At 46.4% G+C, this 60948-nt stretch overlaps 1 protein-coding gene across 2 annotated transcripts; it reads left to right on the top strand.

Moving 5' to 3' along the window:
* The first annotated feature begins 368 nt into the window (after positions 1-368).
* Positions 369-51762, top strand: PDE9A (phosphodiesterase 9A). Of its 2 annotated transcripts, XM_041399813.1 has the most exons (18): positions 369-614; positions 14516-14586; positions 17193-17270; positions 18125-18168; positions 24826-24880; positions 25724-25794; positions 30088-30172; positions 34261-34342; positions 36528-36602; positions 39593-39679; positions 43189-43293; positions 44886-44968; positions 45937-46093; positions 47207-47320; positions 47976-48080; positions 48833-48961; positions 49580-49675; positions 51352-51762. In XM_041399813.1, exons 1-18 carry the CDS (start codon positions 546-548, stop codon positions 51400-51402), a joined length of 1557 nt encoding a protein of 518 aa, XP_041255747.1. In that variant the 5' UTR covers positions 369-545; the 3' UTR covers positions 51403-51762. The 2 variants fall into 2 exon arrangements, with proteins under 2 accessions (XP_041255747.1, XP_041255746.1); XM_041399812.1 differs by lacking the exons at positions 369-614; positions 14516-14586; positions 17193-17270; positions 18125-18168 and adding an exon at positions 23119-23247.
* Positions 51763-60948: the final 9186 nt, after the last annotated feature.

Below are 60948 nucleotides of genomic sequence, written 5' to 3'. Positions count from 1 at the left end.
ACTTCCAGACGGGAGCCTGTCACTGTGCAAGCAGCTCACCAGGAGAGGCACTAACTAATAATTACGATCCAATTTCAGCGTAAAATCAAATTATATCTCTCGCCACCCCGATGAAGGGTTTTTTTTTCCTCCTCCGCAGCCCCCCCGGGGGATAAATGCCGCTTGATCTTGTGCCGGTCAGTGCCAGGGTCAGAGCCCGAATGCGGATGCCCAGCAACTCTCAGCCTTAAAGCCACGAGGGGCTGTTGCTATGGGAATGGAGAGGGGGCTTGCAGGCAGCATCTGGAGCCTGTGCCTTTCCCCGTCCGAGGCAGCTGGATTCGGAGGGAAGCAAAACTAAAAGGAGGTGGCAGAGAGAGACAGAGGCACAGCAAAATGCATGCATGTTAGAGGAGGGACCTTCCCAGAATGAGAGTACAGTGGGATACAGAAGAGCGGGGACACCAAACTGTCAGGCAGCGGTGGCTCGGCTGGGCAGGATAGACCCGATTTTCCGCTCTGATTGACACTGGAAACAAGTCCGGTGAGAGCCCAGCTGTAGCAAGATGGGATCTGCCTCCTCCACTTACCGGCCCAAATGTATTTATTTGGACATTGATGGAAGAATTCAAAAGGTACTTTTGCTGTTTTTCACCAAGTGGCGTCTCCGGACGCGGCGGCTGCGGGCGGCGTTCGCTGCACGGCCGATCCCGACGCGCACCCAGCGGGCTCCGCATCCCTTTTCCAGGGGAAGGGGGGGGATCCTGCGTGCCTTCTGCTTCCTACACGGATGTTTATTTAAAGGGGAAGGGGAGGCTGGCAGAGGGGAGGGCTGGGCGCTGCCAACAGCAAGTGGCTGCCAGCTCTCCCTGCCGGCGCGGGGATCCTGGGCTTCGCAGCCGCGCTGGCTTCCGCTCCCGGAGCGGCGTCGCGCCGTGTTTACAAAGTTTAGCCCGGGGCCAGGTTTCCCCCCCAGGCACTGGGAGCAGGGAATACAGCGTGCCGAGCTCCTGGGAGACTGCCTGCCCCAGGGCTCTGCCCCTGAGCATCCCGCTCCGGCCGGGATGAAGGTCAGGCAGGTGCTCGGCTCTCGGTGCGGTGCCGGGGGCTGCGGGGACCCCGCTGCCTCTGCCAAAGTTGCTGGTAAATGCCGATAATTAAAACTTTCACTGCCGTCCGCCTGCCTTGTTTGGTTAGGCACGGTTCACAGCGCAGGGAGGGCTGCGGGAGAAATGTGTCCTGGCTAAAAGGGAGAGCTCGCACGCTGCCGAGCTGACAGCGCACTGCTTTCAAACAGAAACGATGCCGACGCCTTTCTGCAAGGCTTTTTTTCCCCTCCCTTTGTCAGCAGTTCTTTGGCCTCAAACGAAGTGCCTTTTCTGTTACAGAGAGCTGCTGAGAGGCTCCAGAGCAAGTAAACTCTGATTTGCAAAATTCACATCGCTCTCGTCTTGCTGCTCTAAATTTTCGGTTCACCCGATCTCGCCTTTTGTTTTTAATTCTGTAAAGAAACAGCAACGGTGGCCTGTCCCCTCCTTCCCCTCTGCTGTGTGCGTGAGTGGAGAGCTGGAACTCCCGGTCCCATCCCACCACACACGCCTGCAATCCCCTCCACCACTGCCCTGGAGACCCACGGCGACCGCTCAAAGTCGTGTCCTCAGCAACAAGAGCCTGGAGAATCCAGATCTGTGCCGGATTCCCCAGAGAAAGCTGCTCCTCTTGATCCACCTTAGACGTAGCTCAGTCGCGGTGATGGTCCCTGTGCTGCCGTGAGATTGTCCCTGCCGGCTCTGCTGAGCTCAGGGCACTGATTCTGTTTTTCCAGGGTTTAATAAATTGGTTGTCTGGTGGCCCCCCGAAGCATGGATGGAATGGAGCCTGCTGGTACCTGTACAGTTCAGTACAAAAAAATGTTTTGGCATTTCGAAAGGGTGGTGAGTGTTTCCATAGATGTCGGTAATGCACAGTGTTTGTCATCTATGCCAAATTAAAAAAAAAAAAAAAAAAAAAAAAAAAAAACCCCAAAAAACTACAGCATTTCTCCAACCAGCCTCTGGAGAGTACTTTTAACACTAAAGGCACAGGAGAGGCACAGTCACATGAGCAAGCAAATGCAAACTCAGGCAGCATTAAGGGTGTTTAATCTCGGTAAATGTTAAGTGTTTCTTTTGTCGGATGTAAAATCCCGCCCGTGTAATGTTTGGAAGGATTCCTGAAGTAAAAACGCCGTGTAAATGGGGTTCACCCAGCGGTAAGCAGGGCATAGCTCAGATTCTCCTACCTTCTCAGTAACATCATTAGAAAGAAGCAGAAAGGAGGGGAGGGGAAAAAGCAGCAGGCCTTAATCTTCCCAGGAATGCAGCAGTGGAGGCTTCTGAAGGGAACTCATTAAATCAATGCTAAGCTTCTTGTCAACCAATAACGAGGAACGAGCTTCATTATAACAGCACTTGTTGAGTTTGAAAGGGCTCAGCTCCAGCGCCAACTGGCCCTGCTGGGCATCGTGAGCATCCTGCCCCAGCATTGCTTGTGGTTGCAGCTGTTCAGAGGCAATTTTTGTGTTTCCATGGCCTCATCCTGAATTTCCAGCGGTGCAGCCGAAGGGTGTGCTGTTGACTTTGGGAGGAGTTGTTTCACCTGGCGCCGGGGTGAAGGAAGGGACAAGCCTGGCCAGGGAGCCGCACAGGATCTCCCCTGGGACCCTGCAGATGAGCACGGCAAAGCGCTCTGCAGCAGGAGAGCGGAGTTAAACTGAGTGGATTTGTGTGCTGGCAGCTCCAGAGGGAGGGCAGAGGGACCTGGTGGTTATGAAAGAAGAGTTGGCTGGCTTTGAAACCCTTCCCAGGAGTTATTAAAATAAAGGAGGCACCATCAGCCCCGTTGAAAGCAGGACCACGCACGTCCCAGAGGAAGGGCTGAAATCCGTATCTGCCTCTCACAATATCCTTCTGGACAAAATGTCCAGCCCAAAATGTCCAGCCCACAGCTGGATAACTATGTGGAGTGGTGGATAAGTAACTGGCTCACAGGCCAGGCACAAAGGGTTGTAGTGAAGGGGGTGACATCAGGCTGCTGTCCAGCCACCAGCGGGGCTCTAGAGGGCTCCTGTGCTTTTCAGCACCCTCATCAACAGCCTGGACACAGGATTCTAATGAATACTAAACAAGTTTGTTGATCACACTAAATTGGGAGGAGCTGTTGGCTCCCTCAAGGCCAGGGAGGCCCTGCAGAGAGACCTTGACAAGTTTGAGGGTTGGGCAATCACCAACTGGATGAAGCTCAACAAGGGAAGATGAAGGATTCTGCACCTGGGATGGGGTAACCCTGGATGTGTTCATCAGCTGGAGAGTGAGATGCTGAAGACCAGCACCCAGGGAGTCCTGGCTGAGAGAAATTTGAATATGAATCAGCAGTGCCCTGGCAGCCAGGAGGGGACATCCCAGTCCCAGAGCCATCAGACCCAGCATGGCAAGGGAGGCGATTGTCCTGTGTTGGTGTTTTTGGGGCCCTAGGATGAGGAAAGAGATGAATTTGACTCTATATTTTTCAGAAGGTTGATTTATTATATTATGATATTATATTAAAAGAAATGATATACTAAAACTATACTATATAAATTACCAATTTTCCAAATCACATTCTAAAGCAGCAAAACAGGGAGAAGCTGAAGCTTCCCAGCTTCCCAGGAGAAATACTAGGCAAGGGAATTTTTCCAGAAAATATCATGGTGACAGTCCTGCTCTGCTCTGGGCTGGGGCAGCCTCACCTCGAGTGCTGGGGACAGTTTTGGGCACCACAATATAAAAAAGTCATTAAACTAATTAGACAGTGTCCCAAGGAGGGCCATGAGGATGGTCAAGGCCTTGAGGGGAAGCTGTATGAGGAGCAGCTGAGGTCACTTGGTCTATTCAGACTGGAGAAGAGGGGTCTGACCTTCCAGAGGCACAGCCAGGCACAAAATTGTCTTCAGTAAAGCTGACACTGTGTTGGGCCCTCCTCCAGTGGGCAGAGCTGGCTGAACACCTCTCCAAGCTGGGGCAGCTTTAGGAGCAACCTGAGGTGCCCAGCCCATCAGAATCCACCCGTGGGACCCCAGGCTGGCAGAGCTGTGGTCATCCAGGGCTTTGGAAGGGGGAAGACCAAAGGCTGTGGATGAGATGACAGCCATGCTCCAGATCCAGGGCTCTGCACAAACCAGCTTCAAAAATGTCACTTGTTCTTGGAGCTGGGTGAAAAATGAAATTCCAGTGTAACCCTCTTCCTATCCAGCACCAGGTGAAGGGATGCACACCTGGGGGAAAGAAGTGCTGCTCAGTTTATTTATTTGTAAAGGATCTTCTCAACCAGCAGTCCATCACCCACTTGCTTGGACACACACAGTTCCCTGTGCACTTCTCAGGAGCACCTGGGGCTGAGCACACAGGGAATCAGCTCCGTGTGCCAGCCCTGCCACAGCTCCCAGGCACAGGAGAGGACAGCAGGGCAAGGGGAGGCCCTGGCTGTGATTCATGTAGGATAAGGTATTTCCACAAACCCCCATGGGCTGGGATTTCTCCTAGCTCCTGGAGTGCCACTAGATGGGGTCAAGTACCCAAACCCCCAGCATCAGTGGAGAGGTGCCAAATTTAAGCCAGATCTGGAGTCTTATTTTCCTTCATGCTGTTATTAACCCTTTGTCTGCATTTTGAAGAAAAATTCCTGTTGAGTCTGTTTTGAATTAAAAATTCACCAGGAAAAAAAAAAAAAACCAACTTTCCCCAGCCCATGCCCAATCTTTTTTTTTTTTTTTTCCATGGAGAAACTACTGGGAACATTTTCTTTTGACCTTTGAGATTTAAATGGTAGCAGAGCAGAACCAGCCAGTGGCCTTATTCCCAGCAGGATGGCTTCATGGCTCTCCTTTTTAAATGTCACAGGCTAGTGGCTTTGCTTGCAGAGTTTTAAGGAGTTCATCTGAGAAAAATGCTTGTTTCAAGAGGATTTCTGTTTCCAGTGTCTTAATCAACATCATATTTGTAACAAGTATGGAAAATCAGAGAGCTACAGAGCCTGAAGTAACTGGAAAAAAAAGAAGAGGACTGTTGCCTTTGTCAAGGATTCTATGAAATCACTCAATGGTCCTCAGAAAGCAAGTAAAGAATTTTGGAGTCATTTGCTGGTTTATTGAGTCATTCTGGATGTTAAGCAGAAAATTTGCCTTTTTTATTTTTTTTTTTTCCTCAAAGAAATGCATTGAGTTCAAGCTTTCTGGGTGTCTACTGGCCTGCCTTGTGCTGCAGGACACTGAGCCATCTACAGCCGTTGTTCCTCTTGGCCTGAGGTCCCCGAAGAACAGGACAAGGCTCAGACTGAACTTTGGTGCCGTGGTTGTTGCATCGAAACATCAGCGCGCAGGAATCGCTTCTGTCACGTGAGCTTTCCCTTTCAATTACAGCAGCAGCATCTGTGGTATAAATGCCCAGATTCTAGCAAAGCCAACAGATTTTTCCAAGGCTCACCAGGCTATTTATAACCTGCAAAACTGGATTCAGATGAAAAACAAAACACAGCAGAAAAAATAATGGCGTGATGGTCCCTTCGAGGCAATGAAATATTTTTGCATCCCCATGACTCCTTCAACACAGCAAGGCAAGCCCATGGACGCCATGCTGGGTCTGTTTGGACTGAGGATTTAGGGGAACACCCTTTCAGCTGCCAAACACCAAAGGGGTGCACAGGATGGGTGCTCATGGCAGTCAGGACGTGGGCGCCTCTGGGGCCTGCTCTGTGCCACATCCTGCTTTAGCAGGGGGAACCATAGGAATGGTTTTGTGGGATCAAGGCCATTTTCTTTAACGCTGGCAGAGCTCTGTGGGTGTGGGAGGGAAAAGGTGGAACAGCCTGAGTCTGGCCAGGTCTTGGCTAAGCTTGGCTTTCTCACTGTAGCTGGCCCCGGTGAACTCGAGGTGGTTGCTTGTTCTTTTTGTAAAGAGCAGCAGGCACCTTGAACTCTGTCACAATGCAGCACATAAACATTTTAAAGAGTAAAAATGGCTTCAGCCCATGCTTTTAAAGACATGGAAGAAAATGTCACACATGGGCATGTGTGACATTTTCTTCCATTTCTCCTTCCTCCCCAGTGGGGGCTCCTCAGAGCATTTAGGGGATCAAACCATAATCCCAGCACAGCTCTGTAATTCCAGCACAGCTCCAAAATTCTTCCACAGCCATCACCCGGCAAGGCTTGTTTACTGCTGTTTATCTTTGTGAAGTCACACTCAGTATATTGTATTTATTGCAGTTTATGTTCACACTAGTCCAGACGAAGTGTGAGTTTAACACTCTCAGTCTAACACTTTTCTCATAGGTAACTCCGGTGTTACCTACGGGTTCAGACCAGCCAAATATAGCTTATTCTCCTCATAAACAACTCTTCTGGCTCCTCACAAACAAGACAAAATCATTCTGTTTCTAGAACTGATGTTTTAAGTTTTAACTTTCATATTTTCCAGATTCTGTACTGCATTAGTACAGAACTCTGAACTTCATATAAAGTGTTAGCAAGTTCTCCTCACAGTGTAGTCAGCCCCAATCCTTTTCCAGCCCCAGAACCAAGGATACCATTGCAGCTTCAGGCCCAAAAAGTGCAAACAACAGGGAATTGAGGAGAGCAATCTGGGAGGATGGGACTGCATAACCTGGAGCTGTAACTGGACAATTAACCCCAATATGGAAATGGACCAAAATTTATAAAAGTGTGAAAAGTTGTGACCCATCATCCATCTTGGGTGTAGCCATGGCCAGGCTCTGGTACTGCCCAAGGTGTATCCTTTGAAAGCCTTTTCAATAAATCCCTACTTTATTCCTTTAACTCTGTCCAGCCTCTGTTCCAGGTTGTCTCTCAAGGCATCAGAACTTTCCTCTCCTCAAACCTGCTTTTCCTCACTCCATTAATTAACGTTTTCCTCCTAACAGTCCTCTATTACCAAGCCAGTTCCAATGTCAGAATTTAATTGTGTGAGCAGCTTGGAAACAAGCAGCTTCACTCACCACAACTGAGAACATTTGGTGCTAAAGCATCCCTATTATCCGGTTTACAAAACATTTCAAGCCTCATGCATTTGTGTGCTGCAGGGTTAATTGCACTTAGTACTCCATTAGCAGCAAATGTGTGCCCTCCTTGTGTTAAAAGCCAGAATATAGACATTGGTGTTGTTTGTTAAAGGTTGAAATACTTTTAGGAAATGTTTTTATTTCTGCTGCAGAAGATAGGAAACTTTCAGCCTGGCCCCTCACAATCAGCCTTGCTGGTTCCTGGCTGTTCTGCCATTAATAATTAGTACTGACAGATGCAATATTTGCAATATGCCCCTTAGTGTAGTCAGTAGGTTGCAGAAGTCTCTCTTGAATGTAATCTCCCTTTTTCTTTGAGCCGTAACGACTAAAAATGACTGAGATCCTTCTTTGCTCATAGTGGCAGAGCCAACCTCTGCCATGCTGCCCCTCTCAGTGACAATCTGCAAGACTGTCCTGGGCTCATACACCTATGAGTGCATCGTAGACGTTTTTCTTTCCTAAAAAGAGGAAAATCTCTTTTCCCAGAGCTCTCTTTTCAGGGATGTTACAGGGGTGGGAATTGTGACTTACCACATGCCACATGCCTCGGGATCCTGGTACATCAGCTCTCTCTGGCAGCTCCTGTTTCTTAATTTAGGGCAATGTGTAGGGAAACGAATGGGATTCACCCCAGTGAGCCACAGTGAACCCAATGTGAGGGATGCTGCTCCAGGAGTCCTGCAGGTTCCCCCCTAGTCACTGGGGAGGCAGGTGGCATCTCCAGGGATGATTCATCCCATCCTAAAGGGGGTTTTGGAGGCATGTGGGCTGATTTGGAGATTGTCCTCCTTTTCTGCTGGCAGCAGAGGGCACCTGGCAGAGAGGCACTCGAGAGATGCTGAGCCTGTGGATGGTTAAAATTACGTCAGGCAAACCCCACACGGACACTTCGTGTTGAAATGAACATTCTCAAGCCACGTCCCTACCCAAAACTGTGTGAATCAGCAGGATTACAGAGCTTTTGGGATGAAGTATCTGCCACACTTCTCATCCTCTGTCAGAGTCAGTGTTTGAAGAGCTGGGGGGAGTTTTCATTTTTGCTCAGGCCCTCAGCTGAGGGCTCTCATGTTTTCTCCTCCACACAGGGACATGCACACATGCTCTGGTTTTCTGTTCTTCTCTTAGAGAAGCTCCCACTGTATCAAACAGATGGCAAATCTGGCAGACTATTTTTAATGCTCCTAACATTCGAAGCTCAGATAAATGAGTGGTTTTCTGAATATCAGCTGTTAATTAGTGCCAGAAATAAAAAAGGAGATGGAGAGTTTGGGTATAGTTGGGCTGATGCTATGCTTGAATTTGAGTTTAAAGAATGAGAATTCTTTAATTGAATGTTTTTAAATATGGGATTTTAAGTAAAGCTTCTTTTGGATATTGGGGACTATGACAGAGAGGACATTTATGGATATTTTTTGAGGAAGAGCTATTTGCTTATGGGTTGAGAAATATTAATTCCTTCCAGTGATTCCTACAGAGGGATACCTAAAACTTCTGGATTGTTCTTCATTTTGTTATGGATGACAAACACCTCTGGAAAGACAGGGAAAATCACTGTGAAAAATTTCACATGAATCTTCTGCCCTAATAGTTCAGAAATCCTCCATGAAAGTTGCTCTTACAGTAGCAGCAGCAATTTTCACAGTCCATGCAAGATACATAACTGAGTTTTACTAGAGTCTTTTCTGACATAGTATCCCCCATTCTCATTAGTGAAAGACTGTAAATTAGATTGTTTAAAGCCTGCAATTTCAGCCCTGACTCTGACCATTGCTCACTGAGCTGAATGAAAGACATGACCAAGTGCTAAAGTATTGAAGACAGCAGGTTGAAACCAGAAGAAAAGAAGTAGAACTGGAAACTGAGGGTACACTGGATTCAAAAATATTTTTACATTATCTATTTAGGAATTTTACTAGGGTAAAATAAAAGTAATCAAACAGAAATTAAATTCTTGGAAGAATACCCAATTACAGACAGGAGATCAGAACATGATAACGTTCTGGACAGAGTTTGCTGTTTACAGAGAGGATTAGCTGTTCTGAGGTTCAAATATAGAACAGAAATTGGATTTGTAAGCCGTGTTTTTACCTATCCTATTGGAAAGAAAAATATAATGTGATTAGTTGTAAACTGGTAGGCTGCAGAGTCTGTGCACAAAGGTCCTTGGGTAAAATCTCCATCACAGTCCTTAATCTGAGCTGCTCTCCAAGAGGGAAAGCCAGCCCAGAGCACCAGGGCTCTTAATCCCTGCTCTTCCCAAGAGGGGTTTTTAAATCCTTGTCCTAGACCAGAGGTGGATACTGTGGATTAAGAGACAATGGCTCCTTATTTTAGAAGAAAATGTTTAAAAAACAAAATGCAGAACTGTTTCCAGGAAAGGAACCAGTCCCACAGGATTGAGGGCCAGGCCAGGAACCAGTCATCCCCACAGAACCACGCTGTCCTACTTTGCAGTCCCTGCATGCCTCATCAAAATGTTATTTCCACTCCAAAAAGCCTCAGCTATTATTCATTCTGCTTTTCCCCCAGTTGCATCACGTTGCTCTCCAAGGCACACAGAGCATTGCCCACTTCAATGGAATGGCTGCTCCTTGATCTTGATGGAAACTCCTTGGCACAAACAACTTAATCACTCAGAGAAGGCTGCTTTTCCTGTCCTTTTTTTTTCCTACACATGTTAGAATCATAGAATTGGGTTGGAAGGGACCCTTAAGGGTCTAGTTCAAGCCCCTGCAATAAGCAGGGACATTTTCAGGTTCCTCAGAGACCCATCCAACCCATCCCAGGGATGGGATATCCACCATCTCAGGGGTTTTTGTAACAACATCAAGGACAGAAATATCAAATCATGTTAACTCTCAGGAGTGGAAAAAAAAACCAGTTTGCAGATGCTGCATGACTTTCCAGGAATACAGCCTTTTCCTCCTGGCACAAACCCAAGGGAAATGCAGTTAACAGGGTTTATATGTGGCTGATTTTCTTCTTGGCAATTAGCCATCAATGTGCAAGCTGAAGCAGAGGCCTGTTTCCCTTTCCCACGTGGTTTGTCACTGTCACTGCTCAGACCTGATTTCAGTTCTGCCTTTGCTTTCAGAAGCTGAGTGTCTTGTGTGCTGACTGGTCTTGCAGGAGACTTTCATGCTACCAGGCAATATCAGAGTCCCTGTATCCTCTTTTTCTTCATTCCTGGAGGTTCATCCCTGGATTTTTTGGGCTGACTTGCATTACTGTGCACTTTTAAAATGTGTACTATGAGGAAACCTGGAATTTTGTTACAGAAAACCCTACACATGCATGATCTTAGCCCACTGCAAGAGCCGGAGGAGCTGCTGTGGTCTCTCAATTTTGTCCTCTGTTAAGCAGGATCTCAATCTTCTCCTAAGCAAGGACATCTTCCAGCACCAGGCATTAATGTAGGGAATGAGGTCCTTTGAGACGTCTCAGCAGTGGCTTGTCAACCACAGGGACCTAAGCAAGACGTGAGTCAGAGACAGCTGAGACAGGTGTGAAGAGAGGCAAAATTTGGGGATCAGACCCCCAGACAGTGCCAGAAATGTATGATCATGGAAACTCAGGCTGAGCAGCAAGGTTTGGGGACACCTGCCCGAGCAGGGACATGTCCACAGGACTGGGGGAGATGTTCTGATCCCCAGTGCCAGGGCTGCCTCTCCTCAAAGCTGCAGGTCAACCCTGCAGCTCACGGCAGAGCCCACGTGCCCCACGTGGGTGCCACCAGCCAAGTGTCCCCACATTGCCTTCCTGCTGCTGATGTCCCCCCAGGGATAATGGACTCCAGGCACACAGGATTCCTGATCCTTGCTGGAGCCATCAATAGCAGCCAGGGCTGTCCTCCCCTGCTCCAAACCACATTCCAATTGTGTTCCATCAGCACAACTGGCATCGACTCTGCTGGGAGCACGAACCTGGGGACAATAACAGGAACAATTGCATGTCCCTGCAGAACATCTGAGGCTGGCTGCTGTGTTTTGGAGCAGAAGGGAGATGCTCAGAAAAGCTCAGCAGGCTGCAAAAGAAGGAAATTTTAATAGCATGTGCTTTTTGATTAAAAAAAACCCAACCAGCTGAGGACAAGCATCCTGAGATGAGTACTAAACTGCAGTGGGTGATTCACAAATCCAGTTTTAGCAAACCTAAGTAAAAATGCCAAGTATGGAAAACTGAAAAGTGTGTTTGGAGATAGCTCATTATCTAGTATCACAGCCTTTGTTTTGCTTCCCACTCTTTCACTACTGCATGGAGTAAAAGGAAACATTAAAATTCATCCTTAGTGTGTTGAAAGCTTCTACTGCTTTCTATGAGTCAGGCCAACTTTCTTACCTTTAATGTTCCCTTATAATTTTTTTATCTATTCCTCTCTTGCCTGTCCTGGTCAATAATAATTGATTTCCAGAATAAGAAACCTCAATACCTGAAATAGCAGTCCTGGCACATCACAAGCCTTTGGCCTCTGTTCAGCCACAATTAACATCATCTGCCCAGTTACTGCATGTACCAGTTGTACTCCAATATTCTGCCAGTCAATCTCAGCAGCTATCAGTCTGCCAGGATGCTGGGTTCTGCTAGGAACAGGATTTCAGCTCTATCTGAGCTCCATTGGCTATGTTTTATTGCTTTGATTGCTTCTGTGCTTTAATAACCAAGAGTCAATCTTGACTTTCAAAACACATCCGTTTCTCCAGAAGCAGTTACTCCCTGCCTCAGCAATCAAATGCCTGCAGGTTCTGTGAAGATATTGCCTGGAGTAATTTCACTGGGGCAGAGCACAGGGAAGGTGGGTGTGAGGGTAGGTGTGGGTCACACCCACCTCTAGAAGTGACCACCATCATCCTCCTCTGTGCCACAAAACCCCTGGTGCTTTGCTCAGGAGTAAGAGGGCTCCTCAGCACCAGTGAAAACTGAAGGCTGGAGCTTTGCTGAAGTGTCTGTGCACCACCAGGGCAAGCCAGGCCTTGCTGTGCTGTCCAGACTGTCCTGGTACTTCAGGCTGGCATGCCTTGATCCCTGAGGAGGAATTAGCAGCAGAGCACACCCTGGCATCTCCCAAAACTTCCCCATTTCCATTGGCAGAACTCTGGTTGGCACCGTGTGACACCCCCAGGTGAGGGACATCCCCTGCAGTCTGAAAGGCACCTTGGAGGAGCAGGGGAACCGTGTCACATCAGTGCTGTGACAGTTTAGGAACTGAAGCACCTGAAAATCAAGGCTGACAAAATGAAGCTGCAGGCTTAATTACCTCCTGGCACCTACACCTTTCAGAGGAGGCTTTAATTAGAAGGTGACTTGTTATTTTTCCAGCGTGGTCCTCACCTCACTGAACACACAGGGCCTGCTCAATCTGGGAGGGCGGCTGCAGCACCCCTGTTCCCTCCCAGCTGTCATCCCAGGTGACAATTTCCTTATTTCCTGGGTCACCAGCCTCCAGGCTGACCTGTGGACATGCACAGCCCTCATGCCTGTTGTGGGTGAGAACAGACACTGTGCCTGAGAGTAGGGGATGGTTGTGGGGGTGGAAAATCGCATTTCCAACACTCACAGGGAGAGGAGAACTTGAACTTTAACCTTCATGTCCCTGTTCAACTGCAAAATGCAAGTTTCTTGTTCCTCCTGAGTTTTGGGATTGGGTCAATGTGCACAAGTGCCTTTGAGCTGCTGCATCCTGAGCCCAGAGGCTCTGTGGTTCTGCTGTGGGACGTGAGGGGAGAGGGCTGCAGCACTGGGCAGGGAAGCTGCCCCTGTCCACACCACTGCTGCCCCTGCAGCCATCCCATCAACACCAGCAGCCTCTGGACAAACCACCCCCACTGGATAAACCACCCCCACTGGATAAACCATCCCCACTGGATAAACCATCCCCACTGGATAAACCACCCCCACTGGATAAACAACTGCCACTGGACAAACCATCCCCACTGGATAAACCATCCCCACTGGATAAACCACACCCAATGGACAAACCATCCCCACTGGACAAACCACCCCCACTGGATAAACCATCCCCACTGGATAAACCATCCCCACTGCTTGTTGCTGTTCCTGGCTTTAAGGAGAGTCTGGCTGCAATGAGACATTTAATTTCCATGGCAGGTTCAAAGCCTCCACCATAGTCACTCCGAGGAACTCAGAGTTGCTCTGACGAAAGGATCACAATGCTGGCAGGAGCATTCAAACCCCATCCTTCATTCTCAAGTCTACACTTGCTTTTTATTCCACCCACACTTGCTTCTTCTCACTGACAGCAGGGATCCTTTTCAATGGCTGTTTCCCCCAATAAGTCCACTAGGAACAAGATTTTGATTTAGAGCACTGGAAGATTCAATAGTGCAACATGCACCCAACAGAGGAGATGTGGGTTTGGACTGGAAGCAACATCAGGGACCTCAGTCACAAGGACAGACATCCTATAAATACACATTTATTGAAATGGGACACTCCTCATGCAGAGTGCTGCTGTTAAATTCTTGAGTGTTTTCCTTTCAGAGGCAGTGTGCTGTCTCTGGATCCAACAAGACATCAAATTAGGACTCCTGGGTTCTGTTTCTGGCCTGCCACTCACCCATGATAAGATACAGGGCAAGTAATATAACATAAACAAGCTTCAGATTTCAGAGTTTAAATATTGCACTGTGGCGTAGTGAGACTGATGGGAAGTACTATAATGGTATCATTAAAGTGTTTTCTGACTGCAGAAGAAGCTGGGAAGACCATGACCTACAAGTCCTGGTGGACACAAGAGTCTTGGGGAAAATTGTGGCTGGGATTGTGTCACTAAAGGCACAGGAATAGAAAAATGGGACTGGGGGATGTGCTGCTCAGCCTTCTCTGCACTGGGGCTGCTTGGTGTCTGTGGAAGGATGGGGGGGGTGAAGAGGTGTTTGGGGAGATGGGAAAGTAACAGTGGCAAATTTTGTAATTCCAGGTCTGGCTCTGACCCACAACAAGAACATCTGACAGTCAGTAGGAATTTTGAATTTTGGCACAAACTCTGCTCACTTTCAACCTAGTATAAGCTGATGTGGTCAAAAAAGCAGTGCCCTTTTATACCATCCCATGACCTGCTCAAATCTGGGCAGTTTTCTTCCTAAATCCAGGCTCTTATGCTCTTTAATTTACAGTTGTTATCATCCCACAGCAGCACTGCATTTTGAGGAACCCCCTGCTCTCATCTCACACACGTTACTGCTCCACTTCTGAACAGCACTTGGGTCTCCAGAGCTTGCTTGCTTTATCAACAAAGACACAGGTATTACACAGGAGCAGAGAAATATTCCAGCTCACAAATCAAATCAGATAATTGAAATCACAGACTGTGCCTTAAAATTAGCCCACTGCATGCCTGAACAGGATTCATATCTCTGTGGGAACTAACCATCTTTTCTCTTTTTCTTTATTTTTTTCCCATTGCTGCTGTTTCCTTTGGAAGGTGATCTTCAGTAAATACTGCAATTCCAAAGATATTATGGACCTTTTCTGCATTGCAACAGGCTTACCGAGGTAGGTCTGTCATTTGTGACATTCATTCCACTTTTGTTTCCTTCCTTTGGGAACAATTTAAAGACAGGCCCCAAATGATTTATTTAGCTGCTATTCAGGCTTGCCTCTCGTTCCAGTCTGCTGGAAGAAGAAACTGGGGCAATCAAGAGCTGGAAAATGTGGAGGCAGGGAATTGAGCCACGGTGTTGGCTGCACATGAGGAACAGAGTGGAATAGAGTAGAACAGAGGAGAAATAATCTAAAATAAAAGCAAGTGAAGAAGCTCAGCACTGAGTACACACAGGTTGGGCACACATACCACTTATATCTCAGCACTATACATTTTTTGCCCATATTGAGTGAAATGCAGGCACATGTTTAGAACCTGGTTTTTAGGGAAAAAATTTGGGCTGACAAGAAGTATTACCATCAGGTAAGGAGCTTTCTCTTTAGGTGTTTTAAAATCTAATCCCAGGTATGGGATAGTAAAACACAAAGCACCCCAGCTGAGCCATTTTATAGAGCATAAATATCTCCAAATCCATTGCCCAGGCCACGTATTTCCTAATTTATGTTGTCTCACAAAGTACCTGTATCCCTCCTGCTGTAATTTTCATTTGGGGAAAATCCAAATAGGATTTGTTCCCTTCAACCTCAAGAGCAGTATCCAGCTGAAACCTCAGTGCTGACAGGGGTCCAGGGTCAGGGGAGGGTGTGTGGGAAAGGCTGGTATGTGGTGGAGGGTGGCATGGTGTAATATCCATCCATCCATCCATCCTGATCCATCTATCCATCCATCCATCCATCCTGATCCATCTATCCATCCATCCATCCATCCTGATCCATCTATCCATCCATCCATCCATCCTGATCCATCTATCCATCCATCCATCCATCCTGATCCATCTATCCATCCATCCATCCATCCTGATCCATCTATCCATCCATCCATCCATCCTGATCCATCTATCCATCCATCCATCCATCCTGATCCATCTATCCATCCATCCATCCATCCTGATCCATCTATCCATCCATCCATCCATCCTGATCCATCTATCCATCCATCCATCCATCCTGATCCATCTATCCATCCATCCATCCATCCTGATCCATCTATCCATCCATCCATCCATCCTGATCCATCTATCCATCCATCCATCCATCCTGATCCATCTATCCATCCATCCATCCATCCTGATCCATCTATCCATCCATCCATCCATCCTGATCCATCTATCCATCCATCCATCCATCCTGATCCATCTATCCATCCATCCATCCATCCTGATCCATCTATCCATCCATCCATCCATCCTGATCCATCTATCCATCCATCCATCCATCCTGATCCATCTATCCATCCATCCATCCATCCTGATCCATCTATCCATCCATCCATCCATCCTGATCCATCTATCCATCCATCCATCCATCCTGATCCATCTATCCATCCATCCATCCATCCTGATCCATCTATCCATCCATCCATCCATCCTGATCCATCTATCCATCCATCCATCCATCCTGATCCATCTATCCATCCATCCATCCATCCTGATCCATCTATCCATCCATCCATCCATCCTTCCATCATCCATCCATCCATCCATCCACCTCTGCAGCACCTCCAGGTGGAGCAGGGGAGGGAAGCCCCTAAATCATCTCCAGAACCCTTCATCACCTCGAGAAGGGGAATCTGCTGCCTGCATAAGGCCCTTGAGCAGCACAGGCTGCATGCAGCAAGGGAAAGTCTTTACCTCTGGACACACAACTTCACAGTACAGGAAAAGTGCAGAAGAAAAATAAGCCAGTCTTTTAATCATGGTTTTATTGCATGACTCCAGCTCTGGGGATTGAAAGATAAAATTGAATTTGCATAAGCTGCTGGACAGAATTAATGCCCTTTGCTGTTTGCTCTATTCCCTCCCATTTGACATTAGAGAGGTTAATAACTCTCATTTTCCTATGATGTCAAAGACTTCCACTCCATCACCCAGGAAACTTTGTTCAGCAGTTTTAATCATTCACAGTCAGGGTGTTCACTGCATATTTGGCATTTTATTTTCATCAGAAGGTTTTCAAAGGAAAATTGCATTTCAACCAGGATCCTGGAGCCAAAGTAAACCTCCAAGGTTTACATCTGAGCATATGAGATCACCCTTAGCATAGTAATTTAAAAAAAAAAAAGGCACCACATTCAGCAAGATATTTGTTTTGTTTGTTTTGGTAAATGAGTAACTAAATAATTTCAAGACATTCATAGCACCAAAAGTCATTCATATGGTATGAGTCAATACATAGCTGCTGAGTCAATGTATCACAAAATATAGCATTTAACAGAAAATATTATTCAGTGAGTCAAAAGAATAAATGAATTAGCAGGGAGCAAGGTCTTCTCTGAGGTCAAAATTATCACACTTCACATTTTACATGGGTGAAACATTGAGCCTACCCTGCCCTGGGCTTTGACTCTTTCTGCTCTGAGGTAACAGAGGTGCCAGGCCAGGAGCAAGGAGAAAAGATGCATCTGCAGGAGGGAAAATGGCTCTGCATCACATGCAGCAGCACAGAATTCCAGCTGGCATTTCTAGGTCAAATAACCCTCTTTGGAACTTGCTTTTCAGGAACACGACCATCTCCCTTCTGACAGCAGACAACTGCATGGTGTCCATTGATCCCACGATGCCTGCCAACACAGAGAGGTGAGCCCTGCTGCCAGCTGCTCCTGCAGAACAGGCTCAGGCCCCGGGGAAGGGAGGGGGTTTTCCTGCAGAAGCCTTTTGTGTGCAGTGGGAGGTGAGCAGAGGGAGGGGGATGGCAGAAGAAATGTGTGCTGGCCTGTAGCACCTGTGCTGGTTGGGAAGATTTTTACTTGTTAAAGCAGGAGTAATTGTCTGAGAGGAAAAAAAATACTTTTGGGTGTTTAATGTAGAACATCTGTTCCCATCCCTCTCTGCTGTCACAGCTCTGTTGTTCCCCCACTCCTGACTGCTCTGCTAGGGCACAACCAGCAGATTACTTGGAAAGCAAACTCAAAGCCTGTAATGAGTAATGAGTTTAGGTCTCTTCATTGCTGGCTTTGGCCCATGTTTCACTGCCATTGCCTTTATTGATCCTGAGTGGTGCAGCCCCAGCAGCTGGGAGGGGGCTCCTGCTCAGGACACAGAGCAAAAAGAAGTTGTGGCTGCCTCATCCCTGGAAGTGTCCAAGGCCAGGCTGGACAGGGCTCTGAGCAGCCTGGGGTGCTGGAAGGTGTCCCTGCCCATGGCAAGGGGCTGGAACTGGGTGATTTCTAAAGTCCCTTCCAACCCAAACCATTCTATGGTTCTATGATTCTGCTTCTAAATCAGAGAATCTAATCATTCTGTTTCTAAATTCTCTGTAAATCAGAGGGTTGTGTGTTCAGAAAAAGTGCCCATTGCTTATTCAGACTCACAGGTTTTAAGAGATCTTGGAATATCTTCAGATACTTCTTTATACTTCTCAGGGGGCACAGATGTGAAATACAAGCTGCATTTTGAGTGTTGCTAACACCAACCCTCTGTGGCTCTTCCAGGTCTCCATACAAAGTGATACCAGTTATGACTGAGCAGCTCTCAGGTAAAATTACCCTTTTGAACTGAATCTGCTAAAGCTGAATTAAGTAAAGGTGAATTTGCAAACATTTGCATGTGGAAATTATGTGGCCATGAGGCAAAAACCCGAAGATGTCATGGTTGTAGCTGCAGCAGAAAAAGAAGTGTTTGATCACAGTGTTCTGCAAGAAAGCTTAAAAAATGTGCCTGAATTTCAATGAATTTGAGGATCAGGTGAGTGGCTGAGTCTAGGGAACTTTCCCAGTGCCTTGCTCTGGTCTGACTCAGCACTCCTGGTGCCCTGGGGAAAGCCTTGCATGGAGCAGTGGGGGTTTTTCAGGCAAGAAAAATGAAAGCCTGTCCTGCAATGTTTTGTTAAACCTGCCCATTCCTCTGCTGGAAAGCTGAGCACAACATTTGAGCCTCATGTTATTTCCAAATGGCTGAGGAGAGAACATAATTTCTGTTGTGGGCATGGTAGCTCCAAGTGTGATAAATATTTAAATTCACCTGACAAGATTAAAGAGGGCCTGGATGAAAGAACACATCTGGAGCACATTCCCCAGCCCAGGCAGGGCTGGAGTGCCACTCCTCCACTTCTCTTTGCTGTCAGTATCATGCTCTCAGACACTGGAGCAGAAATTTGGCTTGGGGCAATTCCTGTGAGCATGTGGCCCGTGGTTTCTCCCATCTGTGCAGCTGCAGAGTCTCCTGCCACTCACATCAGGGCAGCCTGGACACTCTGGAGCCACAGGGAGAGGCTGGCAGGGCTGCAGCAGCAGAGGAGACAGCAGCTGGGGACACTCCTTGGAGCAGTCAAATGGGAAGATAGGAGAGACAAAGGGCAAGGGGTTGTGATTGTCCTGGAAACACAGAACAGGAGTGAGACAGGAAGCCTGGGTCTGGAAAAAGTGGTGTGCAGGAGCAGGTGAGTTTGGTGGGACAGGAGAGATGATGTTTTGGTGGTCCCATCTCATCTTCTGGCTTAGGATCCTGAATTATAGATGGAAACAGAGTGTCTGACAGCACTGTGTCTTCTACAAGGGGAGGCACAGGGGACTGAGGCTGTTCTCTGAGGCGTCTGCCTTGGCAGAAACATCTGGAAAGGAGGATGTGGGGAAGGACAGAGAGGCACCAGCTGGGAGATTGTGCAGGGAGCAAAGGTGAGCAGAGAGAGCACAGAGGGTAGGGAACAGGGAAGAACCCACAGTGAGATTTGTAACAAGCCATAAACAAATCGCATGGCAGTGATTGCCAGAAGGAGGTAGTGACAGCCAAGGGACACGTGTGACTGCAAAGGGGAAGAATCTGTCTGCCAGACTGTTTCCTTGTTGTGACAAACCCTGCTGCAGCAGCATCACTCTCCTGGTCTGGGAGTGCAGTTTGCATTATTTCACCAGAAAAGGTGGGGTGGGCATGTGGCTCTGTGTCCCAGCTGCTGTGAGTAACCAGACTCCAACTGCCCCACGGCAGAGAAATGGGGCCAGCACGGCTCCAGCAAGGAATGCCACTGAGTTAGACCAGCTGGGAAGCTGACTGAGGGGCTTTCTAGAAAATATACTCCTTTTTGAATGTAATTTTTTTATTTCCCTAGCATGAAGCTAACAGTATATTTTTATAGGACTGTGGATGACTTTTCACACTCTCCCAAGGCCCTCATTTTTCATCCCCAGCTGACAGCACATGGCTCTGCTTTGTGCAGAGCACAGCTCACTGTGTCAGCAAGAACTCTCTTCACTCCCTGCATTTCATAAAACAAGGATTTCCAAAGATCTGAGCTGAAAAGGGCAAGAAAAATTCTGGCCATAGATTGTCAAAACATAAGACAGAGTCTGCTATGGAAAGAGGAAGAAAGTTGAGCTGAGTGTGATGGAACTAATGTTCCTTGGTATCTTTTTCTCTTTCACATGGCTTGTCATTAATCTTAAGCATTCCTGACATTTTGCTGACAGTAGGAAGAATAAACAGAGTGGGAAATTGTTCCTTTTCATTAAAAGAAAAAAAAAAAAAACAGCTCTGTTCTGTTATCTTCACTTCTCACACAACTCTGCCTGCATCATTCTGCTTCCCAAAGCAGCTCATCCAAATAGGTGCCAAAAAGGGGGTCACCCCAATTTTCACAGTGGTGGGAGGTAATGCATCTCTTTCAGCAGTCTCCCAGGCAGCTGCAGGAGAATGACACAGGGAACAGAGGCTGTAAAAGGTGGAAAAGGGAAATATAATCCTTCAGGAGGAAAAACATAAGCAGTGGCTGCTATCCAGCAGAGGAGATATCCACTGGAGTCCTGCTAAGAGACATTTCTTCATTTCCTGGCCATGGTCAGGAGAGAGGGTTGGAAATAAATAAAAATTATTATTCCAGAGAGTGCTGGATGCAGCAGCCATCAATGTGTCAGAGGTCAGCTGTCTGTAGTGCTAGGATTAGGGTGAGGGTTAGGGTCAGGATCAGGATCAGGATCAGGATCAGGGTCAGGGTCAGGGTCAGGATTAGGGTCAGGATCAGGATGAGGGTCAGGGTCAGGGTCAAGGTTAGAGGAGGCCTGAGCTGGCTGGTTCTGAGCCTGTGAGGCTGCTGGATCACACTCTGTCCCTCCTCCTATGGCCCTGGACCAGAAGACACATGGCTATCCATGCAGAGCATCAAAAACCCCTCTGGCAAATCCTTTTCTCTGTGGTATTTTAATTTCCCATTGAGTGAGCATCCTCTCCCTCCCACCAGCAGAAGGGCTCTGGTGTGTGTCCTCCTGGTGAAATTGGCTCACAATTCACAAACTGATGTCTGTGTTGTTGCTCTAATTAGTAGGATTCAGGCACTTATAGATTTGACAGGGGTGACAATTAAATGAACAAACCCTATTAGCAGCACCCTCTTGAGGGATAAAATTGAAATCTGTGTCATTTCTGATAGTGCAGAGAAAGGAGCTGTTGTGGAGTCAAAAATGAGCCTGACCCAGTGGGGTCCTGACAGGACAGGAAAACATTCTCAGGGACTTTTCTACTGCTCCAAAGTTAGGGCAGCAAAGCACAGCAGTGGCTGCACTGGAGATTTGAAGGGATGATTTTTCCCCTGGATGATTCAATACCTGAGATCATGTGTGGTTTGGTATGGTGAAACAACAGAAGCTTGTCACTGTGTCTAAATCTTCTTATTCTGCATCTCTCTCTTCTCCTTTCAGAGCCTTGTTCATGCTCTCAGCTCAGGCAAGACTGAGGAGGCAGAGACTGGGAGAGAAAAATCCTCCTCCCACTGCTGCTCCTTACGAGCATCCCACATGGATGCGTGCACTGGGATGAGGCCAGCTCCTTTGGGATTGCTCACCTGATGGGGAATTTGCATGCAACAGCCCAAATTAACCTGAGCTGTGAATTACATGAATCTGGGGCTCCATATGACAGATTCATGGATGTGGGCTTGGGCTTGAAATTCACCCCTTCCTGAGGCTTTTGTCCACCTGGCTGCTTGTGGGTTTTTTTTAATTACTCTGACTGCCCTGATTCAAGCAAACCACAGAAAGTGAAATGCAGGCAGAAGCCTGAGCCAGAGGCTGAAGCATTTGTGAGAAACAGGGCAGGAATTCACCAGCCCGATGCTGGCAAGGAAAGGGAGATGCTCATACCCTCCCAGCCTTGCTTGGCCAAAGCAGAAAAGCCGGGGGGAAGCCAAGCTACCCCCCCAACCCCGGGGACTCCTTGCTCACAGCCTGTTGAGGCTGGCAGGGTGGCAGAGGCTGGCAGGGTGCAAAGGGAGCCACAAGAGTGGGAGGATGGAGGTGGCTCCCTGGCCATGATCCCAGAGGGTGAGAGGGTAGAGGAAGAGGTGCTGCTGAGCAGGGTGGTGCGAGGCAGAGGGTGCCTGCCAGCGGGTAATAAACCATCTGTGCCAGGGCAGCTCAGCTGAGCTGCTCAGCGTGCCCCTGGTGCCAGTCTGGCAGGGAAGGTGGGCTCTCCCTGCCAGCCTCCCACCCAGCCACGGTGGGGGTGGCAGGAAAAAAGGCTGCTGCCATATTCCCCCACACCTGCTTTCTTCCCAGGACCTGCTGGAGACGAGGCAGACCAGCTCCTTTCTCCACGGTGTCCTGGCCAAGCTGCCTGCTGAGCTTGGCAGAGGCCACAGGGCAAAGAGCAGGAGTGCCTGTGCCCGCAGCCAGCAGGGCAATGAGCCCTGGGCAGCCTGGGGAAGCCTGAGCTGGCCTGGCCCTGCCCAGAATTAACCATTGCAGCATCTTCTGGGGGCTTCTAATTGTCATTTGTCAGCTGCAAAACACCCGGGGTGTTGTGCAAAAACCTGACTTGCTGAACACCTGCATTTGTAAATATTGCTCGTTTGCAGTAAGGGTGGGAAGGTGAGGGGAAAAGAAAGGGGTTTTTTTGGGGATGCTGCAACAGGACCCTCAGCAAAGCACCCAGAGCTGCTGCCATGCTGCTTGCAGCAGGATTTCCTTTTCGGACAGGGAATTGCAGCAAAGCAAAGGAAGCAATCTGAGGGAAAAGGTATCTGTGTGAACCTGGGGCTTCAGCCCTGCCCAGAGGTATAAAAAAAAAAAAAAGGCAGAGGGTAATGAAGGGAGCAAAAGCACACTTAGCCCTCCTGTTTTACAAAGGAGGGGACAAACAAGACTAAATTATGTCAGAGCAATGTCTCATTTTCTTCAGAACCCGGGGTTACCAGAGGTCTTCCCCTCAGAAAGGAACAGGGCAGAGAAATGGATCTTTGTCTCTTTAAGATGAGGCGAACTGCCACTCTTAGTCATATATCTTTACTGCACCCTAGGGTTATAAAAACATACATCTTCATTTTGAAAGTCTTTTATTACATCCATAAACATCAGATTGCAGCTGACTGTTCCCTGGATGGGAATTTCTTAGTACTCCAAGTGAGTTTTGACAGGGGGAGGGAGTGAAAGTAAGATTGTTGGGGTTTTTTTTTTTTTTTTTTTTTTTTTTTTTTTACTGGAACAGTGTTTATAGGGAACTTGTCAGTCTCTGGCACGCTCCAGCCACTGTCAGAGGGCTGAGCAGCAGCGAAGGGAGAGGACACGGGTTTCTCTGCTTTCTCTGCTTGTTTTCCTTGTTGGACTCTGTGCCATCCCAGGTGCTGCCCACGGTAAGTTTTGCTCCTCTCTTAAATAGGACGTGGCGTTTGCTTTTGTTTCAGTGCTTGGTTTTTGTGAGAAAACTGGAAAATGGGTCTCTGTGAGAAGAACCAATCTGTTTTCTCTGCTAGCCAGTCTGCTGGGAGCTGGGGGGGAAAAAGGAGAAAAAAAAGAGGGAATTAGATCTGAGACTTTCAGAGCACAGAATGCTTGCTCCAATTTTGAGACACAGGGGGGAACAGGCAAATTGTTTGGACCGGTGATGTGAATGCTCTTGACAAGTATTGCTGACGTCTCTAATACCCGAGGAATTGCAAATCCTTTCAACAGGTACAAGAGCTATCATTTAGAAATAAATGGTAAATGCTGGGCTGTATTTCTGTCTGATGTGTTTTGCCTGGGTGACTGCACTTGTGAGTGTTGCGTTCCCTGGGGGAAGGACAAGAAGTATCTGCAGAAATGCCATCGGGTGTTTCTCTGTGGGGTATAAATAGGTGCTCTGTAATCTGCAGTGTGTTTGTGAGTGCACTCAATGCTTCCTTTCCTTGAGCATATCCCCAGTGCAGGAATCACTGCAGCACTTTGGGGCAGTTTGCATTAGCTGGTGGGGGAAAGAGGGAACAATCCCAAAACAAGATCTCAGGACTCAGCCAAGGTGATTTGTGCTTCCCCTTTCTGTGTGGACATGCTAAAATATTGCTATCATACTTCTTCCTTCCTAAAGTGTGCTGTCCCCTGAAATCCAGGGTCCTGTTTTGAGGGATTGTTTGCTTTTCCTTGTGTTGGGAATTGCAATCCTGTAATTATCTTGAGAAGAGGCTGGGGCTTCATCAGGCTGACTTTCCTGAGCCAGCAGAAGATCCTGAGAGCCCACGAGGGCTCCCAGTGTGGCCACTGCTGCAGGAATTCAGGGAACAATGGGATCTTGACAGGATCCCTGTGGCAGCTCCGTCCAAGCCGTGTTCTCAAGGGAAAAGGGGCTGGGAAACTTGTACCCTGCTGTGTCCATCCCACAAACCAGGAAGGGCAGACCTCATTCTGCAGGGACAGCACTTTGTCATCTCATGTTTGCCTGGAGTTTATGCAAGGCAGCACAATCCTTAGGCATTTGCACCAGAAAAAAAAAAAAAATTGGTCTCCAGGATAAAACTGAAAGGCAGGCTGGGTTATATTTAGTGTTCATGAGCTGTGGTGTTCATGGGCACTCTGTCACAGAGTGCTGGTGGTGTAGAGACACCAGCTGTGAGCAGGAACTTTCAGAAGCCAGGTGGGATTCTGGATGTCCCACCCAAGGTCTGTGGAAAGGTCTCCTCCCCAGGAAATGCTGCCTTAAAACAAGCCACCTCTCAGAGACCCAGCGTCCCAAAAATAAATCTTCTGGGAAACCCTGGCTGTAATCTGCAGGAAGAGGAAGGCAGGTGAGACAAGGGCTCATTCCCAAACCTGTCACTCTTCAGAGGACCAAAACAATTTTTTGGCCTCACCACCAGAACTGGAAGCCTGGGGACACCACTCTGCAGAAGGGCTGAGTATGTCTTCTTTCCTTTCTTTTTTTTCCTATCATGTCTTCCTTCTGGTTTTTTTTTCAGAGAAAGAAGAATTGTTCCAGAATTTATTGGGACAGATTGCTGAGCAGTTCTCGAGGTAAGAAACTGAACATCATTATTAATTTAAAATGCTATTTCTTTTATCAGACTGAAGTGAAATTTTCACAGGAGGCAGAGGGGCATTTAAGACATCTTTCAAATCCCACTCTGCCTGCCAAATTTAGGTCTGGGACACATTATTTCCTGCTGACAGCAATACAGTAGCTCAAACCAAAAGCAATTTCAGTGATTATCTTTGATCTAAAAAGGAGATCAAGTAGTAAATGCTCCTTCCCTCTTAGGAAGCAAAAGAAATGCTTCTTTGTTGAGCAGTCAAATCATCAGATTTGTTTCATTTTTCCCTTTATCACCCAAAAATGTCTCTCCTCAGAGAGGATTTCTCAACATCTGTGTAGCTGCTTATTTAATCCCAGCTGGTTTCAATAAGACAGATCAGTCCCACCACAGCCCAGCCAATCCGCAGCGTAACTCGGCAGGAGGGGAGGAGGTTTCAGAGTGTGCAGACACCAAGACGCTGCTCTTGGACAATTATGAATTACCAATTTAACAATTATCGATTTAACTTTGCTTCCCTGGGGGGGTACAGTAGCAAGTCACTGCTGAGAGAGGGGGAGATGAAGTGTTGTAGAGCCACGGGACATTGCCAGGGCCATAAAAAAATATATATCTCCTGTTAATTTTTCTGAAAATTAAACCCAGGTGTATTTTCTGCCCCAATGTTAGCATTTCCATGGAAAATTTGCTTTTCCTTATGACAAACGTGGGCTGGGCAGATCAATCATAGAGACACAAATATGGCATTTCTAGCAGAAGTTCTTAGCACCTAGGGTAGATAGAGCATTAAATGTATGACATTAATACATGAGGGTTTTCTTTCCAGGGTTTTTAAAATCAATGAACTGAAAACGGAAGTAGCTAATCACTTGGCAATGCTGGAGAAAAAGGTTGAATGTGAGTGTCCCTTTATTCCTATCACAGTGGGAACTGGTTCCTTGTGACCTCTGACCTGTCCTGCTCCTCCACTTTCTCTAATCCCTTGTAATTTGGCCAACTCTGAGCTCCAAAGGCCCCACGTCAGCCCGTGGGGATGGTGAGAGCCTGTGGTGGCACTGGTGTGGGGACCAGGGTGGGCTGGCTGGTGCTGCCAGCATCCAGAGCTCCTCCTGCCCTCCCTTTGAGGGGCTGCTGGGCCCTCCACTGAGCTTTGGGATTGGGGCCGTGTCCTGCTGTTCCCATGCCCCTGTGGCAGAGGGTCTTCACCACCCACCTCCCCATCTCCACCTCCCAGCCCCTGGGCAGCCCTCCAGTGTCCCCATGGCCCAGGTGTCTGTCACCTCCTGCCCCCAGCAGTGACCTCCCCATCCCTCTGCACTCCCTGATCCTCTGAGGAACCTGATCCCACCTTCCCTGTGGCTGTTTGGTCTGTAATTCCAGGGGTAACACCCTCCTTCTGCTGTCAGTCCCATTCCCCACAGAATTCCAGAATCACTGGGTTGGAAGAGACCTTCAAGACCATCGAGTCCAACCCAGCCCCAACAGCTCAACCAAACCCTGGCCCCCAGTGCCACATCCAGGCTTTGTTAAACACACCCAGGGATGGTGACTGCACCACCTCCCCGGGCAGCCATTCCAGAACTTTATCATCCTTTCTGGAAAAACTTTTTCCTGCTATCCAGCCTGTATTTCCCTTGGTGCAGCTGCAGGCTGTGTGCTCTGGTTGTGTCAGTGCTGCCTGGAGACAGAGCCCAGCCCAGCTGAGCACAGGCACCTTTCAGGAGCTGTGCAGAGTGAGGAGGGCACCCCTGAGTCTCCTTTTCTCCAGGGGAGCACCCCCAGCTCCCTCAGTCATTCCTTACACTGTAACACGACCCTATGGTTACAGTGCAACAGCCAAATTCAATTCACCCTGTCAATGAGCTCCTTTCCTGGGTTTTTGGGTTGTTTTGTTTCCCCTTGTACAGCCTCTGATTTGTTTCAGTACATTAGGCAGAACACAGGTCCCAGAGAGGCAGGGAAGGGGCATGAATAAGGTGCTGCCATCCAATTTTGACTTCAAACCCCACATCCTTGAGAATGCTCAGCATTGAAGTCAGGAACAGGGAGAGCCTTTCCCAGCACTACAGCTGCAGAAAGAACTTTCCCACTAGGACTGTCTGAGAAAAAACAAAAGAGTTTCTGGTTCCTGAAACTTCCCCTGACCAGAAGCTACCTTGACCCTGCAGCTGCTCAGGGAGAGTGATCCCTTTGTCAGCAGAGAGAGGAAGAAATGTCCTTATTTGCAGAGCAGCTGCAGGGAAGCCTCTCCCTGTGGCCACCCCAGCCTCAGGCTCCTGGTGCTGAGGATTTCCATGGAGGGGGCAATCTGCAGCTTGCCTACACCCAGAAAGGAACCCAGCTATGAATTCCTCCTTGTCTGTTTGGCTGGTGCTTCTCCCAAGGCTCTGCTGGTTTATTCTTTGACACCCCCCCCCCCCCAAAAAAAAAAAAAAAAAAAAAGAGAAAAGAAAAATGAGCTCAGTCACTCTGCATTTTCAGTGAAACTTCTGACCAGCTCCACTCCTCAGGGCTAAATGCCATGGATTAGAGCAAATGAGGTAAGCTGTGGGTCTTTGTATCCCCTTGGCAGCCCAAGAAAGCAACGATCCCAGCCAGCTAGGGGCTGCTTTTGGGATCCCTGGCACACACTCTGCCTCTCAACACTGGCAGCTCACGGCACAGGAGGGAGGTAACCAAGGCATTCATGCCATTCCTGGCAGGAAAAACTGAGCACCTGCCCACTCCAGCACTTTAGTGCTGGTTTAGGGAAGGCAGCATGCCCAGAGCTGCTGGGCCATGCAGGTGGACTGAATTCCCTGCTCCCCAAAGGAGGGCTCTCTCCCTGAGTGGGTCCCACTGCTGATGGAACCAGCAGCTGATGGAGCAATCTGTGGGAAGGAGCTCCCTGGGCTGCCTGTGTGCTCAAAGTCAGACTTCCAGAGTTTGCAACAGAGCCCAGTCTGCAGCATTCTGAAATAATTCCCTGGGCTGTCATGTTTAAGAAACAAAAACGTGGGAGAGAGGGAGTGTCCAACCTCCCTGCTTGAGCTGGGCTCCCAGAGGTTGCTCTGAGAGCCATGTTTCACTGCTGGATTCAGCCCAAGGATTTCTTTAGACAGCACAGGGTCTTTTCAGAAGGTATTTCTCGCTGCAGAATAATGTAATGGGCCCTTAATCAGTGCACATGACATGGCCATTTATCATTTGCAAGCCAAATGTGGAAAGAATTGTGTTTTTATTTTGCCTTTTCTCCTGCCTCCTTCATTTCCTTTTCCACCACTTTCACATGTGCTCTCCAGGATTTGTTCCCCAGAGTGTGGGGATAAATGCTCATGACAGCACCACATCTGCACCTCACATGAAATGTTCTCAGCTTCCTTCCCATTCCTGCCTAGAGACCTCACCAGAGATGTGTTTTCAGGGAGCCAAATCTTTAGATGATTTTTAAATCCCAGCTAAAGCTTGTCAGTTCCCCTTGGAAAATGAGCCCATGCAGAGCAAGCACTGGGAATGCTTTGTCCCGTGGCTTGTCTTACTCTGCACAGCAGCCCACACAAGAATAAAGAAGCTGGCAAAAAACCCTTTGCAATTTGTAATCACTTCGTATCTACTTTAAGAAAATAATTATGTAAATTCTCTGCTCCCCCAGAGAGATTTGGGTTGAAAACCAAAGAGATGCAACATGAAAAAATGCTCAGGGCTGCACCAGAACTCCTCCCTGCAGTTGCCTGCCCCACTTCCCTGTCACTGATAACTCTGCTTGGCTCCCACTGCTTCAAATAGGCACTGGCCACCAATTAGACATCTTGGCAAATGGAATTTCTCCCAGGTGAATGCATCAGTGTGGTACAGATCAGCACAGGACCTGCAGGTCAGCTAGGGCTGACCATCAGCAGTTGAACAAAGCCCCCAGAGAAGTGCAGGCAGGTATCCAGAACAAAGATATCCAATGAGCAGGACAGCAGCTTGCTGCATCACCACGTTGTGATCACCCAAAGAAATTGCCTGCAACAGTGACAGACAAAAAAATAGAAATGTTTAAATGGGATTTTAAAGAGAGCATCCCTGTAAACAAAAATAAACTAACCCCCTTTCCCTTTCCTCTCCTAATATGTGGCATTCTGGGCTTAGTTCAGACACATCTCTTTCCTTTTTCCCAGTCCCATCTGCAATATTTGTTGTTATTCTCATAAAGGTAAACAAAACCGAGGTCTCTGCTTATCTCCAGAGCTGTGCCCTTCAAGGCAGGGTTTTATCACTTGCTCTCCCGATAAGTGTGATCCAGACTGTGATTTTCTAAGAAAGTTGCTGAATACTGATTTTCCTCCATGCAAACAACGAGTTCAGTAAACAAATGAGCTGTGAAATGATTGCATGTGAATGACATGGAGTTATAAATGGTGCTGTGTCCTTGATCACACTGACAGTTCAACGAGGGGGAAAGAAAAGGGACAATTATTCTCACACTCTCACTGCGTTGGGCTCTCTCAGCTATAGGGAATAAAGTCCCCTGCTGCATAAAAAGGCAATCAAACTTTTTGCCTCATGGCTCTCACAATTGCATGCAGAAGGGAAATATAGGATTTTCTGTGCTGCATGTAGAAATAACCTTTGATTACAGAATTGATTGGCAAAAAGAAGTGACAGGATTTCAATAGTTTAAAAAAAAAAATCTATCATTAGAATTTTCAACATTTTTTCTCTCCCTCCTGCATTCTCACTTTGGCTTTTCTGTATCCAGCAATGCCTCTCCGAGCTCCTTAATGCTCTGCATGAACTTCCGAATTAAAACCTTTTATCTTAATGGGAATTCTAATCCTACCGGGCGTGTTTGCATAGCCCTGCTTATCATCCCATCACGGGAGTGGGGCTTTTTCCTGCTCAGGATTTCCTCTGATTCCTGCTCTGCAGCCGAGGAGTGAAGGCACCAGAAGAGCTGCCTGCTGCTGTGGAGAAGCCGAGCTGTTATAGCCACTGAGTGAATGAAGGCTGTTATCTGCATTGGCAGCAGAGAATTCCTGTGGCTTTCCAAGATCCCATCTCGCTTTGGCAGCACCTGCACGTGGGAGAGGCCAGGCAGCCTGTGGGAGCTGCTGCCTCGCTGGATAACCCCACTGGCAGAGCTCCCTGAAGTTTTGCACCATTGTGAAACGAGGCCCTGCGACTTCTCGCCATGGTAACAGCCCTGTTGTTTCCCTTTGTTGACAGTGGAAGGCCTGAAAGTGGTGGAGATTGAGAAATGCAAGCGTGACATTAAAAAGATGAGGGAGGAAATGGCAGCAAGAAGCAGCAGGTAAGTTCTGCTTGGCACCCAGCCACAGGAGTGTCTGGTTTCAAACCCTAATGCAACTTTTCCACAGAATTATCTCCTGGGCTTAGAAGTAAAAGAGCAAGGAAACCAATAACCATCAAGGGCAGGGGCTTTAATTTACCATTTGAAGATTTATAGCCATTCACCAGTTAAATTAGCTTGGGCCATGGGAATAGAGAAGAAGGTCTTGGGAGTTATTTGTCACCATACAGAATGGGAATTCTTCATCCAGATTTACTGGGAGAGAGAGAGAATGAGGAAAGAACTTCTGCACATTGCAGCCTTTGGTTGGGAACCAGTTAGCCCTCGAATCAGCTCCAATATATTCTGGGAAATTACCAAATAAATATGTAGCAGCTCCTCTAATTATGATCTCATGCTATTATAAATCATCCGTTTCAAATTCAATGAGAAATTGGGAATTTACATTCTAATGCAAGGGCTCATTGTGATGGTTTTGCTGTAATTAAAACAGCAGCAGAAAAAATTGCATTTCCTACGGTGCGTGGTCGCAGCTGGAAAACGCCCCCTGTGTCACTGAAGTGCCCCACTAGGACAAACAAATCATCACTGTGAGATTGGGAATACTCCTGGGAAGGTTGCTGGAGTATACCCTGCTGCTCAAAATGTGGGTGAAGGGAATTTTTCTCAGCAAATGTAACTATGCTGTCTTGACAGTGTCGGGGTCAAATTGTCTGACCCTTAATCAAAACTGTTTCCTACTGAGGGCAGTGGGAGATGTGCTAAAAGATTCAGGCTTTATAATCACTCATTTTTATAAATGTTGCCATCCAGATATGTCAGGAGGCACAATGATAATTCCTTCCCATGAAGTCCAAGGCCAAATTCAACTGTCATATTAGCATAAATGCAGAATAACATTATTAACCTCAGATGTGTGCCTCAGATTTATCCCAGCAGGGTGGAATGCAGTCTACCCTGTGACTTGCATAATTTCTTTTTGGGGTGTGTAGAGAAATCTCATTAGAAAAATCCAAGCCCAGGTTGGCAGCAAATGCAAGAGCATGTGTGCTGATTTGTGCTGGGTGTGATGTGAGAAACGTGTGTGCCCATGTGTCTTTGCCTCAGCTGTGGTAGGGAGCTGGCAGAGCTGAACAGTGATGCAGAGTGATGATGATGAACAGTGATGCACAGGTGGACAGGGAATTAGGTCCAAAAAAAGAAGTTATGGCAAGTTCACGTTCACTCAGTCACCACCACGCCACATCAGGCAGTACGAGACTGTCCCAGCAGCCATGACTAATTCCCATCCCAGATCCTGTCACCTTCCAATCTATATTTTGTGGTCTAAACAACAAGTTGTTAACAAGAAAAGCTGGAATGGGGGGGTGTTCCATCTGCTCAGTGCAGCCAGCTCCAGCTGGGGTGTCACCTTCACCGAGGGCTCGTGGTGAGATGTGACAGGCTCCTACAGCCAGAGACCAGCAGGGGTGTGAGGCTGGAAGGATGTGGTAAAGATGGGAATGGGCTCAGCTGGGCACAGACACCCACCCTGGCTTGCTCTGAGCTCACACTCACAACTGCTGTCTCGGGAGCAGGAGCAGGGCTCGCTCTGCTCGGCATCACTTTGGTGCTGTGTCCACGTGGCTCTGTCACATCTCCTCTTGGTTACCCTGAGCTGCATCTCCCTCCTCCCAGCTGCTCAAAGGCTCCTCCTGCTCATGCAGAATTCTGCACCCTGTGGGTGTGGGAGCCAAAGCAGCAGCTAGATGTGGATACAGGTCTGAGGAGATGATGCTCCTTGGTGCTGCTGAGGAATGGGCTGAGGTTCCTTATTCCCAAGCCACCAGAGCCCCACAGCAGCCAGGTCACCAGCCTGTGGTGACCCCAGCCTAGGGATGCTTGACCCCAGGGTGGCTGAGCAAATCCTCTCCTGCTGGCATGAGATGAGAGGCATCCCAGGGAAGTGGAAATGTTATTTGCTCTCATTTAGACCTGTCATCCCTTGTGCAGTGTCATTTGCTAGATAATGCATTGTGGTTGCAGTTAGGGATCCCATTAAATTTAATTAATGTACATAAATATTTGTGAGTGCCTGTATTCCTTCAAAAAGGTCACGGTGTACACAGCTGTATGGGTGTTTACCTTTTCTTATATTTGCTGTTACATTGCCAAATGAGAGAGTAAGGCTGGGCAGCCAGGTTTATAAAAGCACAGTGAATTGTGCATCTCTCTGTTCAGAAGAGCAAAGCAGCTCCATTTGCATCCTCCTCAAATTGCTTTTTTTTTTGCTTGTCTGCTTTTCGCACTCACCACTGGCAGATGCTAATAGCATTACGGTGTCATTTAAAATCATGATCATTTGCAGATCCAGTTTTGCATTTGTGAAGGTCTGATGCATCCTGGCTCTGGTGTGTTCCCCAGTGTGCTGGGATGAAGGCTTCAATATCCTACTACAGCTGGGAATTAGAGATAGCTGGCTGACCCTCAGCTAACCCTGGCAGTCAGCTCCAATTAGGGCAAGGAATGCCCCAATCTCACTATTTTTATCCTACTAATACCCCACACAGTGGAGTTTTGAGGAAACGGCTTTAGAAATTATTAAGACAGCTTTTCATCAAGTGAGAATCTCCTTAAACAGGGCAGGAAAAGGCAGCTGGTTGAAGTCAGCTGACCACCTTGAGCTGTGAAATGACATAACTTTCACAGGATTCAGACACTGACACCAGAAATGACAGCAGACATCAATGTTAAGAGGCAAAAAGAGACCTGGACTAATTCCCAACAGAGAAGAGAACCACTCAAAAGAGATACAATGCAAAATATAATAATCAAAAATGCAAAAACCAAGTTAACGGAATGCTTTGCTTGGCTTCTTTGGAGAGGTTTATTTTTGCTTCCTTTGGCAGGGGGCTTGAAAACTGAGAGAGGATAATCCAAATGTTAGGACTGCAGGGATAAATCCCTGGAAGTGCTCAAGGCCGGATTGGATGGGGCTCAGAGCAGCCTGACCTAGTGAGCAGCACCCCTGCCCACGGCAGGGTGGGTGGAGCTGGATGATTTTTAAGGTCCCTTCCAACCCAAACCATTTCATGACTGTATAAATGCAAAATGCAGGAAGATCAGCCTCACACAAGAATTAATAAAGTCCATGTGGACAACTAGCTGGGAAAAGCCCTGCAAGGCCATGGAGTCCAAGCTGTGCCTGATCCCCACTTTGTCCCTGGCCCAGAGCTCTGAGTGCCACGTCCAGGCCTTCCTTGGACACCTCCAGGGATGGGGACTCCAAACGTCCCTGGACAGCCCCTGACAATGCTTGACCACCTTTTCAATGAAGGAATTCTCCCTGATGTCCAGCCTGTCCCTCCCCTGGCACAGTTTGAGGTCATTTGGGAGAAGGGCCCAAGCCTCGCCTGGCTGCAGGCTCATCAGGGAATTGTTGATAAGGTCCCCCCTGGGCCTCTGCCCAGATGGGAAAGCATCAGCTTGGCTTTTCCACATGCAGAGGAAAGAAGAGTAGATAACTGGCAGTGTTAATAACCAGGCAAGTGTTAATTACCTGTAATTGCTGGCAGGGGCTCCCTTTCTCCAGGATCAGGGAGCCAAGCAGAGGTGTCTGCCAAGTCCGTGCCTCTCCGTTGTCCCACACGAAGAGGGGCAGCAGCCAAGGAGGTCACACCATCCAAGTGGAAGTTCTCCTGGGCTGCAGCGAGGCTCAGTGGGTGCCCTCAGCAGTAAATCAACACAGGTGTGCCCACAGCCAGCGTGGTCCCTGGCAGCCCTGGAGAAGGATGCCTGCCATGGACAGCAAGCTGCTCACTGGGAGTTTAAGGAGAAGTGGTTGGGTATCCATGGATACATGCCTGAACTCAGATGCTTCTCTCTTGAATGCAAATAGACCGAGAAAGGGCAGCAGGGGTGTTGCACAAGGGGAGAAAATCCTGAGGAGAATCACACTTTCAAAGCATTTTGAACAGCACTGCTTTAGAAAGGGAGAGGCTGTGGGGTGGGGTGCTTCTCTGAGGGGAGACCAGAGCACGACCAGAGCATTTCTGGCACTTTTTGAAGCACTGTTCCCTCAGTGTTAAGAGATGAATATTTCATTTCAGGACTAACTGTCCCTGCAAGTACAGCTTTTTGGATGAAAACAAGAGGCCAGCTCCCCGGCGGGATGTACCATCCTACCCAAAGGTATGACACAACCCTTGCTCTTCCCATATTCCTGCTGCAGGACTGCCATCCTCACAAGTGCTGCTTTACAATGTGTGACTCCTTAGCCATTAATTCCCTGTTATTCTAAATCCAAGGTCTGATCCAAAATGCCAATGGAAAAAGCCAACAGTTGCCCATGGTGACTTAAAGTTTAATTCTCAGTAGTCTTTAATACTTGAAAGCTCGTTAGTGTTTGAAATGTTAATGAACATTGTGCATTCATCAACATTTAATGCTCTTTTGTCTAGGTATATTTGTTTATTCTCCACGCTCATAGCAACAATCAAAAACACCCTGTAATGCTGTGTTCTGATTGAAAGTAGTGCTGCTGCCTGCTTTCTCCTAATAGATTATTTTTTAATTTAAAAAGTAATTTATGGGAATGCTTCACCTAGGGAAACAAAGAGAAAATGCGACATTGGATTCTCTCCAAAATGATTCATTGTCCCTGTGAAAATGAGTTAGTGTATTTGCTACAGAAAACAGTAATGCTGGAAGAAAAAATGTCTCCTGGGCAAGCACAAGTACAAGTCCACAGTGATGAATGAGGCTGAAACCATGAAGAGCACAGGGTCTTGAATCCCAGAACCAGCAGTCTTTGCCCACAAGAATTATTAAAAGCTGCCTGGTTATGCCTGCCCAGTGACGAGCTCAGACCATGACAAAACACCAGCTCACACATTTGCAGATCATGGTTTAACCATGAGCATCTCCTCACACACACCAAAGCTGGCTCAGCCACCCTGAATCCTCACAGTCCTGTGTGATGCAGATCTATGACATGGACCTGGCTCTGTGCACATTTGTCTTCAGAGCCCAGCAGAGCAATAAATTCTGCTATTTGTTCTGCTCTGTCTTGCTAAAGTGACCTCCACTGAAGCAGAGACTCTGGGACTTCTATTTCTTTTAGTTAACTGTTGCCCAGGAGGCTTGTGCTCCTGACACTAACACATGATTTCACAGAACACATCAGTTCTAAGCCAGTTTTTTTCCCTTGGTAAGCATATATGTCAGATTAAACTTTGATGGACTGCTGCATTAGGATCTTGAATTAAGAATAAAGGCTACGAAGAGTTGAACTGCCCCACTGCAGAGTAAACGTTTGTATTTCTGCATTTCTCCTAGCCCAAAACTCATGGGAGTTTGGGGTTTTAGAGATTTGCAAAATTTGTGAGGTGCTGGATTTGTCCAGTGTCAGTGAGGCTGAAGGAAGATGTCATTGCAACTCCAAGTCTGTACTGCTAATTTGCAGTTTTCTTGCAGAAAGTCACACTAAATGTGCATTGTGTGTGCAAATGCAAAACTCCTTGCCTTCTGAAGAAGAAAAATTAATCCTCTGTGTTGGACACTAAGTCCAAGTCCTCCTTGGACTTAGTATCAAACAATTTGATGGCTCAGAAATTGTCATTCACCTGCTGAGGAGAGTAAACCCAGACTAGAGACAGCCATGGTAAATGGACCAGTTGAAGCCACAAGGGTTTTGAGTCCCCAAACCACTGATGAATAGGATCCTGAAAAGATGAATCCATAGAGTCCTGATATCCCCATGTCTTTTAACCCTGCATATTCCTTTTCTTTTCATTTTGTATACAACCATAACTGGTGAATGAGCTTGATTTTGTTTTAGGCTTCTGAGTGTAATGATAAAAAATCACTTGAATCTTTCAGGCTGACAACCAATTTGAAACTGTGGGCACTCTTGAAAAAACACTTGAAATGAGAGCATAAATCATCTGAAAATAAACATATCATCCCCAGCAGCTAATTTAGCACTGTAAGCAGAGACACTTCACACCCCCCCTCCCTAACTGGCAGCTTTGAGTGCTGCTGATGCTCTGCAGGCAGCAGAACCAGTGCAGGGATGGGTCTGTGCCCTGTGCCTTTGATTTTCTGTGCTGGATTTAGCCATGACCCTCTCCTTAACACCTCCACTCTCCCTTTTCTCCCAAGTTCTGCTCCACAAGGATCTGCCCCAATGAGCAGCTGCCACCTGGCAGGAAGGGTGAGGAGGGTTGGGTGGCCAGAGGGAGAGATCATTTGCTCTCTCCTTGGGAAATGTGGCTAAATCCCTCATGAATGGAACCCTGGGAGCCCCAAGGACATGCCAACAGCATTCCCATGGCAGAGACACCCTTGTTTACACCTCCTGCCTTTCTGTCTGCAGTACATGCTGTCCCAGGAGACCATCGAGGCTCTGCGGAAACCAACTTTTGACGTCTGGCTGTGGGAGCCCAACGAGGTGAGGATGCCAGGTTGGCAGGGCTGGCACTTTCTGAGAGCCAATAAGGCCAAAAGAGCCCTTTGAGACAGTCTGCAGGATTTTCCCCCTTTTCTGCGCCTTACTTTCTATATTTTTTTCATTTCCATACCACACCAGAAATGCAGTGCTTCTTCCTAGCAGATGCCAGGTAGATTATGCTGCTTATCATATCCTGGCTCCTCTTCATTTGCTCTTTAATCTCTTCCTGGTAAAGTCCCTCAACTGGTGCACTGTCATTACTGTCACATGAGTTCTCCCATACCATTTTATCTGAACAAATCAATCCCCAGTGAAGTGTGTGCTTAAGCACATCATCAATAACTCCACTCAAATCAATAAAGCAGCAGGCAGAGGTGCAGACATTGATTCACACCCCTTCAGCTGAGGGTTTTTTCTGCAGTTTGTTCTGAAGAGGTTGCAAGGCTGCATTCAAAGCCAATTTTCTTCCTTTTTTACTGCTATTAGTGTTATTCATGGTTCATCACTTGTACTGAAGAAGGTTCTGGAAGGTCTATGTGTAAACCTCCAGAAGCATAAAGGAGAAGGATGTTAAGAGTGGACAGCTTATAATGTAATGTAAAACCAGATTTAGCAAGCACTAGCAAATCTCACTCAATAAAAACATGATGGAGGACAGGACTAAACCAGGAGTTTAGTGCTGTTTTTTTTTTTCCCCAGGGGAAGGCTTGGGCAGCACCCCCAGCAGCAATCACCCAAATTACCTTCTCAGAGGTTCTGCACAGAATGATTCTGGCTCAGCATGACAAGGAAAAACACCCCATACCCCATCCATAGGAACAGCACATTCCCTTCAGGGTATTTTCTGTGTCTGGAAGAACAACAGAAGGGCTCTCTGGTGGCTTTATGTCCATCTCCCATTTGCTGAGAGCTTCCCTTGTGTGGTCAGAGGTGCTCTGCAGCCACTGCTCTCTCTCTGTACCATAAATGCCTGTGAGGTCTTTGCAGCAAGAGAGAATTACAGCCTGACAGGTGCACCATAACCCTGCTGGATTATTGTTCTTCTGACTATTAAGAAAGAATGAGGAGAGACAAAACCCATTATCCACAGATTCCAGTGATTTAGCACAGTAACTCGTTCAGAGGGCTAGCAAACATTATCAGGTGGCAACAAGAAGGCAAACAGGAGAGTGTGGAGATTTAACTTGCCCTGCAAGGAGGAGTGTGCTCAGAAATGAGATTCCCCACAAGCTGTGAGCACCATATGGGTTTATCTCTCCCTCTTAGCTCTGCTTTATGTTTACAGAGAACATTTCAATTCTGTCAGTGCTTGTTTAGCAGTGAGTGTTTGCCCATGTGCTCCAAGTGGGACAGGCAGGTCATAAACCTTGGTCAGCTGTAAGCAAATTAATAATGTGTCCTGCTGCATCTCAGTAAACACAGCTTTGCAGCAAGCCTGGCTCCTCCTTCTCAAATGCCCTCTCACTTTTCAAGCCTTACAAGAGTCCCATTTTCCAGCTTTTGCTGCTGACCAAGAAAGCTAAACATGAAAACTGAGATTCCTCTGTGTTCAGGGGCAGGAGTTTTGGGACTGAGAGTCGCCTCCTCACTCACCCAAAGCTCTCTTGGCAACAGCTGCATTTCTAAGGGCAATTCAGCACTTCTGGATAAAGTTTCTTGTCTTGGAAAGTCTTTTATGGAACTATTGCAAAACATGTATTCTACCAGGACAAGGGGATTTTCAGCAAAATGCTGTCCATGTGATTTGAGCAGCATTCAGCTCATGGCATTGTCCCTCAGGTCTTGCAGGACATTTTCTTCCTGTTTGGATTACTCAAAATCAGCCCTGTTGTTACTCCATGACTTACATTTATATTTCCCTGGATAAATATAAAGTTTCATTAGATTAAATCATTTTTTCTGGTGAGTTTCTAAGAGCCTAAATAACAGAAAACTAACTAGAAATGCCCCCAGGGTTGTATTTGTGATATTTTACCCCTCATGTTGAAACCCCTGGTGTGCTTTACAGTCTAAAAACTGCATTTTCTAACACAATGACCAACCACATTCCGTCCCCTGCAGATTGGACCTTCAGAAATGGGAATGCATATACACAAAAACTCCTGAACTCCCAGGAACCTGTTCATTTCTGACTGGTGGAAGCTGTTAGATTGAGATTTTCAATATATTTTGTTTTCAATTATTTGAGATTTTATCAATATCTTTTGTTTTCAATATCTTGAGATTGTCAATATATTTTGTTTTCAATTCTTTCAAGCCCAGATGTGGGGCTTGATGATTAAATGTGAGAGGTGGTGCTAAATTACCTGAATCCCCCTTGCTGCTGCAGAGCAGATGTTGTCTCAAAAGAGCTGCCTGTCCTTGCATTTCAGCTATAGGGATTCACAGTTACAGTCTCCATGAGGGGATAATCACAAAATTGCTGCAATTTTGTAGGGTTATAATGGGAAATCTTTTAAACAAGAAATGTGAGGTAAGATAGTAGAGTTAGGAGCTCACAAGAAGTCATAAAGAAAGAAGGTATTGACGAATGTCTGAAATAAGTTTCTTCAGGGATCTCTTATTTTCTGCTGTCATTTTCTATTCAGCTAGAGCCTGATCCATTTCTGGACAGCCAGGGAGAAGCTCCCACTGGCTTCACTGAGCAACAGGACACATCCCAGCTGAACTAGAAAATGGCAAGGCTTTTTTTGTGAGCAGGAATTGCTGTGATACACACAAATCACAGTCACTGAAGAGTGCTGGTGTGATATTCAAAGCCCTGCACAAAACCTGTGAAGTCAAGAGCAGCGTGTCTGCTTCAAAAAGCTTTCAGACCCTCTCTGTCTCCCCTCTTGCACTGACTTTAATCATGCAATCTTTGAACATCTTTCTTTCATCTAAAGAGGGCTCTGCAATTATTTGATGCTTGCAAGGGGGGAATTCGCTTCACAGGGTGTCCTCAAGGGATATTTACAGAGCCAAAATAACCTTCCTGTTCCTGGCTGCAGATGCTGAGCTGTTTGGAGCACATGTACCACGACCTTGGGCTGGTAAAAGACTTCAACATCAATCCTATCACCCTGAAGAGGTGGTTGGTGAGTGTTTCAAGTGTTTGCAATTTTTCACATTCAAAAATCAATAAACAAGGCATTTAGTCGTGGAATTAACATGACTGGCATGAGTAATCCCAATGAAAGCAGTCAGTCTATACAAATTTTTAAAATTTAAGTCCTTCAGAAAGTGTTTGCATTCTTGTGGTCACAAATGACTCTTTTGTAACTGTTTTGCATTCCTTTGCTGAGGTTTCCATTACTGAAAGCAGTTCATTTCTGCTGAATGCTCTTGATACCTACTGCAAAGGGAGGCAAGACAAGTGCCTTCAGATATAGCTAGAAAGTGCAATAATCATTCAGTGTACTAAATCACAGGGAGCAGAGGAAGGAGCAAGTCAGGAAGGAAAAGGAATTGCTGAGAAAGTAACTTTCTTTGCTTCAGTCTTTGATGTGAGAATGTTGCAGAGATGCAAAATGTGAGAAAGATGAGATCATACCAAAAGTGAGATGGCTGAGGGAGAAACACTGGAATATTTAAAAAGCAATGAGTTTTCAGGTCCAAGGGAGAGCAAAAGAAAGTGTTTGCTAAAAAGCTGAAGAATATATTGGCTTTCTTAGAAAAAACCCATCATGTTCTTAGAGAACTGTAGACCAATAAATATTTTAACCATTGTTTAAAAAGCATCCAGGGATAGCCTGAGGAATTACAACTAGTAAAAACTTACCTCTGTGTCTCACAAATTGATTGAGACAATAATTAAAAACATCATGGTGTGAATTCATCATGCAGATGTTTCATAGGATTCCTGTACTAAAGACTTACACCTCATTAATCTCTTCTAATTCCCTGAGGAGCTCGCAGAGAGCAGAGGGCAGTGTTTTAGATGGATGTAGACTCCTAAAAAATTTCACAAAATCAGGAGGCAGCTGGAAAAGACAAAGGAAAGAGTGGGTCCATCACATGTTACAGGAGGCACGTGCGGCTGTCCCTGCTGGGTGTCCTGCTGCAGGAGGGACACAACGAGGCACAAGGCTGAGCAGAGCCTGGAACAAGGGATAAAATGCCACCACAGAAGGTAGGAGGCTCACCTGCAATTTATTCCCAGCACTGGTGAAGCCTTTTTAGGAAAATAATATGGCTGCATTAAAGGAGAAACCAAAAAATATCAAAAGCTGGTAAGTCTCTCTGTCTGAAGAAGGAAAATGAAAAGCTGGGTGGTGTTGACCTTATAAAGCAGCTGAAGACAAGAGGTGGGATGAAACCCAACACAAACAAGGGTAACACGGAGTAGATGAACCAAAAGATCTCCTCCTCCTGTTTCACAGCCCAAAAACATGGGAAGCAAGGTGATATGTCAACACACACCAACAGCCCACCCACACACACTGCTGCAGGCAGCTTCCCCTACTCGTGTCTCCAGGCAATTTATCACCACTAGCATTTAAGACAGCTTCACTCTGAGCACAAAAGGGGAGTTTGTAGTGTATTTTCTACAAAGGTAAGGCAGGGTGAGGTCTCCTATCTTTTTGAAGAAATAAAAATGATTTCTAAAAGCCTCAAGGGCTCTGCTGCAAAGTGGCACAGTGTGGGCATCACTTTGAACTCAAGGAGAGAAAAAGCCACCCCACGCTTATCCCAAATCCACTGGCTACAGAAGTCTTCCAGAAAGGGGAGGAAAGAGTGATTAATGCAACCCAGTCTCTCCTTCCCTCCTGAGCCAGGAGTGCCCTGGGATGCTCTGGGCTCCAGTGCTGGATGTGCACATTACATCCATGCAGCTTTGTGCAGTGCCATGTGTAGGCTGCGAGATACCACCTGTGAGCCTGGCTGGCAACCATATCATGCCATTCCTAAGTCATTTTAAAGTAATGAAATGTGCTTCTAAAATCCTTGCTGCAGAATCATATGTGCAGCTTTTGCAATGAAGCCCACAAGTACTGAATAAGCATTGAAATACCACACTTCTCTTGACCTCATCCAGAGCTTTGAGGTTCCCTAGAAGTCAGGTGATGGGTTGAAGCGTTTGATCCTGATGGGGTGTGAGGACTCCTGAGGTAAATTCCTGATTTAGCTGGGGAAGGGGACAAATGCTGTCCATGTCATTAATTCAGGCTCAGTAACTGAAGCATGAGGGCTCTCTGGGTTCCAGCTTTGGAGGATTCAGCAGGGGGGTCCAGCAGTGCTGCTGACTCTTGGCTGCTTTGTGAGGGACAGGAAACCAGAGCAGCACTGGAATAATGACCGTGGCATGTGCCAACCCAGCTGTGCCAGCCTCCCTCTGCCAGCCTGGCTGGCACTAGCCAGGACACAGGGACACACAGGCTTTATCCTGCCTGTGCAACGAGGGCAACCAAGCCAGGATCTATAGAAAGTTAAACCAAACAATGGCTCCTGTGAGCCCATGACAGCTCAATCTCTCCCGGGCTGACAGGCATAGAAAACCCACCCAGGTGTGCTCCAGCCTGGTGTGCATTCACATCCTCCCTTTGCCAAGCAACACGTCCCAAAGTGCCACCTCTGAGCACTGGCAAATGAAACGACAGCCACATTTCAGCCTCAAGGTATCAGAGCTGCAGTTTGTATTCAGCAGGAGAGGGGGCCAGGGGTGGGCTCTGAGCCCTCTACAGTTCTCCCTTTAGCCACTGCAAGGTTTGAAATACAAATTCAAGATGAGAGCAGAGTGTCCTCTCTTGAGGACTGAGATGCAGCTGTGCTGGGATGTTTGCCCATTGCTGGCTGGTATGAGAGGGGATTTTCTGTGAGCTTTACCTGCTGGTGAATTCTTGGAACACACAAATGTGAAAAACCCCTTCACTCTCCTGTGAAAATTTAAAAGTTTAATAGAGGACAATAGGAGACAAGGACCATAGAGCAAAGGGTGGTACAGGTGCCTCTTGGCACTTATCCAAAAGCATCCTGTTATCTTTTGGTATACTCCTTAAATACCTTTTCTCTTACATCAGCTTATTGCATATTCATAGACCCTTATGCATAGTAAACTTTTCCCCAAACTAGTTTACATGTTCCAAGAATTGTTTAGCACATCTCCTCCTTGGGATCCACCTTTTTAGAGCATGCACATTCCTTGGCTGTGGTTTTAGTCCTTTTTTATCACCTCCAGTTTTTGGGCCTCAGTCACTCTGAAGACAGTGAGTGTTGATAGCTGGCAGATCTGTAGCAGGGTCCTCATCCTGTGTTCATGGGGTGTTATCCCATCCAAGCAGGAATTTTAACACAAGCATGCTTATATCAGCTATTTCACTACTATGTCAAAGCTTAATTAACAACAGAAATAAAAACTATGTCTTTATAGCAAAGTTACTTTAACACCACACATATAGAATACTTTTTAATATTTGCAGAAAGACAACATTATAATATGTATCTATTACACAAATCTCACACAGGAAGGCGGAAAGTGTCAGAAGCCCTGTGCTGTCACTCTGTCCTAGCAGAGACTAATCCTGGGCCCCATAGGACTCTTTAAGGATTTCCAGTGCTTGGCAAACAGCTCTGCCACCTCTGACAGCTCCATTCCCTCTCTCTGCAGCTGTGTATCCACGACAATTACAGGAACAACCCCTTCCACAATTTCCGGCACTGCTTCTGCGTCACCCAGATGATGTACAGCATGATCTCGCTCTGCAGCCTCCAGGTACCACCCCCTCCATGGCACCACTCCATTTCCACCTCAAACCTGAGCCACTTCTCCTGCAAAACGAGACACCAGCCTGCTGGCAAGCTGTGGCCTTTGAGGAGGCTGTACTTGCTCAGTCCCCGGGTGTGGGAAGTGGATTTGTAGGGAATTTTCCAAGCCTGACAGAAGGCTCACACAGTGTGTGCATCCCTGTGCAAACCTGGAGACAAGAAATGCTGACTCAGGAATGCCATGGAATAGGACAGACATTGTTGGGAGAGAAATGGAACTAGAAATAAGTTTCAAAGGAAGGCCTCTGGATACCTTAGGGAAATAGAACTATGAAAGGTGTATTGTATTAAGACCCACAAAGAGTAATTTTTGATGATTAGCTTTAAGGCATTTACTGTATTAATTGCATTATTATTACATTATTATTAATTACAGTATTATTTATATATAGCATGGCAAAAACTGATAGGCCAAGAAACACAGTGTATTATAACTAAGAAATATCTGACTTCTCATTGTGATGGCATGAATTATAACATCTATTGTCTCACCCTTCATGTGAAACTGCAAATAGAATAAAAGTTTTTTAAACACCTCTCAGGTGTTTAATATCAGATCAGATCTCTAGATCAGAAAAAACTTAATCTGACACCTGGGCACACAAGGAGAGGTGTTGCATTTCCACCTCAGCCATCCCATGCCTGACCCCCAGCACCTGCACAGCTTTCTGAGGCTGTTGGGAGGTAACTTCAGCTCCTGGATGTCCGCACTTTGTACTGTGATGGAGTGAAACATTCAGGAATGACAGCCAAACCCCTGCTGAGTTATGGTCTGTGGGTTTGTTCTTTGTTTGGGACACAAAATATTCCCACAAGAGGTTTCCTCCAAATGTGTGCTTTTACCTGTGCTTGTCCTGTAGCCTGGCATGTGCAGGGCACACACTTCACCTTTATTTTGTCCAAAACTATAGGCATCAATTAATTTCATGTCTGGATAACCTGCATTCATATATTAGTTTAATTTCTTTACAAAACTGCTTTTTTAACTGTAAAACCCCCCTTTTTTCTCTATAGTTACATATATCAGTTACTGGCCTAAGTCTGTTTTCTTGCCAGTAGCAGAATGAAGAAAAATTTGCTTTAATGTAAGTCCGTGCTATTCAAAAGCTGTGGGAACACAACATTTAATTTTTCTTGCTCTTTTCATAACTTTATTTAATGCAGTATGCAGTGGCAACAGAGCCATCTTCCAGCCCTCCCTTTACCTAATCAGGGTGCTCAAATGCCTTGTAAGAGACTCTACTAATGTCTCAGTGCTTTTATATCATCTCTGCAGTAATAGCAAGTTTCAAGGAAATTGCCTCCTCTGAGCTGCTGTTATTTCATGCAACAAAGGCAAATCTGAGTCATTTTTACTGGAAGGGAAGGCAGATTTCTCTTTCTTGACTGAAGTAAATTCATCCAAGGAAAAATGCTTCATTTTGCTCAGATTTGCATTTCTCTGAAAAGCAAATGTGTCTGGTTTCTTTATTTCTTTTGATTTACAGGGACAGGGGAAGTAGAAACCATAATACTACATTCATGTTTTGTATTTTACAGGAGAAATTTTCCCAAATTGACATTTTGATTCTCATGACTGCAGCAGTGTGCCATGACTTGGACCATCCAGGCTATAACAATACGTGAGTCTGGTCTCTTTTTTTCTCTTCCCTTAGAATCTGTTGGGAAGGTAACCCTGGTTGGCATTTTTTGGTAGATCAGGTTTTCCTTCTCACAGCCTGACCTTTTCCCAAGGCCCTGCTGGTCACTCACATGGGCCAAAGCAGAGCTGAGGTCTGGGCTGGGGTTTGCCAGCTGTCCTTGGTTCTGTAAGGAAAATGGGTTTTTTTCAGATTTCTATTCAAACACTTTCCTCCCAAACTCCTGAGAAAACAAGGTGAAATAATTTACAGCTGGTAACAGAGCTATAAATTATTATAATGGAATAATTACACTAACATTCAAAGGGGGATTCAGCTTACACTTTATTTCATAATTATAAATCATGAAGTATACTTTACTCTGTTTATTTTCATGTGAGAAAATTATTGCTGTTGACCCACAGACACTTTTGTGTCCATGTGAAAGAGAGAGAATCTGATTTATTTGTAACCACTCATTAAATAAGGGCAGAGCCCAGTTCTGACTGGGATCAGTGAGAATCTCTGCATTTGCCATTAGTAGGGGTTAAATGAAACAGTTCAATTCTGGGTTTGTTCTACGTCAAAACAAAAAAAAACAGTTTAGATTTTTTTTAGAGGTAGAAAAAACATCAAAACAGTTTTTTATTTGTTCAAAATCAAAAAAACCAAAACCAGTTCCTTCTGGTTTTGTTCTACATAATTTTAAACTAGAAATGTGGCAAATTGTAAAGAAGGAATGAAAACCTTTTGGGTGAATATTCACCCACTGAGGGGAATCAACGCCTGAGATGATATTAAATATCTCTTTTCTGTGAAAATCTGATTCAATACCAACAACCAAAAAAACCCCAAAGCTGCAGCTAACTGAAAAAACATTGAAAAGAATGCAAGCAGGAGGAAGCAGCGTGGTTTGGAGCAGCTGGAGGGTGTCTGAGGAGCTTTTTGCTCACGGCTTTCCCTGCCCTCAGCTACCAGATCAACGCGCGGACGGAGCTGGCCGTGCGCTACAACGACATCTCGCCGCTGGAGAACCACCACTGCGCCGTGGCCTTCCAGATCATCTCCCAGCCTGAATTCAACATCTTCTCCAACGTGGACCAGGACCAGTTCAAGCAGATAAGACAGGTAGGAATGCTGCTCCTGCACGCGGTTATAAACGCGCACGGAATTCCCTGCTCCGCGATGGGAGTGGTTCATCCTCCCTGGAGGGCCAGGCTGAAAAAGCCCCTCACACTGGAAGGGTCCAAGAGAAATTCTTGGAAAATTTCCACAGCAGCACTCCCTGGAATGCGTTGAGGAATAATGAGTACATCCTGATTATTAAAGCCTATGACATTTTGGGGTAGATGTTTATACTGCTGGAGGAGCCAATTAGCTCTGACTGGGGAAGGTTTAAGCTCTCAGGGCAGAAGTTTGTGCTTTGCAGGAACACTGTATTCATTTTAAGAGGGGCTTAAAAAGGGGAAAATATTTGCAACAGCAGAGCACTTGTACTGTTGGAAGAGGCCCTAGTGCACTGGGAGTCATCACAGTTATCTCTGAGGCACTGAACAATGTTACAATTCCCATCAGGCCTCTAAGGGCCAAAATTCAGTCTTAATTTCCACATTACACCTTCCTTACACACCAAGTGAAGAAGCAGTATAAAGGCTGGTTGGAGTTCCTGATTCTGCCAGTGTGTGGGAAACTGGCACGGGCCCAAAATGGACTGTTCTGTATGAAAACCCACAACTTTAAATTAACCACATGTTTTCCCATCATAAGCTCTGCACAGAAGGAGGAAACAGCTCCTTGTCCACATCCAAGTGTTTCAAAGCTCTTAATCCAAAGAGGATGGGCACAGCTGGCATCCATATCATGATTTTTGTCTCAGGGCCACTAAGAGTCAGCAGCAAAACCCACAGTGCCTTCCAAGGAGGGGAAAGTGGATCTTGGCAGCCAGAGTGTGGCTTTTAACATCCTGTTGTACAGTTTGCTTTTCTACAATTAGTCAATGAGAAAGAAAAAACCTCAGTGTCTCTGGAATATCACATAAAACCATGATCCTCATGTACCACGAACTCTTTATAACCCTCTTCCCATTTCCTTGGCAGTTCCAAGTCAGAAATTTCCCCTTCCAGCATGAGCAATTCATTGCATCTGAGGCATTTTGTGTGCAAGACAGACCCTACTTGGCTTTGCAATAGCAGACCTTGTAAGGAATGTCAAGTTAATATGTGAACATGTTTTCTTTGCTAGGGGATAATTACGTTAATCCTGGCTACAGACATGGCGAGACATGCAGAAATACTGGATTCTTTCAAGGAAAAAATGGAAAACTTTGATTACACAAATGAAGAACACATGACCTGTGTAAGGAGGTTTTGTGGATTGTTATTTTTCTGTGCATGGAGTGAAAGCTTGTAGATTAACTTTTGTTTGTTGAAAAACTGAGATTCAATATATATTATAAAAAAATAATCCATCCTACACCAAAAAATAATTACAATTTGGAAGTGCTCTATATTAAGTAGATTTTTCCAACTTTTGAAATCCTGGAATCCCATCAGGAAAATAAAAAATTTTACTCTATTAGGCCACAAAATCTTATAATCCTTTACTGTGGGGCAAAAAAATTCTGTAAGAGTAAAACCCGTAGTCTTCTCTATTCCCCAGTGCAGTTGTGTTTGATTCCCAGGGAAATCTTTTCCCAGCTGCCTCTGAGTGCTCCACAAAAACCTTAATGGTCACTTGTGACTGAGTCTCTTCCTGCAGCAGATAAGTGCACATCCCACTGTGACACATGCCAGAGGGGCAAACCAAGGCAGAGAGGGGATAAGTGATTTACACAGAGCAGCTGAGAGAGGGAAAAAAGGATCCAGATCATTGAAGACCTCTGGTTAAATCCTGAAATTGTCCTTTCTGGTTGAAAGCATTGCCTCCCAGTGCATTGCAAGGACAGGGGTTGTGGAAAGGGGGAAAAGGGCTGGCTTTGGGAGTGCAGCATTGAAGTGTTATCCTCTTTCAGCTGAAGATGGTACTGATAAAATGCTGTGACATCTCCAATGAAGTCCGCCCGATGGAGGTAGCAGAGCCCTGGGTAGATTGCCTGCTGGAGGAGTATTTTATGCAGGTAAGAGTGAGGAAGAGACGCAATTGCACAATTTCACAATTTTCTGCTATTTCCAAATCCCACAGGTGCTTCACTGACAGCCCACTCTGGTTCTAGCTCTGAACTACCTGGTTTAGTGGAAGTTTCCCTGCCCATGGCAGGGGGTTGGAACTGGATGATCTTTAAGGTCCTTTCCAACCCAAACCATTCTATGATTCCATGGAAAGCTTCTTTTACAAAAAGTCAGAGAAGGATGCCAGCAAAAGATCCTGCTCAGCAAGCAAGTGGATGCAACTCATTTTCTCTTTTAATCATTAGTAAAGAATGAGATATAATTTCTGTTTGAATACCAGAAAATAATCACTCTCTGGAGAACAATGAGGAAATCACAGAACTATTCCATCTCTTTCAGAGCAGCAAGAGCCATTAGCAGCTTTCTGAATGCTCTGAAATATTTTACCTCACAAGTCCAGTGGGTTTGGAAAGACAGTCAGCAGCCCTGCAAGCCTGGAGTGTGAACACTTTGATGCTGGTGCTGAGCAGAAATAACTGAACAGAAATCTCTTTATTCAGATGTTGCTCTCCACAAAGCAGAGACATTGGCCTGAGGGAAGCACATCACTATTCTGTGCTATCTACAGACACCTCTGTGATCTGCATCTGAGGGCTGCTCATCTGCTTGGTGCATCGCTCTCCCCACAGCATGCTAGACAGGATTAATATTTGTTATCTCTGCCTTTGTTATCTCTGGGTTGTTCCTCTGGTTGTTCCAGAGTGACCGAGAAAAGTCCGAGGGGCTCCCGGTGGCGCCGTTCATGGACCGCGACAAAGTGACCAAACCCACGGCACAGATCGGATTCCTCAAGTTCGTCCTCATCCCCATGTTTGAAACAGTGACAAAGGTAAAGTCACCCAGGGCCAGAAACCAGAGAGGGGGACAGCAGAGCTGGCAGTGTTTGCCCCCACCTATTGTATTTGCGGGGTTCCCAGAGGAAGGAAGGAATGATGAATCTGACTCCGTATTCTTAGAAGGCTAATTTAGTATTTTATGATCTATATTATATTAATTAATATTATACTAAACTATACTAAAGAATACAGAAAGGATACTTACAGAAGGCTAAAAGATACTGATGAATCTTGTGGCTCTCTCTCCAGAGTCCAACACAGCTTGGCACTGATTGGCCAATGAGTCAAAACAATTCACATGAAACCAATAAAACAATCACTGGTTAGATAAACAATCTCCAACCACATTTCAAAGCAGCAAAACACAGGAGTAGCAAATGAGATAATATTGCTTTCCTTTTTCTCTGAGGCTTCTCAGCTTCCCAGGAGCAAAATCCTGGGTGAAGGGATTTTTCAGAAAATATGACTGTGACACCCATCAGGTGTTTAGTGTCCCAGGGAAATGGGGATGTACCTTCCACACCCCATTTTCAGCATGTACAGTTAAATAATGCAGCAAGTTGAGGAATGCAAAAGGAAATGCTGATAGTCTTTCTCTTGTTCCCACCCAGCTGTTCCCAGAAGTGGAGGAGGTGATGCTCCAGCCTCTGTGGGAATCCAGGGACCACTACGAGGGGTTAAAACAGATAGATGATGCTATGAAAGAGGTAAACTCCAATTATCTCCTTGATACAGCAAACATTATAATTGAATAAGCCAAAGATTATAATTAAGCAGCAGCTTAATTCTGAAACAGTGGGAATGCTTGTGGCATAATCATTATCCTGAGAAACACATTCATTACACCTGCCTGGAGAGAGGTGTGTGCCACAAACAGTAAAAACACGTCCTTGCAGAGTCTACCAGGAACCACACAAGTATGGGCACGGGACAGGAGCTGCTTGCAAGGCACAGACCCCAGGGATAACCCCTGAAGGGAGCACAGCTCTCCCTGGAGGGATCTGCCCTCCCTTGGGAAGGAGTTTGCCTGGGTTACACTGCAGCAAAATGTTCTGGGGTTGGGCAGTTCAAGGCTCTGCAGCGCCAGTGCATGAGTTTATTTTCTGGGAAGGAACTTCCAGTCACGTGTGTGTCATCGAGGATGGGCTTGGCATTTTATGAGGAATCACTCAGTCATGCAAAGCACCCAGGAGGATTAAACACACAACCAGTGAAGTCCTTTAATTGCCCATTGGGGACTTTAATGTACAGAGCATCTCTCATTTTCTAAGGCTCAGGGGAGGTGGGAATTCCAGGTAACCACATTTGCTGTCTCTCAGCAGCTCTGCATTGCCTCAGGAGCCTGGCAGGGCAGAGAGCAGCGCCCAGGGCAGCAGTCAGAGTGCTGGTCCAGCTCCCTGCAGCCTGTGACAGCTCCCTGCACTCCTTTCTTGCACACCTCTTCCAGTGCCTCTTTTCCCTGCCAAGATCCACAGCAAAACCTGCCCTAATGGCATCGCAGAATAAGGAGTTTCTGACGTTAAAAAAATCACCATGTGGGCAGGCTACTATCAGCCACTCCATCATTGAAAATAAGTTGGGAAGTGCCCTGGAGCACCAGTTGTGCTGGTATTGTTTGGTATGTGGGTAATGAAGGTTCCTCCACTTGATCATCCATGAGTGGAACAGTGGCTTTGCTGTAGCTCCCCTCTCCTCCCAAGTGCTTTGGAGAAAAAGCCCCTCTGCAGTTCAAGTACTGAGGCTTGTTGATCAAAGTGCACAGGCTCTGAGGGCACTAAATTTTAAAGGAGAACAAAGCCTTTTAGCATTTTTTGATTTAGACAGGAGCATTTGTCAAACAAGGGCAGTGCACAGGCTCTGAGGGCACTAAATTTTAAAGGAGAACAAAGCCTTTTAGGCATTTTTTCATTTAGACAGGACCATTTGTCAAACAAGGGCGAAAGAACTCAAATACGACTGCCAGACTTTCTGAGTTTTATTCATCTTTCAAGTTGAGCTGAGATTTTACTTCTGGTTTACAGAAGCTGTCAAAACAGCATTTTTATACAAACTGATGGAGCTTTAATTACAGTGTATTGGCACAAGAGGCCTTAAAAAATAGAAGCTGCTTGAATTCAGAAGTATTCTGAAACAAGAGAACTTAATTAATAATCTGAGAGCCTAGTACAATAGCTGATGAGAAAAACTAAAAACTGAGTTCTGTTTACCCAGGACATTCATCCAGAGCAGTTTGGATGAAACAATGCCTGTGATATTCCAAGCTGCTGCCTATTATTTCCCAGGAAATGTTGCACATGCCTTGTAGAGAGCTGAGCGTGGGACTCACAGCAGCACTGTGAGTGTGAGTCAGGGGGGATTAATCCTGCTCTGCTCTTCATTCCAGCTCCAGAAACAGAAAAGTGAAGGTTTGACCCCCGGCAGCACCGAAAAGTGAGAGGAAACAGCCTTTGAACAAATAAACTACGAGCTTTGAGGCTACTCTGCTTTGAGAAATGCTGTATTAGCCAAGCAGAGGTGGTGGCTATGTCAAAACCCAAGTGGGACCATGCAGGGAGAGATGGATCCACAGCCTGCAGCCTCCCCACAGAGCTGCTGCTGCCGTCGGACACCATGCGCTCCCCAGACTCTGGCATTCGCTCCACAGCCTCCTGGCAGGATTGCCCAGGTTCCTGAATTGTCACCACAGCCCTCCTGGCAGGATTGCCCAGGCTCCTGGACTCTCACCACAGCCCTCCCGGCAGGATTGCCCAGGGTCCTGAACTCTCACCACAGTCTCCTGGCAGGATTCCCCAGGCTCCAGCATTCCAGCCACAGCCTCCTGGCAGGATAGCCCAGGTTCCTGAATTGTCACCACAGCCCTCCCGGCAGGATTGCCCAGGGTCCTGAACTCTCACCACAGTCTCCTGGCAGGATTCCCCAAGCTCCAGCATTCCCACAACAGCCTCCCAGCAGGATTCTTCTCCCTGTGCACAGCTCCACCCTTCAGCAGATCTGCCTTTCTGGCGACCCAGCTGCCTGCAGTCTGTAGAGACAAATCAGAGTTTAGCTAAGGAGCCTTTTTTGGGACATGGTCTGTTTTAGTCAAGATACTCTCTATATGTGTACAGCAGTTGCTAATTGCAGCATAGCTCACCAGATGCTTACACACTGACAAGGGTCCAGGCATACATTTTTATTTGCCTGGTAGGCCCTAGTGACACATTTCTGCTCATTATTCTCTGAATTTTATAATGTTCACAGTACATGCAGAAGCCCAGCACAGTGGATGCAATTTTCTTTTTTTTTTTTTTTTCCTACACTAGAAGAAATCAGAAGAAACCTTAGTGAGTTTGCAGGGTCGCTTTGTGGCCTGGTACAGCTGGACACCATGGGATCCTTCAGCATGAGCAAAGAAGGGAGCACAAAGCTGAAAAAACCACGGTGCAAACACATTTTTAAATTTTCTGATGCAAAAAAAAAAAAAAAAAAAAAAAAGGCCAACAAGAGACACCTTCAAAGATGTACAGATTTTTTTTTTTAACTTTTAAACCAATCTGCTAAATAATATATTCTTCTACAGAAATGGCTGTTATTGTTTCATTTTGTGTATGTTCACATGAGAACAGTCCATGTTCCTAAAGACCAAGAATGAATACAAGGGAAGGGGCTGTACAGGAGAGGAGAGAGATGGTTTTCCTTGGAGGAGAAGCCTTAGAATTATTCCTGTGGTACAGCATGGAAAGCTTCAATTCCATTGATGGTTTAGTGATGGTTGGGAGCCAAGCTCTGCCCAGGTGTTGGAACAGTGAGAACAGACAGTGCTGGGATTGATTCCTGTGTACACCCTCACCAAAGGGAAGGCTGGAATAAATCCCCCACAAGAATCAAGCCACAGCCATGCTGCTCACCTGGTTTCTCCCAGCTGGGAAAGGTTGTCCTTGCTGGGGGTTTCAGGCCTCCCAGGTGTGGCTGCTGGGAGCAGGGATTCCTCGCACCCAGAGCTGGCATCTCCCACAGTGGCAGTCACAGGCATGGACACTGCTCAGGTTCCCCCTGGCTCCCCAGCCCTGTAAATCCCAAAGCAGCAGCTGGTTTGTCAGAGGGATGAGCAGAAAGGGGACAATCTTTCCCCCCATGGCCCAGGAAACGCTTGAGGCAGCTCAGCCTCTCTCCAGGTCTCGGGTACCAGCCCTGAACAGCAAATCCTGCCTCCTGCTCTGGAAATTCAGATTGTTCTCCTGTTGTTTCTGCGCGTTAATCCTGAGTTTAACTCTCGTTTCTCCCCCAGTGCCATTTCCTGTGTTTGGTCTCTTTCATTGGCATACAAACTGTGTTATTTCAGTTACTCTCCAATCTCTCAGGGAGATCCCAAAACTTCCATCCCTCTACTCTGTTCCTACCTGGAAGTTTCCAGAGACCCAGGACAGACTCACAGCCAGTTCTGTCTGCTGGTGCCTCCTCCTTTAAACAGCCTTTTGTGTGTGGTTTTGGGCTTTCTGCTGCAAACTGGAAAGGGCTCTGATCCCTGGATTTGAACAGATCCCAAGGGAAATGGAAAGATCCAAGCCCAGGGTCAGCTCCAGCTCACACAGACATCTTCATGAATGGATGAACTACACCCTAGTTTTGATTAACCTCAAACTTCTGATGCTTGAAGGTCAAATCTGAATTGTGCAGTTTGTGCCCTTTTTCTTTCCTAAATCTTATAATCCAAAGTACGTTCCCAGATTGTTCCTCTGTGGAATTCTTCACCACTTTTGCACAAGTAAATGGAATTTACCATCTCCATTCGGGCGGATTTCCGTCCCAAATCAGCTCCCAGAGCAGATGAGCTGTGCAGGAGCCATGAACAATGGCTCAGGCCTTGCCAGCTCTGCACTGAGCTACTCACACCAGATGAGAAAACCTGCTGTACAAACTTCACTGCCCCCTCCTCCTACTAAAACTGCCCAAGAGTTAGATCCTCATAGGAAGTTTTGTTTCAGATGGAAGGGTTTTCTCTGACCACAAACCCAAATCCAGCAGTTATTTATCCATGTGCTTAGCTCCCCCCAGCCTAGCCATGGACCCTGGCACAAAGGAGCCTCAGGCTTCTTGGCTTTCTCTGACTGAAGGATTTTTGGGAATTGATGGCTTGTTTTGGCCTCCACCATTTTTAGGAGCAACGAAAAAAACTGTTTACTGCAGAGAGATGAACAAAAGACGTTGATGAAATCCTGCTGAATATTTTGGAGCTGCATCAGAAACGTGGAAAAAGGGAATGCAACCCATCCTCAGGGCTGCAGTAGTGACTGTGCTGATGCTGTAATGTGCTGTGAGGGTTATTGAAAGAACAGGCAACACCCAGGCTGCTTTCACAGGCAGCTGTAAAATTAAAAAAAAAACCCCATGCAGTCATAACCAGCTGATGGTATAAATGGAAATACCCAGTATTTTTTTTTAATCTCATTTGTCTTTGTAATATTAGATTTCTATGAGACAGTCCTCCCAAGATATGTTTAACCAAGGGAAATGCACAGCATTCTCTCATAATTCTAGTTTCTTATGCTTTTCCCACAATATTTAACATTGTGATTCATATGCTAATTAAAGGATTTGAGAATCCCAGGCAATCAGCCCATTAAAATGTCACACATTTTCAAGGTGACATTTTAAAACCAGACTTAGCATGAGAATGAAGTTTTTTGAGGCAGGGAGACAGATGTCTGAGTGTGATTTAATCTTTTCTCCCCCGATTCCAATGACTAAGAGTGGGTATTGTGTCTCAGTGTTGTTTCTGTTTACAGTAGGTGTCTTACAGAGAATTTTCTATGACCTGTTGCAGCTTTCAGCATCATGACAGTGCCAGGTGCACCCCAGCCTTGCATTGCTGTCCTAGACTTGTGATCAAAGCTGAACATGAAATGGGTTATAACAATTCCACACCACTTAGCCTGGGAAACTAATGATGAGCTCTGGGATTTTACTTCTTCTTTTCTTTTTATTTAAAGATGTGAGGTCCCACAGCCCATTACTCTGTGTTTTAGTATGGTTTGATAACCAGATCAAACTAAGGCTGCATGTCTTGGGAGGGAAACAGCTTTTTTTAAATGTGAGTGCCCCCACAGCAGCCAATTTACAAGGGAAATTTAGTGTCTGTTAATACAGGAGTCATGTAATACCACAGGAGTATTTGCACATGGAAATGGTTCATCTCAGAGCTGCCTCTGAGCAGCAACAACAGCATCTGCCCCATGGGGGAGTTTGAGCCTGTCAGGAGAAGCACTGCCATGCACTGTCCAATTTTCCCATTTTGAACAGCAGTTTTTTGCTGCAAACACTCTGCTTTTATTCTCCTGTCATACTGTAAAAATTTCTGTGAGAGAGCAAACAGAGTGGGCAAATCACCTACCCCACTAACACAAAATCTCCTCTCTTTGTCTGTTTCCCATCTCCTTGGCTTACCTGTGGCTGTAAAACAAAGGATCAAGCCTGCCAGGGATGAGGAGCACTCAACCCCCAGCCCACAGGAAGAGTTTATAGGAAAGGAGCCTCATGCAGGGCCATCCAGCTGCTGCTCTGACTCCCAGCTCAAAGAAATTACTGTCCAAGAGGCTGTTCTGGGGCCTCCTGAGCCCCCTTCTGTATGCACCACCCTCTTCCACACAGCACCCTTGTCAAGAGGATTGTTTAGTACCAGAAAAATGCAGCAAAATCTTCCTGAAGTGTGTTTAAAATGGAAGAGCTTGGATGCTCCTTTTCTAGGCAAGATGGGAGAGCAGCAGGTGATCTCTCCTTTCTCTCAGAGCACTCCAGGGCAGTGCCTAGGCAGAGATGTAGTTTGGACTCTGAAGAAATGGGGCATTGGAGGTCTGTGTGTAAATGCTGTGATAGCACAGAACAACAGTAAGTCATAATAATAAATTTAATAATCTGTCACTGGCTTCAAATCCCTTCTGGAGTGAGTGAGCAAGCCAGGGCTTCCCTCTCCTCTCAAACAGGGAGAGCCACATTTGTAAAGCACCTTGTGGTTTTTTGGATGCAAAAACCAACAGTACCGCTTATAAAAAAATAAAAACTTCTGGCCAAACCCACTTTTTGGATGTCCTGATAAAGGAAGGAGCTGTAACCAACAGGTCAGACATGGTGGTGTAGCAAATCTGGCTCTTGGCTAGTGAGAAGTCAAACTCACACACACAAAAAAAGCTTTCTGGCTATTTTGGCAGGTAGTCAGGAATCACAGGTGTACTCAGGCACAAGCACACACATAAAGCAGCTATCTGTAGACAATTTTGTAATGCCACTCTTGGCTCTGTTGCAAGACAAACTTAGAACCAGGAGGGTTTGGAAAGTGCAAACCGGGGTTGTCACAGCCAACGTTTGCTGTAAAGTCTCTGAGGAAAAATCTGTTTTCCAAACTGTGTGGAAGCACAGTTACAGCCTGGCTGGCAGACCCAGCAGATCCTCTGCCCTAAAGCTCCAAACTGACAGGGACTTGGAGCAGCTCTGTCATTTTATACAAAAAAAAAACCCCAAAAAAACCAAAAAAACCAAAAAGCTTGTTCTCAGCCCACTGATGGTGCTCTGGGCTCAGGACAGCTGGGACACATTCCAGGCTGGAAAATGGCATGAGAAAATCAACAGAAAACCACATAAATCCTCCTCAAATTTGTGTGCCCAAGCCATGCCTTCTGGATTGCCCAGCTAGCAGCTGCCCTGGGTAAGCCCTGGAAGCCAATTTGTCCCTCAGCCCTGCTGCTACCCTTTCAGGGCTGGCCAAAATTACAGCTTGTTATTCAGGGCATTGGCAAAACATGCCTTAAGCACCAACAGGCTTGGGGCACTAACCACCTCTCTAGGAAGGTGGAAAGATTTCCTTTTTGATGAGCTAATTCCCCACCAAAAAACCCCAAAAGCCCAAAAACCAGTTCGAACTTGAAAGCTGGAAATTTCATTTTCTTTACTGAGCAAGCCCCAGCTAAATGAAATGAGCATTCAGAGCAGTGCTTATGTGTTTGAGTTATTATTTCTCTTCAAAAAAAAAAAAATTCATTTCAGGCAGAGTTATATTGCTCACACTGGGAATTTGGTGTTCCCCCAGTGGCAGCTGCCCTCCCACCACTCCCCAGTGCTGCCCAGGGCAGCTGGACCCACTGGTGCCTCCAGGACTGGCTGCAGGGAGGTGATTTCTTATCATAGGAAGAGCTGAAAAAATATGTTCCTAAATGTTATGGGGTCGCAGGTTGAAAAGATATATTCCTAAGTGTTATGGGGTCACAGGTCTAAACCACCATGTCCTGACAGTTCGCTGGGGTGGCGTGTGTGTCATAAAGGACAATTTCTTTTCTTCTTCATTTTTCTCTCCCTCACCCAAGACTTTGATCCTCCTCCTCCTCCTCCTCCTCCTCCTCTTGCCTGCTGTGTGTGTTGCCAAGGGTAAATCTCCAGGGCAGTGACTCTTCCCAGCTCCTTTGCCTGCAGAGGACACATCACCCATTTTAGGGTTGCTGAGCCAAAGCTGTGTCATCCAGAGCCAGGGAGATCCTGGCTTGCAATGGACAAAAAGTACAGGAATCTCCCCTTTATTTACAGCCTTTCATTTTATCCTCCCAGCTGTGTAATTTCTCCACCCTGCATGGTGATTTACTCCTTGACCTGTGCTTTAGGCTGCCTTTTCCACCCATGCAGGAAGCATCAGGCACCTTCATGAAACACTGAGCTAGGACAGGTCATCCAGCTTCATCCACTGGCAGCTGCATGCAAAAGGCACCAAAAAATTGCATTTCTAAGCCTACATTTTTATTTACGTATTTCTCAAACTGTTTCTACTGAGGAGAAAATTGTGAGCACTCAGCAGCTCCCACAGCTTTGAACTGCACTGAATTATAGACATTCACACGGCTTCATGTAGGTGTTCTACAGATCCAGGAATACTTTGCATGAAAATACCTAAAATTAAATTGAAAAGGTTACAAGCTGATTAGTATTAAAAGCTTGCCCCAATTAGTATGGTACAGCTCTTTCTTTCAAACGTGAACTGTGCAGGCTAACTCAGAGTGTTTACTACTTTCAATGCTGAGATTAAGTCCATTATTTCCAGTGCAACAACCTTGTGACACCTCTGAATTTATCTCCAGGACAAAGGTCTTTTCTCATCCCAGTCGTTAACATTTAACTAGGGAGACAATAATCACTCTGGAAGACACATTGTACATGGACAGGGGTTCCATGGCGTGACTTGCAGGAGGAACTCAGAGTTTGCAGAGTGAGAATGGTGTTTGCAGACTGTAAAAGTGAATAACAACCTTTATTCACATTGACATTCTTTCAGAAAAGAACTGAGTCCTGTGCTTTGCTTCATGGATGGATTTATTACTCCATACCGTGGGGTCAAAATCAAAGCCTGTTTGCCAGATGGGGTTTGCCTGAGGTTTTTAAATTTCATTTTTGAGCCCTGTCTTTTTCAGAGCTCAGCAAAAAGTTCATTTCACCTCCCTGAGTTGTATCAAAATGTGCTCTCTGAATGTGCATTTACCCAGGGCAGTCCTCCTGAAGCTGCAGGCTGGTGCCTCCAAGAGCTGCCTGGAAAATGAGCTTGTCTGTAAACACAGCAGGGCAGATGGAAGTGCCTGGATCAGCTCTGGGTGTGTGGCACATGCCGCCCTTGCTGCCCAGGGCACAGCCACGGATGCTTTGTGCTGTGGGGCTCCCCTTTCCTTCCTTCCTTGCCCAGAGGAGGAGGAGGAATCACTGCAGGCATTAAAGGAGATCTGCAGCCAAATCCTTTTGTCATTCCTCTTGGGGCATAGCAGGAGAATTTTGATCTGCAGGACAGGGAGCTCATGCTCCAGTCTGCGCTCCCAGCAAGGCCATTCCCTTTAAAGAGTGACAGGACAAGGGGAAGTGGCTTCAAACCAGAAGAGAGTAGGTTTAGATTAGATATTAGGAAGAAATTCCTCCCTGTGAGGGTGGGCAGGCCCTGGCACAGGGTGCCCAGAGCAGCTGTGGCTGCCCCTGGACCCCTGGCAGTGCGCAATGCCAGGTTGGACATTGGGGCTTGGAGCAGCCTGGCACAGTGGAACAAGATGATCTTGAAGGTCCCCTCCAACCCAAACCATTCTGGGATTCTGTTTTAGGCTCGGGAAGGGCACTGGGGTCCCTCCTGCTGCAGGGGGTCCATGCAAAGTGCAGCCCCCAGGGCAGGAGAGGCAGGAGCTGAGCCAGAGGGACACAGGACACCGACACCTTCACCTGGACCTGTGTGTAAAGAATAAAACTAAGGGCTGGGCTGGCTTTAGCCAGGAGCAAAGTGCCAGGCACTGCTGCCAAGTACCAGAACAAGGTCACCTCGACACCAGTTAAATGTCTCCATGCTGCTGGTGTGTCTCTCAAGTGGCAGCACAACCTTTAACAAAGGTTTGGCAGTTCCATTTGCACACTAATTTGCAGACCAGGTGTGGTCTTTGTGAGGGTCCCCAGGATGAGGAAAGAGATGAATCTGACTCCATGTTCTCAGAAGGCTGATTATGATATATATTATATTATATTATATTATATTATATTATATTATATTATATTATATTATATTATATTATATTATATTATATTACACTACACTAAAACTATACTAAACTATAGAGAAAGGATACATCAGAAGGCTTAACAAGAATGATAATGAAAACTCATGACTGACTCCTCTCCAGAGTCCGACACAGCTGGCTGTGATTGGTCATTAAGTAAAAACAATTCACATGCTGGATAAACAATCTCCATATTGCATTCCAAAGCAGCAAAACACAGGAGAAATGAGGATTCTCAGCTTCCCAGAAGAAAACTCTGGGCAAGGGGATTTTTCCAGAAAATAGGACAGTGACAACCAGGCTCACTGACCAAATTCCAGTTAGAGATTCATGGGTGCAGGAGGCCCAGCAGGTGGATTCCTGCCACGTGATGGCTGCAGTGTTTACACCAGGCATGACTTTACCTCCTCCTGCCCAAATACAGGTTCATCAGCTGGCATCAGCTCCAGCCATGTCCCTCGCTGCCCAAAGCTGAAACCTTTCATCTTCTCCACTATCTCATTTTTCCAGCATTATAGTATTAGCTACTCCAGTCCATTAAGAGCCTCTTTTTAGCCCATCTAAGTGTATTCTCATATAAGGAAAAGCAGCATAATAACAAGGACATTTCTTTTCATGCTGGTACATACTGTTCACAGAGTCCCAGAAGAATATTAATGTCTGTCTTTACACAGGTGAAGGGGACTAATCATTTGAAAGGACTCCCCATCTTTGAGGGCTGTTTCATTATCCCTTCACAAAACACATTGAAATCTTTCACATGACACCCACATCAGTCTCCCCACTCCCAGCTGCACAACCACTGTTCAAAGAATTGCCAAGGGAGGATCAAAGAAGAAAATTACACAAAATTTTTAGATCTTTTTTTTATCCTCAAGGAGTTAGCGGGGTGGAGAGGATAATAACCACTTTTCTCAGTGATTACATGGTGCTGGCAGTAAATTTTGCAGCTATCAAAAGCTACTGATCACTTCCAACACCTCTGCCAGGAATATGAATCCACAAGAAATGTACATCAGCCACCCAGCCCTGAGTGGTCCCAGAGGCAGAGCCACCAGAAAGACAAAAAAAGCCCCTAAAACCACAACAGCTGAAATGAGCCAGAGCTTACCCTCTCTACAATGAGTCTACCATGAAGTTTTTCCAGTATTTTCTTCCTCTATATCAAGCAGAGATTTACCAGCTGGCAATTTTACAATAATCACAGATGCTAGTGAGGGTCTCTGACGTGAGTCATCCCAAATGGGTTTGGCTCAAGCAGCAACTTTGACCTCAAATCTGAGACTAAATCTCTCAAATCTAAACACTGCTTCTTCAGCCTGGCTCTAACAGCACTTCCACAGTGCTTATCCACATGGGTCCATAAAACTGCCACACTGCACTGGGAGCCTCAGTTTAAAATTCATCCATCTTTCTCCAGGGACAGCCACATCCCAGCAGGA

The sequence above is a fragment of the Onychostruthus taczanowskii genome, unplaced genomic scaffold (assembly GCF_017590055.1).
Source record: "Onychostruthus taczanowskii isolate IOZ18803 unplaced genomic scaffold, ASM1759005v1 scaffold17, whole genome shotgun sequence".
Taxonomy (NCBI): Eukaryota; Metazoa; Chordata; class Aves; order Passeriformes; family Passeridae; genus Onychostruthus; species Onychostruthus taczanowskii.
Note: the sequence above shows the minus strand (reverse complement) of the source record. Positions and strands in the feature narration are given on the sequence as shown.

Bases quoted from the DNA above. Each gene is read 5' to 3' on its own strand.
- PDE9A (XM_041399813.1), top strand. From the start codon at position 546: ATGGGATCTGCCTCCTCCACTTACCGGCCCAAATGTATTTATTTGGAC. The intron at 615-14,515 runs GTACTTTTGCTG...TTCCTTTGGAAG, and splicing joins TTGATGGAAGAATTCAAAAG to GTGATCTTCAGTAAATACTG. The intron at 48,962-49,579 runs GTAAAGTCACCC...GTTCCCACCCAG, and splicing joins TGTTTGAAACAGTGACAAAG to CTGTTCCCAGAAGTGGAGGA.